The sequence below is a fragment of the Erpetoichthys calabaricus genome, chromosome 10 (assembly GCF_900747795.2).
Source record: "Erpetoichthys calabaricus chromosome 10, fErpCal1.3, whole genome shotgun sequence".
Classification (NCBI taxonomy): Eukaryota; Metazoa; Chordata; class Cladistia; order Polypteriformes; family Polypteridae; genus Erpetoichthys; species Erpetoichthys calabaricus.
The window spans coordinates 86948108-87020196 of record NC_041403.2 but is presented as its reverse complement, the minus strand read 5'-3'; the positions used below and the strand labels follow the sequence as shown (position 1 = coordinate 87020196).

The following is a 72089-nucleotide window of genomic DNA, read 5'->3' as shown; positions in this document are numbered from 1 at the left end:
ACCTCCCTCTAAACTAGTCTATCAGTGGTAACTGTACCAAGAGCCTCAAAACAGAAGGACCAACAGGACATGCAGACTCCCACAATACACCACACTCATGATGAGTCCTGAAACTGATGGAATGAAATGTGCAGCTGTTTACACTTTCAAAATAAAGGCATATTTATATTTTAACATTTTTATCATAAGAATTTGGAGTATATGAATTACACCAAGGCTGAAACCTTATCATTTATCAAAAACACACTAAAGGATTTGTTCCCTGGTGTAACTAACTTTAATAAACATATTAGTATACAGTAAACATGGACTTTATATCTCTCATTATAGATTTTTAAAATATATAAGAAATGTTTCTTTCAGATATTACTACAAAAGTGTGCTGTGCAAATCATGGTCTAAATTAAATGCAGAAAGACAGAGAGTATGAAATAAGAGAAGGATTTAAATATTAGAGTGGAAAGATTGCTTTCTGGGTATCATATTTAAAAAGTGAAATGTTTTAAAGAAAGGTAGAGTTAAATTATGCCTCTAAATGACAACATAAACATTTATATTTTAAATGCAAACTGGTTTCTTAGTAATGTAATTATAAATATTGTTTTTGTTGAATTAACTGAGAATAGCTAATAACTATATGAACAGTCATCAAAATAATCTCTATGTTCTGAAATCAGCAAAATTTAAGAATGTGCAGTAGGTTTAGGCCTGAAAGATGGCATGACTTCAGGATAATAATAAACTGTTAAATCAGATAATGCCTGAAACTGAGGATCCCGATTAGCACAACAAGATTATATTACATTGTGTGAAATATGCTTTGTGTCAAATCAGCAGTCTAGTGCTATCTGTGATTATATATAAATAGAATGACACTAGACATGAATTACGAATGTTTAAACCTGTTTCTAGTTAGTATTATGACAGTAAGTAGTGTTTTTCTCCACTTTGCTTATTATACTTGTCAAGCAGAGATTACAAATTACCCTGAAAGAATCAGCAGAGTGCAATGGCAACTCAAGGTCATAGTTTAGTGAGAAACAAAAAGTCATATTTGGCTGCTAAAATTTTTGCCAATTAGTTTAAATACCTAGGTAAACCAGGATGGAATTAGCTTACTTGTCTTCACATATATTTTTAATATCATGGTAGTTCTTTGTGAATATACTGTATGGTTGGACTGAAGATGCAAGTCAGATTTTTGCTTATTTTATGATGACCAGCATCACCAGTGAATAACAGTGCATTGTGCTGGATCAACCACAACTGCCCTCTGTCAGTTTCACCAGTAATCTCTAAAGATACTTAACATGCAAGACATCCATCCATCATCCAACCCTCTATATCCTAACCACAAAGTCACGGGGGTCTGCTGGAGCCAATCCCAGCCAACACAGGGCGCAAGGCAGGAAACAAACCACGGGCAGGGCGCCAGTTTACCACAGACATGCAAGACAGATATACTAAATGTATACTAATACTTTACCTCAAATGGCTATCTTGCACCAGTTGTTAGTTTTAGATAGCATTAAATGTTTACCAGAAAGAGCTATTGTTATACAGTATACTATTGCACGTTTATACATTGACTGGAATTCCCCAAGATCCATGATGCACTGAAAATCTACATGATCATCGACATTCATTTCTTACAAAGACCTGCGATCTCACTTTCAAAGCTCTTGTGTCCTGCTTCAATTTTTCTCTGGATAGGTCCCTACTATCCCATGACTTGAGCTTTGAAAATTGGGCACATTTTTTCCTGTTACATATGCCTGCTATCCTAAGAGGTAGCCTCTGTATTTCAGGGTTGAGGTTATGTAGTTGAATGAAAGCTAATTGAAAAGCCAAGGAAGCTAATCCCAACATCAGGTTAACACCCAGAAACTACGTCCCTATTTTTATTTTTTTTATATAGACATAAAGTCACAACTCAATTGATCTGTCATGTCAGAATGACATTGGTCCATGCTTCATCCATCTATGCACTTACCTGCTTAATTCAGTTTTAGGTTTGCAGATATCTTAAACCTTCTCCAACACAATATGGTGCAAGCCTGGAACTATACCAGTTCATCAAAATTCATGAAAATGGCATATTCATGCAGGTGCCTATGCCTAGAGCTGTTTTAGGGATGCCACTTACCATAACAAATATCTTAAAGACGTGGATGGAAAACTACATTAGACAGAGGGCAAAACTCATGTGGACAGAATGTTCAGGCTAGGATTCATATCCCGAACTCTAGAGTTTCAAGGCAGAAGGAGCACCCCCTGGGTCAAACACTCCATTATATGTGTCAATAAGTAAATTCCACTAAAATATGGAGTTGTTAACAAGTAACATCTCAGGCTCTACAGTATGTGACAAATGTGTATAGGTTAACATTTTCAATAGAATTAAACTCTTTATAGAGATTAAAAGATTTAAGATCAACTTTGGCACAGTTCAGTCCAATGTAGATGACTTTTTGGTTACATGTTTAAAACAATTTAATACAAAAGTTTAGCTTATAATTTATTATCTAAAATGCAGCATTTGTCAAATATCAAACATATTAATCTGTTAATGGTGTAGAGTGTGTTGATTGGCCTTAAAATATCTGTTTTTTTAAAATGATATTAAAATGATATAATGATATCATGACCATCCAGGAGGGTCCTTCACTACTGTATATACGTAATGGATAAACTAAATTACATTAAATTGGTACTAAAATGATGACTATTGTGACTTAATGGGTCACAGATTGCTTATACTACTTTTAAGGCCAGGTTTACCTTATTTTAAAGTGACGTAAAGAAACCAAATTGTTAAGGATTTTCAAGCAATGAGAGAACAGTATGTCAAAATATTTTCTCAATATGCTTAGTAGAGCATGGAGGCCAGCAGGAACGGGTGTTTGATCTAAAAGGCTATGAACATGATCAGTGAGCTAAGTTGCATTTAAAAAGCCAAATTATGCCAAAAAGTTTTTGCCTTGAGAAGAAAATAATAGCAGTAGAAAATAGCAGGCTCCATTATTCCACTACTCCATCTGACACCCGTTTAATGCTACATAATGACGCAAATTTATAATCTCGGCTCTTTTGGGACCATTCAATATTTGTTTAAGAATCCTGGTGACACTAAATTAACCCTGGATGGATAGGTGTATGTGTGTGTGTGTGTGTGTGTGTGTGTGCGCGTGAGTTTGTGCGCATGTGTGAGATTTTTTTTTTTTTTTGCATGGTGTCTCATGCAGGGCTTGGATTCAGCCTCATTTCCAGTGCTGCTGATATAATTTCACATCCCTATGACTATAGACTGAATTAAGCAAGTTTAATATGGGTTGGATGGATAGATGGATTAAGGTAAACTAACATTCCTTCTTCCCAACAATGTGTTTATACTTTACAATGCAGGTTTTGTGATATCAGCACATCCTTAAGTGTATGGCTCCAGCTAAAACCCCAGCAAACAACTGTCATACTTCATACCAAGCCAAACTGTGACTGTGTTTTTTAATCCCATATACACTATACTTTTATTACTCTCATAGTAATGGCTGCCTTCCAAGTCTCTGTTTAAAAGCTCATAAATCAAGAAAATGTTTGCATGAAAATTACATGTCTGGTTGAAAGAATAATGTGCAGATGTGGCATTTCATAAGAAATGAAATCATCATTTTCTGTGCTGTCATGTGGTAATCTTCTTAATCCAAGAAGAGACAACAATTCTAGAAAATACACTGCAGTATGACATAACTAATTTCAATTTACTCCCCATTTTCCACAATGCACTGTTTTCTGTTGTTGATGTCATGTTCTTTTCATGCTTATTCCGATGCCTGTCAACAATGGATTCTTATATCTACATGGGTTGCTGTTGCAAATTTCATTATACTCATGTCGGATTGATACTTTAATGTTCTCCGTAAAGCAGTTTGTAATGGTGCATGCTGTTAATGACAATCCATCTGTCCGGTTTCTCAGTTTTCTTTAGCCATTACAGGCCCATGGGGAGACAGAGTCTATTTGACACTAGAACCGACCTTAGACAGGAGGCCAGTGTCAATGGACACATATACACATATAACCACACTGGGACAGATTGGAGTCCTGAATCAATAGAGAATGTCTTTAGGAAAATGAAGGAGACCAAAGTAACTCTAGAAAACCAACATATATATAGGAAGAAAGTGGAACCTCCAAATAGTAACCAAACCAGGTTTTCAACACTGATCCTTGAAGTTGTGAGGAGGCAGTGCTAATCATTATTCCACTATGCTACTTGCTTTTAATGGCACCATCTGAAGTAAACATTGACTGAATCTGTCGATGGACTGAGTAAACCCCCTGTAGCTTTGACTTACATGCTTTCTTTTCATCTAAATTATGTTGTGGAGTAAATATGTTATTATATTTCATTGTATGGTTTTTTTTTTTGTTTTACTCCTGTTTCAGTGCATGCCCAAAAGAACAAAATGCTATTCTGTCTGCACTTTGCTCCCTGTTGACCTATTAATACTTCTTTACTGGAATATTTTCTGTTATTATTTTTTTTTGCAATATGCTTATTGTTCAGAATTCCAACATGTTTCTAGTTTGTTTCAAATATCTGTATTCAGTGAATGATGTTTTACCAACTCAAATGGGATTTATTGGAGGGTTGCTCAAATTCTTCTTGACCAAGATTCTTGCATTTTTTTTTAATTTTGTTTTTCTTTAACACCAAATCCTCTGTAAAAATGATAAACTGCTCCCTGACCTGTAAATTATTGTGTTGACAACTGTTACTGACATATAGTGTGGAACTTTGACACATTACATGTGACAAGGTGAGTATATTTTTTTACATTGAATACAAAAATGATAACACTGGGGGTTGCTGGGTTCAAATTCTGCCCTTGTCAATGATAAAAGTGGTAGCATGGGAAAGGTTGAGTGAAGGACTGCATAGTGTTGATATCAAGTGACGCTGACAGCCAAGGTCAAAAGGAAAGCTTTGCAACTATGTTATACACATAGAAAAGCGTTTGTCTGCAGAATTAAGAGATTGCAGAATATTCTGTATGTACAGCAGTTTCATCAACACTGTGTGAACTGTGCAGCACAGGTACAATACAGGTACAGATTAATTATGTTTAATTAGATGCACAGATGGATATTAATCATAATTTGTAAGCTCACTTTATGTAATTTGCAATCAAGACATTCCCCTAGAGTTCTAAAGTGCACTAGCCATAAAAAGACAGCAGTGTGTCTGTATGTTTTGCCTAAATGTTAACTAAGAATTGAAGAAGAGTGGGCGAATATTTCTCAAAAACCCATTGTTATTATAGTGATCTCTGTGCAAAGTAACAGCAGCTCTATTAACAAGTGCTTTTCATTAGGAAGTCATTAATAAACTCAACTCGATAATCCTTTTGAAATTAAGATGGCGAGGTCATTGGGGACCCAATCTCCCATTATAAATCTTGGTTATATCATTTCCTGCGACAAGAAGTGCATACTGAGCAGGTTGTTAATTAAAGACAAACACTAGCAAATTCAGCACTGCTAGGAATAATCTGGATTCTGATACAATAACATTTTAATTTAGAGTGGGCAAAACAAAATACCCACAGGCGGAGATATAAGGAGCAATTTGCTCAGTAACTGTTATATCTGAAACCAGCAAAGAAACTAATTTCAGTGTTTAAACACTTAGCTAACTCCTTCTGCAGTGTGCATAACTTGAAAATGGTACACTCATTAAAATTCCTCTCCACTTACGTTTCAAACTTTAACTTAGATTTTTGAAAGCTGCTGTATACTGTTCATATTTCACTTTGGAATTTTTTGAAGTAGCCAAAGAGTTTCATTTTGAGTTTTATTCTGTCTTAATAAGAATCCATATGTATGTACTTTGATATTCTTCAGTGGCAGTAGGCTCTTTTGCTCAGTTTAACAGTATACTTAAAATAATAATTTACACCTTTCGAATATGCTCTTTAGACAGTTGTGAACAATAATACCGCAGTATTACTGTATATGTATTATTGCAATAATATCACTATTTTTGCACTGGAATTGCATTATACCATAAACACAAGGTGTTTATTCTATTTAATTCCAAGAAAACCACACACTCCAGTAGCAGAAGATAATAGATTTATACCTGAGAGCAGGGAGTCACTTGGAATGATGTAACTATGTGTTAATGTTCAGCTGATCCCACCTTTTAACTGACCTCTTAACTAAGGCACATTTGTTAGGAATACATATCTGTGTCTTAGACTTGTTTAATGCAGAATAGCCTGTTTCATTATTGTATTCCTTGCATTTTGCTGTCTGATTTACATTATAGTCAGTTTTAAAATAATCTCTTTTATATTTGTCAAATAACAAAGAGAATGAGTTGGAAGAAACACAGTAACCTAAACAGGAACTTCATGACATGGGTTCAAAAGAGGAGTTTTGAAACTCCTTAACTTATTGTTACTTACTATACATCTTTTAGCTGATCCACTTAATTTAACTTGGACAAGATCTACACCTTAAAATTATCCACTAATCAGTAAGATCATGCAAAATGAATTATGTATGAGACTCATAAATGTAATCAACATGCTGTACAACAGTTCATTTTTTGCACTTAAAAAGGCTAATGTATTCATTGTATCCGTCTGTCTGTAACATGTATACATTGTGAATAGAAAGAGCCTGAGCAGCCACTTTTCCTGGACAGTTTTGAGTTTAATTCATTATTAATTAACCAGCAAAGTTGAATTGTTCTGCATCAACAGCTTTGGGTGAACAAGCTGGCAGCAACAAACCTACTGTGAAGAAAGCTACGTCAAGCAGGACAACGGTCATTTGCACGGCTTCCATTTCCCCTCAAGCGCATACACACGTCTGCTGATGCTTCTTTACTAAACTGTTAATGTAACATGAGAAGTTCATTGACTGTATATGAGTCAATTCTCAGGGAAAATAAACCTTAAAATTGACTCATACATAGTTATAAGGATAAGATTTGCCAAAATAGACTATAAGAATAAGAATTTATATATATACAGTATACTTTGTAAGAATGTACTGTATTAAGCTAGAGGTGAGTAATTTTTTGAAAAAACATGTCATTTTATAAAAACACTTCCCATGAAATGTCTGACAGTTCCAAACACATGGGGTCCTCCAGTCTAGTCCTGGTGGGCTCTTTTGCTTGCTATCTTTCTTCTAAACAGATCTTACTACACGGGTCTAATCCCTTCTTTCACTGAAGTCTTTGTTTAGGAAAGCATCTCAAACTTTTAGCTGTCTGTGCTTTTAATCAAAGCATTCAAAATACTGCATGATGATTCAGGAAACACAGATAATTTTTTAAATTATTTCCTTTATGACCAGCAGGTCTTGATTCACTCCAGTTCAGTTTGAACGTTTCCTGCTCAGGAGCATCTGCCATTTCCACCTGTGCTTCTTTGTTATAAACTTAACATTTTTTGTTTAAAAAATACAAATGCCCAAGCACATAGAAAAGATTAGACTGTCATAAATGTCATTAGATTTATCAAAACGATAATCGTGTTTGCACTGTATAACAAAAAAAAATAAAGGAGGAATATTTTTCACTTAAAAAATGTCTGAACCTTTTAACATATAAAAAGCACAATTAAAACAGATCTTCCTCCACTATAAAATGCACACAGAAACTAATTGAAAGTGCAGTAAGTGATTTTAAGGCCCCCTTAAAATACCACAGGGGCTGCTAATTCCCAAAATGGTTGCATTCTCACACCTGCAATGTCAGACATGTTTTGGAGTTATAAAAGCCATCTGTTATTTTTTTTTTGTCTTACAAAAACAGAGATCTCAGCTTTGGGCTAAAGTGGTGTGCAGTTTTCTATTTTGTGTTCTAAGAAATTCTCAAGAATGCATATTGTTAAAAAACAAAGACGTCAAAAGCAAGATTTAATATATTTATTATAAAGACATTTTACAAGAAAAAGGATAGCAAACACATTTTTCAGTATGCATTAATGTAAACTAAAATTTTGTTATTGCTTCCGTAATTCACAAAGGCACTTTTCTAATTAAATTCACTTTTATTTGGAAGCAATAAACATTTTAACAGAACACACAGCTCAATCAAACAAATGAATATAACAGCAACTTCAACAGTATGCTTCAAAAGCAATCCATGAAACTCAGAATTTTGTATTCTTAAAAATATTTTATTTAGATTATGTGCATTTTGTTAAAATAAAGACATATTTCAGGAAGGGAAAATTAAAAAAAATGCTATGGTAGTTGCTCTTCACAGTCTGTTGTAAACAATTTGCTCAATATTTGTAAAGCAGGACAACATGACATGTTACAGGTCTGCTGCTGAGGTAATTGTCTTTTGATTTTTCATTTTAAACTATCCAGGAGAGTGGTAATTATTAACTCAAATTAATCATTTAAGTAATTTAACAAGGATTTTCCTGGTGAATCAACAACATTTGCAAGCACTGTTGATCACATGGCCATTATTTTCTGTAATTATTACCTTTTGGATTTATGCATTAAGTTGCTGCACATTCCTTGCAACATTTGTCATGTAGGTAAACATTTACGCAGTTTTAATTAACTTTTCAATTTGCTTTGGCAATGCACCAGTGCTTATTAAGAAGAACACTGTTAAACAACTTAATAGTTACTACAAAAAATGTACTAATGAGGCATCATTTTTAACTCTTTTTTTGTATAATATCAGGCTATTGTGATTGTTAGGCTCAAGTGTTCATGTAGAATATGAATTTCCTTGTGGTTGCCAGTTTATGTCCTGCACAAACAATAAGTTCATTTTCATTGCTGGTATATCCTCTATAATCTATTAAACTCTTGCTTAGTTGGATACTTTTGCCTGTTTCTAAACTTGGTCAGTGCTTCTTTATTTTTAAATTTGATTTTCAAATTAAGATAAATCTGTGGTGGGCTGGCGCCCTGCCCGGGGTTTGTTTCCTGCCTTGCGCCCTGTGTTGGCTGCGATTGGCTCCAGCCGATCCCCGTGACCCCGTAGTTAGGATATAGCAGGTTGGATAATAGATGGATGGATGGTACAAAATTAGTAATTTATATTTTTAATCAAGAAAATAAACAATATCAGGCATGCACCCAGTATGCTGTTGGGATAGGCATCCTACTGACTTGAATTGAAATGTGCAGAATCAGAAGGCAAATGAATGAAAAGTGCAGTTTTCATAATTAGAGGACATGCTTTCACTTGCCCATTATGAATTTTGTTTGAAAATTGTTCAGCCTAAGATATTATTCTGAAGAGTTTTTAAACTTTGTAAGTATAATACCACATATATCAGTCTAAATGTTCATCCTTGTTTAAATCTACAGTCCAAAACAGTATTTTATTTCCAAATGTACCCTAGAAGCATACACTTATGCTTTCAATTGATTTTGATATTCACTGTGTTAATATTTTATACATTACAAAGCACACCCAAAGTAAGAAAGAAGATGTTAGAAAATAACATTACAAACAGTTGTTTTGTTTTTTTGTTTTAATCAGAGACTGTGGGGGAAGAAAGAGACAGAGAGAGAGAAAGAGGAAGCATTAGAAGCTCAGTGATTAGATTAATGCAGACACAAGACGCATTATCACATAGTGACATACTCAGACATACAGCCAAATGTTTTCCTGGTGCTCTTCTGTCTGCAGGAAAAAAAGATTGCTTATACATAGTGGATTATTGCAAACAGGAGCATTTTAGAAATTGGGACATTGCACATCAGTATTTGCATTTTTAGAAGAAAATATTTTGGCTAAAGAAGTGGTACTATGGGTAGCATCAATGCCTGACAGCTCTGGCCTGGTTACTATCAGTGAAGTGTCTGCATATTCTCCCCAATCCTCCGTTTTCTTCCCATATCCCAAAAACATACATATGAGATTATTAGATGACTATAAAAATGCTGGTTATGCAATGGACTGGTTCCCTGTTCAGTGTAGTAATTGCTGCCTTGTCTTGTGTTACCAAGAGAGTCACCAGTATCTGCAACCCTAAAACTAGAATAAGTCCTATAGATCCTGAAAGGCCCAGTGCTGAGACCATTCCTGTTTACATTTGTATGCTACCACTGGAGACTGTTAGAAAACACAGTTTCTGTTTTGACTCATATACATAACAGTTAGCCAAATCTTTTCTTCAGCTTGGCGTGTCTTCTATGGTGTCCTTAATTAACAGGGCCAGTTGGTTATAAGATTGGATGAATGATAATTACGTTTATTGTTATTAAATTTATTAATTGGAGGGAACTGGAGGGAATAATACAGACAACAAAATTCTCTCATGTTAGATTTATTGAATCAGCACCCAACACAGGCATTATCTTTGACAGTAGTCAATCTTTTACTACACATTTTACCACACTACCCAAAACCTGCTTTTTCAGCTTAAAAGGGAAAAAATCGATATGTTCTTAGTATGAAGGATACAGATGAGTTAATTGTGTTTCTAGTAGAACCAAACTCTACTGCATAATTTACTGCTCAAAAAATTCTCTTCACAGCTATCTGTTAATTTAAAATGCTGTTGTGCGAATCATTGGTAGAACTGGGAAATATGATCATGCTACTTCTGTTTTTAAGTCTTTTTACTGGTTTTCAGTATAACCATTTATTTCAAAATCCTCCTTCTAATACTTAAAGCTTTAAATGATGTGGACTCTAACCACTTAACAGGATGTTTACATACTAGATCATACCTTGCAAGTTTTGCACTGCTGAAGTTACGGAGTTCGGATGAGAATGCATAACAATTCTTTATTTGCACAGGGTTATGCACAAATGTCTCAGTCCATGGAGTGAGTAATCGATTAAACAATTCATCTGCTTTTATACTTTTTCTAATTATATCTTCTTATTTAATACATCATCCCCTCACATGACTCTTACTATGCAGAACTTTCTCATCTCCTCAAATCAACTAAAGCCACCAGTAATCGACTAATGTCAATTCTCTCATTATTCTGAACACTGCTTCATTAAGAGGAGTATTTAGCAGATTCTCCCATTGATTTTAGCATTGCTTCATAGGTGGGGTGTATGGGCTATCCCATCAATTTATGTCCGCTTTCTGGAGGGGTGTTCGTTTCTCATTTACCTCATTCTAACCTTGGAAAATTACCCTAGGTTCTTGTCTATAAGCCGGACTCGTGTATAAGCCAGAGACCAAAAATCATACGAATTTTTAAAATAAAATCTTATCATAGATAAGTCGGACTCATGGATAAGCCGAACGTACTATAACCTATAACTAATAGAAGAGAGGGAGGTCAGTGGTCTCACTCGCACCCATTTAATTTCTTTAAGGGGGGAGAGAGTGTGAGATATTGGCGTCTCTCTCACTCCCCGCATGGCGCGGCCGGAGCGTGTTCTTTCTGCTCTGGGTGTCGCCGAGTCAACACGCGCGCGTAGCGGTCATTTAAATTGTGATTTTATATGGAAGCATATTTAAATATATATCGCGGATTTTTTGCTGGTTCGCGGATTTCTGCGGACAATGGGTCTTTTAATTTCTGGTACATGCTTCCTCAGTTGGTTTGCCCAGTTGATTTCATACAAGGGACGCTATTGGCAGATGGCTGAGAAGCTAGATTGCTTACTTTTCTCTCTCTCTTGCGCTGACTATCTGTGATCCTGACGTATGGGGATTGAGCAGGGGGGCTGTTCGCACACCTAGACGATAGGGACGCTCGTCTAAAAATGCTGAAAGATTATCTTCACGTTGCTATCTTTTGTAAAGCTGATTCCTGAAAAGACATGCTGCACGGTGCTTCGCATACTTAAAAGCTCGAAGGGCACGTATTGATTTTTGACTGAAAAACAAACTCAGTCTCTGTCTCTCTGTCTCTCTCTCTCTCTCTCTCTGCTCCTGACAGAGGGGGTGTGAGCTGCCGCCTTCAACAGCTTTGTGCCGCGGTGCTTCACATACCTAAAAGCCAAACAGCACCATTGATTTTTTGCTAGAGATTGTTTTCTCTATCTATGTGACATTCTGTGCTCCTGACACACACACCTTTGAAGAGGAAGATATCTTTGCATTCTTTTAATTGTGAGACAGAACTGTCATCTCTGTCTTGTCATGGAGCACAGTTTAAACTTTTGAAAAAGAGACAAATGTTTGTTTGCAGTGTTTGAATAACGTTCCTGCCTCTCTACAACCTCCTGTGTTTCTGCGCAAATCTGTGACCCAAGCATGACAATATAAAAAAAACCATATAAACATATGGTTTCTACTTCGCGGATTTTCTTATTTCGCGGGTGGCTCTGGAACGCAACCCCCGCGATGGAGGAGGGATTACTGTATAAGCCGGATTTATGTATAAGCCGATATTCTATTTTTTCATTTTCACAACTTTTTTTCCTTAGATAAGCCGCGGCTTATAGACAAGAACTTAGGGTATATTAGTAGCTGCTATAAGTTGAAGCAGAGACCTTAGGTGCTGAAGCTTTAAGTTATGTTTAGTTAACCCTTGTGTTGCATTCAATACTTTTCTCCTTCTGTTTAATATTCTGTTTAATGTTATAATAAATTCTGTTTGTGAATTTCCCCTTGGGATTAATAAAGTATCTATCTATCTATCTATCTATCTATCTATCTATCTATCTATCTATCTATCTATCTATCTATCTATCTATCTATCTATCTAATAATTCATTCTGTTACAGCTTCATATATTAAGTAAAACTTCAATAAGTGCTGCCATGAGGCACTGCCCCAGTGCCCTGAAGTCCCCAGGTAACAACTTCTCCAAATATACATGTAACATCAGGACAGTAAAACAATCAAGACAGCATTGCCTCATGTGGCAATGCTATAAAAATACAGTACTGCTTTTGAAAAGACTCCAAAGATAAACACATCTACTCTGAGATGATGGAAATAGCTATTGGGCCCAAACGATTTGGAGTGATCTGCCTGCTTGCAGAAGGGATGCCCCATCATTTTCAGCATTTAAAGAAAAATTGAAGACTGATTCTAGTATACCCTGATTAGAGCTGCTGATTAAGCAACTCATATTCCAACTGTGTTTGTTAGCTATTTAATTTAAATCAACAATTCAGCAATCATGAAATGTTACTGCTTCTATTACAGGTGTGTTTCTCTGTTTGGTATCTACTTGTGGTACTTGCTACCTCAGCTATCGGGTCAACCTTCTACTCTTGCCCAAGGAAAATGATAGCAGGACTACAGGCAGTTTCAAAATTCAGTCTGCTTCTTTTTAAACTATTCAGTACCTTGTATAATTTTGAAGAATCTCCAGGTGAGAAACAGCGGCCAGCTCACCTACAGAATGCCAACAGAACTGTGACCTCATCAGTTATAGCCAACCATGGACCTTCCCAGAGGTTTTATCTTACTGTGAAGCAAAGTTTGTTTTTCCTCTCTTTTGTTATATGGTCACGATCTGTTTTTGTTAATCATTGAGATTCATTTTTACTTTTTATTCAACCTAATTGTTTGCACTTAGAGACTGTACAACTTGAAGTCCATTATACAATAAAACTGGAATTAACTCATAATTGAGATTCAATCATAATTTAAATAAATTAATATTTTTGGTTTCAGCAGACATATAAAATATGTATTTATTGTATTGTCATTAGTAAGACATTAACCACAGACATACTGTATGATAGTTTGCCTAATCTGGACTGATATGAGGAAAAAATTATTTTTCTTTTCAGCCACAGGAAAAATAGAATCTGAACACTTTGTGCAACTGTTCATATTCTGTAAATAGTTAAATATTTGTATCAATGGATAAATTATTAAATTATGATTTTATGTATATGAATAAAAATAAAAAATGTTAACAACAGCAACATTTATTTCTATTGCACCTTTTCTTAAAAGGAATGTAGCTCAAAGCGCTTTACACAATATAAAAGAAGAGTTACAAGAGAAAAAAAACAGCAAGTTAAAAATAGATAATTATAACTAAACTAGCTGTGTAAGCCTGTGCTGTGAAAAGCCTGGGGTAATAGAAACTATTGAAATCGTCAGAAAATAAACTGAAATGTAGAGATGTCAGGTAATTGAAAGGAACTACTCTGGGCATCTCTCTCCTAGGAGGATTCGATTTGCTGACATGCTTGCATTGCTTGTGCATTAGGGAGGAAAAGTAAAAGGGATACCAGTTTTCCAATGTTAGCAGCTAAGCGACTTTGTCTTTCTTCTGAGGTTTCGTTTTGCTGTCCTGCTGGCCTTGCTTGTGTTATTAGTGGCTAAGCGAGATGCCTGTTTTCTCGGAGGCGGAGCCCTTACCCCAACTGCACCTCTCACTTCCGGGCTGGACAGACACACACACTTCCATACATAGACGTTTATATACAAGATAAGTAATACATAAACTTTAATTTATAATGAATCAATATGCACTTACATAACACAGATATACTAGCAGTAGAACCCTAATTTGAAGATAAGTTTATTAAGCCCGTTAAGATAAGTCTGATCTATGATCAGATGGCCAGAGAGGTCAGAAAAAGGAAACTCAAGGAGAATGCTGGTAGAAAAAAATACAAAATCTGCAGGGGTTCCAGACCAAAAGACTGCCCAGCCCTCAACAGATATTCTACCCAACATAGTAGTCAATTTGATGCATTTTGTGTTGTACATAGTTAGAGCATCTTTGTTCATTCTATCATCACAACTGTCTGCATAGTACTGTGATCAGGTGGTGGTGGCAAAACACCACCACAGAGAAACTGGGAAAACACATAAAGAAAATAGGGATTAATAATGATAGAACATCCATGAAGTATATGATATAGCAATGCATATGTAATGTATTAGATGTACAACAGATATTAATTAAGAAAAGGCTAAATTAAAAAGTGGGCTTTTAATAGTTTTTTTAAATTGATCAATGGTATTAGCCTGGCAGTACGCTCTGCCAGTAAAATATTCCACATTTTTGGTGCATAGCAGCAAAAGGCCACCTTACCACTTCTTTTGTGCTTAGCTCTGGGTAGAATAAGCAAACCAGTGTTAAACAATCTGAGGGTACGACTGGGAATGGAAAGGAACAAGCACTCAAAAGTATTTGAAAGAAAACATTTTGAGCATTCATTTTAACAAGCCTCTGACCAAAAATGGGAATAATTGTTGCCATTGAGTAGGGAGCAATAGGCTGCTGGGAAAGATTTGTAACTAAATTGGTTAGACCTAGTGTATAAAAAGTATTTAACACTTGACAGGCCTTGGGAAACCAGTGACATAATATATGATGTACACAGCAATAAGTAAGACATAAGGAAAAGTTCCAATACCAACAAAGAACATTCTTTTTTTTAAAAGCATCTTTAAAAAATGAAAATAAATTGCATCAGAGAGTCTCATCATTTAAAGGAACTGTTTGTAGTGGCAGAACTTGGGATTCTATTTGCACCCATTTCCACTAGACCAATTTATTGTTTTAATGTTCCTTTCACCTTTTAAACACTGCATTTCATGATTCATTTAGCATACTCATTCTTGCTGGCATTACTTCTATGCCAATTTTTCTTTTCGAGTAATGACCATTCATTTTACTTAATTTAACTTTTTTTTTTAAAATCAGGATTCATGTTGTGGTTTAAATTTTTTGGTTAGAATTAATTAATGGGTTCAGAAAGAGAAGGCTAAGTTGTGGTGCAGAGACTAATTTAAAGATTTTTGAGTCATAAAGGCTGACCCGCCCACCCGCCACAGATTGTATTCTAAGCAGTTCTGCTGCTTTTTGTGCTGAGGTTTGTGGTGGTAGTGAAGGTCTTTCTGAAATTTCTATGGTTTACTGGGCCTTCACACAATTCTAGATTTTATTATTGTGCTTGCCTGCTGGTAATCCTTTGATGATGCAGGAATCCAGTAGTCAGAATTTTCATTTTTAATTGGACTAATTTAAACATTGTAAGAGCCAATCCCAGTAAGATAATGTTAACATTAAATTCACAGAAGTCTATTTAATTATAATGGAAAGTTAGTTTTACATAGCTACATACATAATGCAAAATTCTCTTTTATCTCCTATAACTAGCATGTTAATTGAACTTTCCTGACATCTTAAATTCTAGTGTAACATTTTAGATAGATAGATTACAAAGAGTTTACAAATGGTAAAGTACAGAGGCACATATTTTTTGACTGTACACATTTATTTTAGACATTCTTGGAATGTTTAAAATTATGAAGGGAATTAGTACTTTGGATCGAGACTATTATTTTACGAGTTAATCAAGAAAATTTCGCACAAACATTAGGAAGTTTTTCTTCACACAGAAAACCACAGACACATGGAATAAGCCATCAAGTAATGTGGTAGACAGTAGCAGTGAGTAGTGTAACTAAAAGCCTGACAATCAATGGATGACTAATAGACAAGAGTGAAAAGAACGAGATGGTGTATAATCTTGCAGAAGATTTTGTAGATAGAGTCCAGATCATGCAATACTACGTAGGTATTTTGTAATAAATTCTGTATTTAACTGAAAGAAAATTAAATATGCAGTTCAAGGGTGATGAGATGATAGATCCTAGTTTAATAAATGTGCAGCATAATTTTGAAATACAGTGACCTCTGTTCACGAGCACCTCTCTTCCCATGAGCATTTTTCTGTCATGAAATTTGTCTCCTTACACGAGTAGTTACTCGGAACCCAACCTTTTTTAAACATGATCAAACATGTATGGCGTGCATGGTGTCAATTAGACAAAGTAATCTTGAGACAGTCTGAGCCCATCCTTCGCTGAATTAATACGTGAGTTACTTTATTGCGAATATGTTACCAGTTTTTTCTGTATTTTACTGTGGAGTTATGAAAGTGTATGACAGACATGGGGCCAAAGAAAGCATTAAAGGATGTACCCATGAAGAAATTAGTGAAAATAACGATAGAAGTGAAAAAAAGAGATCATGAAAAAACACTGTAAATGTTATTTTTTCCCCATTTCTTATGTGTTGATATGTATGGTTGTACCCCTGTACAAACTCTTACCTTACTTTATATGTAACTTTATTATCTTTATATATAAAATAAATAAATAAAAATGCATTTATTGGCCCACTATATACAATGTATGTTTATTAAGAGTTCTGAGTTGTGGAACGGATTAATTAAATTTGCATTATTTCTACAGAAAATTTGATTCGGAATACAAGCATTTCTGTTCACAAGTCACTTTCTGGAATGGATTAATCTTGTGAACCGAAGTTCCACTGTAACTGCAGAAATATTTTACATTTAGCAGGAATACAAGACAAAAGAGCTTTATAATGGTCTAATGTTGATGTGACAAGTGCATGAATTAATGTTTAAGCTGCAAAGTGAAGGGGAAGTCTAAACATGTTACAAAGGGGTACAAGGTATGGTGAAGCATAAATTCCTCCAGAGGGCCTAGTGCTGCCACCAGTGGTATACCATATCACAATTAAAATGTAAATTGGGAAAACTGTAGTTTTTCAGTGGAATCATGAAATTGATTAGTCAAAAATGACTGAAACCATTAGTTAGCAATACCAATAATTCTTAAAGAAGAAAGGAATTTGGGTATTGGTGCGTGAAAAATGGTATCATAGGTTAAACTATGAGCCAGATAGGGATAGAACATGATTAAACATGTATGATTAGACAAAGGAATCTTGAGACAGTCTGAGGATACAAAGATAGAAATGCTTAGTAGTCCTGAATCAGTAGCCTGAAGTAGATCATTTCTGACTCTTACCAAAGCTGTTTCAGGGCTATGTTAAGGATGGAAACCAGATTGAAAATGTTCAAATTTTCAAATGGCTCCTTAAGTTTGAAAGTTACAACATGTTCTATAATTCTGGGGAAAAAATTGGAAAACTGAAAATAGGTGATAGATGTTGAAATTGTTTCAGTTACTACCAGAATTTTATGTAACGGGTAACAACAACCATTTTATGTCAATCTGGGACAATACCAGAGGAAAAGAAGAGATAATAATTGCAGTTGACCATGTTAATAAATGAATGACTGTAGAAAATTTGGGAGTGATTACACATCTAAGATAGGAGTGAAAGTAATGGAACTGTGTTGTTGAATAGTATCAATTTTGAACTGGAAAATACTAGTATTTTCATCAACTAGTAATAAAATGTAGGTTGAGAAAATGGATGAATAGATTAAATGCATTATTATTTACCAATGTATGAATATATCCTATAAAACAGTTATTCATGGCAGACTATGGTCTGTCTAGGGTAATTATAATGATTAAAACCAAAGCACCTGCTACTGTTTTCACAACTGTTATACAACTGTGTCTGTGTTACATTTATTGTTTTTTACTATTTGTGATTTTTGTTAATTTTAAATGACTATTAACACACAATGAATTACAAATCAATTTATATTGTAATATTGTAAAAGAAAACAGTTGAGTGATATTAGCCCGTAAACGTAATAATGCAGTACACAAGAACTCTTAATGTATATTAGCATCAATCTGTATTTTATAGAACTGTACAGTATATCATAATCCAAAGAAAATAAAGAGGACTATCATATATGCTACAAATTATGTTTTATTGTACAATATATGTTTCAACTACTATTTTGTTGCTGTATAGTGGTTTACTATGACAATATACATTGTTGATTTTGGCACATTTAGTTTTACTTCATAATGTTCATATTTAAAATATCTTAATTGAAACAAACCAAACCAATGGATGCAAAATATTTTTTTGTATATGCCTTTCTTTAAAAGGCAGATACATTTGGCCAATAGAACCCATCGGGCTTATCCTATCACCTTGCTCAAGCCTAAACAGAAATTTCATGACTGAATTCCTCAGGCCTCTATATATTGTGTGATGTTTTTATACTCTTGTCAGTGAATAAGCATGAAATGCACACTTTGGAAAAATGATTACTTATTTTAATGTATTTTCTCCTTATATGGACATTGCTGTAGGTTGTTTTTCCTTCTCTTTAAAAGTAGCTATCCTGTTGGTGCTTAATTAATTCAAGAGCAAGTGTCCCTAAAGGTTGCAATTAATGATAAACTTATTAGACATGATGGAGCCCAAGAGGCTTCATGTTAATCCTGATGTTGCAGCTCCCGGTGTTTTTACTTCCGCATCTGTCAATTCTTGTGATTCAGTAAGTCCAAAAGTAGAACAAAGAAGAAATAAATTAGTGTCAAGGAGAAAAAAAAACACCTTATTATAAACAGGTGAAATTCAGCCAAAGCAGTTGGAGAATTCCCTTCCCTACTAAGGGCACTTTGCAGCCTATAAATTTCCTATAATAGCTCTCAAACATTAATATAAACATAGTTCTTCTTAAATGAGCTACATAAATAACAAAGTCCTTCCAAATAATTTGACTCTGTGGGAAGAGATACATCTTTTGCATTGCATTTATTTGATTTTCTATATGAATAAAAATGTTGTTTTGTTACTGGGTAATATTTGTCCTTTATTCCCAGTTCTGTTTTCTTCTTGCACTATCATCCAGTTAAAATTGCAGTCACTTTTGTTTTTTGAATGTGGTTTTATTAATGACAATATAGAGCTCTTGAAACTCATCCTTCTTTTCCCAGAAAATATACCTACAAAAGAGAATGAAGGTTTTATAAATCTCAGTTGTGCATTTTTATAAGTTTGATCATGATGTGAATCAAATAACTTAAATAAACAATGTTGTAAATTACTAGAAATACTATATATACTAATAAGATGAGCCTAGTAGAATTACAGGGGAGACCCTAATTTGTTTCCTTTCTTCTCACTAAGCCATGACGTATTTACGACAGTAATCTCAAAACACCCTTTAGCAGCACAGTAATGCAAAACTCTGATTTCAAAAATGCATAGTTTGACTTTAAAAGCTAAAGAGATGATTGCAAATGTGGTATGTTAAAATGTCAGTAAACCAATTGGGTGCCATTATTGACATTTGCCAGCAGATCACTATGACAGAGGCATATGTGGCCTATTGTGAGCGCTCTGGCTCTCCAAAATCCTAAAGAATGACAAACAAGCTCAAAAAAAGTTTAAAAAGTTTCTTTCATTACAAGAAATAAGGAACAATAGGGAACATTAATTTAAGGGATAGACACAGTACAAAAAATAATTAAATAACTTGCCAACTCATATGGGTCCACCTAAATAGTATTTGTGTTTCACTACCATATGGGGTGCCAAAAGCAGTTGTCTACCAATGAACTGTATCAATCACCCCTCTTAACATACATCTGCATATCTTTCACCAACACTGGTCTCTATTCCACCTGTCAGCTGTGATCTTGCCAACACCTGCTCTTCCACCTCTAAGGTAAATGAAGTAATCTTTTAAATAGCATCTGGAAATCACATTCATGACGATAGAATCATTAGTGACCCCTGGAACTCCTGAGGCCATCCAGCTAATACTCCGCTAGTATCCCTACAGTAGTTATGCTCAAGTCACATTTAAAAGGCCAGGCAACCCCACAGAACCCTCTTTAATGTAAAACATAGTAGGAAGCATCCCTACTACCAACTTATTAGCATGGGTTCACTTCATTAAGTAGTGTTCTTCACTGTCCTTCCATTGTTTTATGCTCCCAAAGAGTTTATTTTTGAAGTTTCTTTAAATATTAATGAAAAGAGTTTCCCTAAAAGATGGTACCTCTGTTCCACTTGAATGGCCACTAGAGATGCCATTGTCATGTGATGTTTCCACTGGGGCTTTCAATGGTCTTTGTTCTTTACTGGATACATTAAAATGCACTGTACTCCTGGTCTCAATTAGGCCAGTATTCACACGACACCAATCCACCAGTTAAAATATTCATTTGTTACTTTTTATGACCCCTTTTTCCCCAATATAACATCTGGGTGTTGCATCCTTTGCAACACTGGCCACTAATCTGACTGATAAAGTCAGAATCTATAAAAAAAAATTTAGTCTGTAAAGAGTGTACTAATTTTTCACATAGTGTTTGAGCTCAGATTTGAACACAGAACTCTAGAGGCATGAAGCAATAGTACTAACCACTGTACAATCTGATTTAAAATAATTTAAATGTATATAGCAATGGCGGCGCACATAGTTGCAGTGGCTCGGTGCTCTCCCCTCCTGAGTTTTGTTTTGTGTGTGTGTGTGTGTTGATTTTAGTTCGTTCTACATCCTGTTGGGCGAACATATGCTACAACTGAGATGATCTTCTTAAGATCGGAGTCTGCTGTGATGGGAGTGTTACCGTGGAATTCATTCACTCGCACAGCGTTCTGGTGGATATAGTCAGGACACCTGGCTCTCCATGGATTACCATCCCCAGAGGCCGATGACGAAGGCGGCGCAGTAAGAGGAAGCAGAAGTGAGGATGCAGGGCCGGCGCTAGCTAGACTATGGAGACAGCTTTACAAACCTCCACTTCCAAGCATTTTCCTCGCTAACACCAGATCTATTGTCAATAAGATGGATGAACTGAGGCTTCAGGTTGCTTCAGACTGCATGATCAAGGACAGTAGCTTGTTTGTGTTCACGGAAACCTGGCTCCATTCATGCATACCGGACTCGGCTATTGAGCTAACAGGCTATACATCGCGGCGCTTCGACAGGACTAGAGACTCCGGTAAGAGCAGAGGATGGTGTGCGTGTGTGTACATCAATAATAACTGGTGCACGGACGCAGTGATAGTGGATAGCCATTGCTCCCCTGACTTGGTGTATATGACTGTGAAATGTAGACCTATCTATTTACCACGGGAGTTCAATGTGATAATGATCACCGCTGTTTACATTCCACCAGCTGCTAATTCTAACTTGGCTATGAGACATTTATACAGCAGCATTAGCAGCCAACAGAGCCGTTACCCTGATGCAGTGTTCATTATCGCAGGGGACTTTAATCACGTGGATTTAAAAGCAGTGCTCCCCAAACTCCACCAGCACGTAAAGTGTGCTACTAGAGGAGCCAACACACTGGACAAAGTCTACTCAAACATCAAGCTGGGCTACGGAGCTAAACAGCTTCCACACCTGGCCCAGTCTGACCACATGTCACTGCTGATGATTCCTGCATACACCCCTCTCCGCAAATCTGCTCTTACCACCAAAAGATCTATCACAACCTGGCCTGATGATGCCTCTCTGTAGCTGCAGGACTGCTTCAACAGGACTAACTGGGACATTTTTTGAAAGTTCAGACCTGGAATTCTACCCTGACAATGTATCGTGCTACATCAAAACCTGCATTGACACTGTCACAGTGGAGAAACATATCCGTGTCTATCCAAACCAGAAGCCCTGGATGACGAGAGTGGTTCAGCGGTTGCTAAAGGAACGGAACACTGCCTTTAGATGCGGTGACAAGGCTCTCTACAGCATGACATGGTCCAACCTGAAGAGAGACATCAGAAAGGCTAAGAAGGACTACAGGAGAAGGATTGAGGAGCACCTGGATAGTAATAACAGCAGGCAGGTTTGGCAGGGAGTCAAGCACTTCACCAACTACAGCTCCAGTCATGGAGCTGCTGAAGGTGATGCCTCAATGGTGAAGGAACTGAACCACTTCTTTGCTTGCTTTGAGATGGACCTACCAGAGGCAGCTGTTACACACGCAGGAGCAACTCACAACAACATCACCCCCTTCCTTAGGGTGGAGGAACACGAGGTGAGACACTTGTTCCACGCTGTCAATCCTAGGAAGGCAGCAGGTCCCAATGGTGACCCTGGACGTGTGTTGAGGGGCTGTGCAGAGCAGCTGGCTGGGGTCTTTACAAAGATCTTTAACCTGTCACTGCCCCAGGCCTCAGTTCCTCCCTGTCTGAAATCCTCCATCTTACTCCCTTTACCAAAAAAATCACCCATAACCTGCCTGAATGACTATCGGCCAGTAGCGCTCACCCCGGTGTTGATGAAGTGTTTTGAGAGACTGGTCCGGAGTCATATCATGCCCTTCATCCCTCCCACCTTTGATGCACACCAAGTTGCTTACAGGGCTAACAGGTCTACTGAGGACACTGTTGCTGCTGCTCTCCATGCTACCCTGTCCCATCTGGAGCACCAGGACAGCTACGCACGTCTCCTCTTTATTGATTTTAGCTCTGCTTTTAACACCATCATCCCTCACAGATTGGTGGGCAAGCTGCTGGCCCTGGGACTCCCATATTCCACCTGTATATGGATTAAAGACTTCCCGACAGACCGCACACAAAGGGTTAGGGTGGGCCCTCATTTCTCCTCGGCCATCAGCATCAGCACTGGCTCTCCTCAGGGATGCGTGCTGAGCCCCTTGCTCTTCACGCTGTACACACATGATTGCGCCCCTGCCCACCACAGCAACACCATCGTCAAATTTGCAGACGACACCACTGTGATGGGGCTCATCTCTGGGGAGGATGAATCCGCCTACAGGGACGAAGTGGAGCAGCTGACAGCATGGTGCACTGACAACAACACTGCTCCTGAACACAAGTAAGACCAAGGAGCTCGTTGTGGATTTCAAGAAAAAGAAAATGGACATCAAACTACTCTACATCAGAGGGGACTGTGTGGAGAGGGTGTCAGACTTCTGCTTCCTGGGAGTCCACATCATGGAAGACCTGTCCTGGGGTGTGAACACAGCTGAGCTGGCGAAGAACAACACAGCAGCGCAGAGGAAAACACTTCAGCAGATTGTAAAGACAGCCCAGCAGATCATTGGTTGTTCTTTACCCTCTCTAGATGAACTGCAAAGCTCTCGCTGCCTCAGGAAGGCAGAAAATACCTTAAAAGTCTCCTCACACCCCGCTCATGACATGTTCCAACTGTTGCCATCAGGCAAAAGATATAGGAGCATCAAAACAAAGACTAATAGACTGAATAACAGTTTCTACCTTGTTGCTATTAGGGCACTGAATGCCACCTAATCACCTCCAATGCAGCAGTGCAATAGATGACATCTTGTGTGATAGTGTTCATGTGCGATTAAGGTCTTATTTTGAATGTTTGTGTTCTACCTTATTTCTTCTTATCCTTTTTTTAATTATATTTTGACACCGCAGGGACTGCACCTAATTTCGTTGTATTTGTTACGATGACAATAAAGATATTCTGATTGTTAAAGCTTACAAATCAATATACACGGAAAAAGAATGCCCTAGCTAGCTATCTGATTTCATATTTGCATGTAGAAGGACAATAATAACAAAAAATATAACAAACATAATTGCCAACTCTGTAATTGCTTTAATGTTAAGGAGGAGGTTCATTGTTTCAATATTGACCCATCAAAATTGTTTCCACTATCTATTCCTTTTCTGATACTGGCTTGTCCAGTCATAGCCAATCTCTGCAAACAATGGCACCAAGCACTTTTTTATATTTTATTGATTTTAATTGAAGAAAATGACATTCCATACAATCAAAACTAACTTTTACAACAAATAAAATAACATTACATACAATCAAGTCAAACTTAACAAACCAGAATTGAGCCCCCACCCGAGAGAGAGAAGAACCAACAGCCAGAGCAAATCTTTAAAAACAACAAAGAATGGAGAATGTCCTTTTTCCTGATATAAATGCTTATTTTGAAATTTTATTAAGTAGATCTTGCCATATTCCAAAAAAGGTTTGAACTGATCCTCTAAGTGATGATTTGATTTTTTCCAATTTCAAATAGTATAGAACATATACTGACTTAAAAGAGGAGGGGTGGGATTCTTCCAGCTGAGCAAGATACTGTAGGTGTACATGTTAGTGGTGTGGTAAAGACAATTACAATCAATTTGTCCTTCTCCACTTTAAGCCCATCCAGGAGTACACCAAATACTGATACTGATAATACACCAAAAGCTGATAATGGGTTAGGAGTGATTGTGACACCAAAGCTGTCTGTTAGGCATTCAAAGATTTTTATCCAGAATGATGATAATTTGGTACACACCTAAAATATGTGGCCCAGTGAGGCTAGAGCTAAACTGTAACATTCACACGTTGAATTTTGCTCTGGATACCTTTTGGACAATTTTAAACATGATAAATGTGCACGATAAAAATTTTTAGGTTGAATGATTAAGTGCTCTGCGCAAATGGAGCTAGTGTGTATTCTATGCATGGCTGCCTTCCACTTCTTTTCTTAGATGTTAAGTGAAAGATCCTTTCCCCACTGTACTCAGGGATCTTTGAAAGGAAGGGAATTTAAAATGGTTTAAAATATAATTAAGATGCTGTCTAAGTCTTCAAGACTAAGTAATATTTCTTCTAGAATAGAAGTGGGTTGGATGTGAGGAAAATTTGGCAGGTTACTTTTAGGAAAGTTCCTGATGTGAAAGTAATGGAAAAATTGTGTTGATGGGAGGTTAAATTTGAAGTGTTTTTGTTCATAAAATGCAAATACATTATCTGTATACAGTTCTCTAAGAGTTTTAATCCCAGATGTTTTCCAAAGTAAATTTCCCCTTGGGATTAATAAAGTATCTATCTATCTATCTACTGTGTAGGTTTGACAGAATAGAAAAAGGTGATTATCATGTAGAGGTGCAACAGATAAAAGCTTCCATATTCTGAGTGATCGATGGACAATCGGATTATTTGTATATTAACGATGATTTGTGTTTATTGGGGTATAAAGCAGAGAATGAAAACTACAAAAGATTTTATTTCTATTGCAGACCAGGTTTGTGTATATTCATCAATTTGTGTCAATTTCCAACTCTTTATAGCTTGTATATTTGTCACCCAGTAATAAAATTGAATGTTAAGTAGTGCCATCAGTGCCATCATGACCTTCAGCTTTTGATCATTGTAGAGTCACAGTTTGGATGCATGGATGTTTCAAATTCAAAATAAATGAGGTTATAATTGAGTCTAATTTTGTAAAAAAAATGATTTATTAATGTATATGGGGATGTTTTGAAATAGAAAAGAATCTTGGGAAGGACAATTATCTTGAGAGTACTGATTCTCCCTGCTAATGTAAGATGGAGGGTTGACCATCTCTTCACATCCTGTTTGATTTTCTTCCATGCTGATAGCAAAGTTTTGTTGAAAAAGATCTTTATATTTACTTGTGATGTTTACCCCAAGGTATTTAAACTTATCTGCTAAAATAAAAGGGTAGGTGCCCAGTCTAATATTGTGAACTATAGAGTTCACTGGAAAAAGCACACTTTTATTCTAATCAATTTTGAGTCAAGATATATTTTGAAATTCTGCTTGTGCATTAAGAACTACAGGTACAAAAGATTTCGTGGGTCTGATATGTACAGTATGATATCATCTGAATTTAGTGATATTTTTGTTCAAATTCTTCTCTGGTAATCCCCTTTATCTCTGATGTATTTTGAAAGTGAATGGCCTATGGTTTAATAGTGATTGCAAAAAACAATGGTGATAGGGGGCATCCTTGTCAAGTACCACATTCTTGCATGAAGTAGTTTGAAATAATGTTGTTACTACAAACAGAGGCTTCTGGACTGGTATAAAGTAGTTTTATACACGCACATATTTTTGAGCTAAACTCAAAATTGTGCAATCTGTACAATGTCAAATGCTTTATCTGCATCCAAAGATAATAAGATCTCTCATGTTTTTGATTATGGGTGAGTATACAGTATTACATTAAACAAACTTCAAAGATTAGAAGTTAAGTGCTTGCCTTTAATAAATCTGATTTGGTCTTGTGATATTACAGAAGGAAACGCTTTGTCAAATCTTCCACCAAGAATTTTGGAGAGTACCTTAACATCATTACTCAGAAGTGAAATTGAATTGAATTGAAGAAATTGGTCTGTATGATTCAAATTGTAATAAGTCCTTATTTTTCTTTGGAAAGCTGGTAATTAATGTTTAGAGAAAAGATTGAGGTAGAATGCTATTGTCTCTAGCTTTTATAAATGTTGCCACTAATAGTAGAGCCAACTCATTTGAAAATTTTTTATAAAATTCCACTCAGTGGCCATCAGGACCTGCGGTTTTCCCACTTTGAAGTAAGTGGTATTTGTAATACATCAAAAACTCATTAGATTTTGTCTTATCTTCTTTAAACTGAGTAGACTATAAGGACTTATAGTACTCTCTGAATGTGCGGGTTATATTTTCATGGTCAACAACTTATCGCCATCTGTGTTAGATATTTCTGTTATTGCGTTGCAAACTTCCTGCTTGTGGATTTCTTGAGCTAATATCTTATTAGCTTTTTCTCTGTGTTCATAGTAATGATGTTGCAATTTAAATATATGTGAGAGTGTGGGTTGGTCCCTTGTTACTGGGTCCCACCGGGAGCATCTTGATCCTGCCACCACTGATAACATTTCTGAGCGATCAGCCAAGCAAATGAGGATCACACAAAGCAAGGGGAAAGTGAAGTAGTGCTCAGTGCTTTTATTAAAATAGTCTATCAAAAGCAAATTGCTCAATAAGTGCAGTGCTCCTAAAAATCAATAAATAAATAATCCATAAACCAGTGGAAATCCGTGAGATAAAAACAAGACTTAAAATGAGACCAAACCTAATGCCACAGCCAACGTCTTATTGTTCCTTCCAGATTTGTACGAGTCCAACACAACTCCCTTTTCGTCTGCCGCAGCTCACCCATAGATCACTCAGCTGGTGAAGACACTAGCAGCTGTGGACCTCTCCTCTTTACCTCCGTCTTAGCCGCCTAAAGAGGGATCAGCCAGACCACTCAGGGATGGATTTTCTTCTGCCTTCCTTCATGCTCCCGCAGTCGTCCCTCAGATTCCTGGGGAGGACACAACCTCGAATGCACCTGCTGTTTAAAGATAGTCAATGGGCACAATCTGCCCCTGGCACAACAAACCTTTGCGCCTATGCAGGGCAAACGACCATGCTGCCTTCCCCTATACTGGCTGGCTGGCTGGCTGGCTGGCTGGCTGGCTGGCTGGCTGGCTCAACCAGCCTCTCCACTCACTGCTGTTCTATTTCTCATCTTGTTTCTTCCTTGTGCTCCCCTTTTATATACTGCAGAACAGCTGCAGGTGTGATCGATGATGCTTGCCCTGGGCTGATAATGAGACAATCAGACTCACCACACGTGCCGGCAATGCAACGCACGGTTGGCTGACTGCCTCACACCAACCCAGAGATGAGCGGTGAGCATGAGCTCACCAAATTATTTATTTAAAACTGCTTTTTTTTCTCAGACACTGACTCGCTATACCACAATATGAGCTGTTCCAGTTCTAAGAAGTAAATTCTGATTGTAAAGCCTGTCTTTTCCTATATAGTGCCTTACTTGGAGACCTGGCGTATTCTTGATCTATTCTGGTAATTTCACTGATTAACTCTGATGCCTTCTTGGTTTTCAGTTTATTTTTGTGTGGAAAGATGTGAAATAATCTGCCGTCTTAAAAGGCCTTCAGAGTTTCCCAGAATATTCCTGCAGAGACCTCTGAGGATGCATTTGTCTCTAAAAAATAACCAATTTGCTTAGAGATGAATTCTGTGCAGTTTTCATCAGCTAAAGATGGGTTGTTAAGATGGCAGCTGCAAAATGAGTGTGTAAGGCTTAGGTGATTTAAGCTCCATGGTCAGAGGGGTGTGGTTGGAGATAACAATATAACAATAGTGTCATGCTTGCAAGATTCCATAGTGGACAATAAATTATTATCTATAAAGAAATAATTCTTGAGTAACTATGATGTACTGATGAGAAGAAGGAATATGCTCTTGTGTTTGGTTTTAAAAATCTCCATGGTTATGATCCATTACAAACTGTGTGATTATTTTTGTAGTATTAGATGTTATTGCCACTATAGTTGAAGACATATCCTGGATTTAAAACACAATTAAAGTCTTCAGCCATTATAATTTTATGAGTGTTCATATTAGGAATAGGAATACATTTTGCATGAAATAATATTATCCGCATTAGGTGTGTAGATTTGTCAAAATTACTTTAGATTTAAATAATTGACCCATCATCATTATATATCTCCCTTCAGGATCAGATATTAAGTCTGATACTACAAATGAGATTGATTTATGTATTAAGATTCCCACACCTCTAGTTTTCTTTGTATAGCTGGAGTGAAAGATTTGGCCAATCGAATCACTTTGCAACTGAAACTGGTCCTTACTTACTGAGTCTTCTGTGAAAATACTATCTTGGCATTTAGACCTGTTAAAATACTCTTTTATCATAAGATTGTGATTGAGACCTGTAACTTCCTCTCTTTAACCCCTCCCCCAACGTGTCTCCAGATCTCTGACATGCCTAGAGATAGAGCACGGGCTAAACAAAACAACCCCCCCAACAGGATTAGAATTGAGATATCTTATGATAGTACAGTCCAGATGCAATAAATTTAGAGGAATGATGTTAAACAGTCCCCTTAGGAAAAAAAATACTTAATCGTTACAAAAATATATTTAATAGAATAAATTTCAATATACTGTAGTAACTGAAATAAGTGGCCAAAAACGAAATAGAATGTACTGTATGTTATGGCAAATGTTGCATTACAGATAGAACAAGTTGCAAGCAGAATCTTATTTGCATTACTATGAAACAATATGACATGATACAACTCATATTCATATTTTAGATGATGTCAGAATCATTCTTTTTAGCACTCTTTCTGCTTCTTCAGAAGAACTAAAGATGTAGAATTGGCTTTCAGTAATCACTTTCAATTTGGCTGGAAACAAGAAGCTGCATCTGATTTCAGATTTGCATAGGCATGTCTAATCTATATTACTAAACAACAGTTTAATTTATGCACGGATGGCGGACGCACCGCATGCGCACTGCGCCGCAGCGCCCCAGAGTCAAACCCAGCGGCTTCCCAGAGTCAGTAGGTGGCGCCCAAACAACACAACCTGTAAACTAAACTTGCTCTAATCCACTGTGCCAGCAGTCGGTGTCAGCAGAGGCAAAGGAGTCACGGCTACAAATGGAAAGAGCTCAACAATGTGTAATACAAAACCGAGCCCGTAGTTCCCAGAGTCAGTGCGTGGCGCCCAAACACCACAACCTGTAAACTACACCTGCTCTAATCCACTGTGCCAGCAGTCAGTGTGTGTAAGTTGGAGTATGCTTCCTAACAGTAAACGACTTCTACCTAACGACACAGCCACAGAACAACAAAGACGAAACCGCATGGATAAAAACAATACACGGAGGCTCCTACGACGCGCTTCAGACACACCAGAAGCAAAGACGTCACGGATCCACAATGAAAGAGCTCAACTAACGGAAATACAAAACGAGCCCATATGGATAAACACAATGAACGAACGTGCCCACAATGCGCTTATGACACAGCAGAGGCAAAGGAGTCACGGCTCCAAATGGAAGGAGCTCAACGATTAGTAATACAAACACGAGCCCATTTATTTAATTAAATGAAAACTTTACCATGGCTACAACCTGTAAACTAAACCTGAGGTAAAGCATGCACGCCAGGTTGTACAGCCGCTCGAACACGACTGCCCACACCACCGCATATACCTCGTTCGTTTAGTAATGTAGCCCTCCATGCCCGGATCCGCCGCCATGGTCACTTCAGCACGCAAATCCGCTGCCGTCAGCAAACGACTTCTCACTGACGACACAGCCATAGAAAAACAAAAAAGAGACTGCATTGATAAAAACAATAAACGAAGGCGCCTACGATGCGCTTCTGAAACACCAGAACCAGATGAGTCACAGTTCCAAAAAGAAACCGCTTTAGTACAAGTATGTTTATTTAATTAAATGAACTTTCCCAGGACGCGCCCACCCTCCATGATATTTCATCCCTCCAAGTATCGGAGGGAACAGAAAGTGATTGCCATTCTTGGATTTGCGATTCTTTCGAGAATTGCGGGCTTGCTGGTGCTGTAGAATGCAGCTTGTTTAGCAGCTGATGAAGGGAAGAAATCTGGGAAGGTATGAATACAGTTATTTTCAAATATAATATACACTTTCTGTCTGAGAGTCATCACCTTTAACCTGTAGTTTTTTGAATTGGACAATCATTCTTCTCGGTTTTGAGGCACTCGAGTCACATATGCAATAAACTATTGAGATCTCAATATCTGATATAGTCCTCTCCAGTTATTTTAGAGAATAATTCAGCTATGAGTTTCACTGGGTTTGGACTTTCACGGTTTTCAGGGAGACCTTCAATTCTGATGTTGTCCTTTCCATATCTATCTTCTGTGACAGATTGTGGGTCTCCGTGACCCCTTGAACCCTCAGACTAGACGTCAGACACCAGGTAAAAGTCCAAATATAATATTTATTAATATAAATAAGTGCACAAAGCACCCTCCTCTCCACAATACTCAATAATAAACAAATAATCAATCCTCCACACTCCCAGACACTTTGCCACCCTTCCTCCCAGCTCAGCTCAAATGTCTGGGCTTACCCAGAGTCCTTTTATAGCCCCTGACCCGGAAGTGGCTCCTGGCCAAACCCCCAAGTCCTTATCCCTTCCGGGTCAGGGTAAACAGTCCTTTTCATCCCGGGAGCACGCCGCTTCCTCCAGTCACGTGACTGTGATGCACTCCCGGGTTATAGGGCATGCAAGAGCCCACTAGCCCCCCTACAGCGACTCCTGGCGGCCCCCAAGGTATCCAGCAGGGCTGTGTCACAACACTACAAAGTCCATGAGGCCCTGCTGGAACTCGGGGCACAAATATGCTGTCTGGACGGCTCCTCCTAGCGGCCTGGGGGTGGCGACCGGAGTTCATACCCGGTCGTCCATCACACTTCCAACGCAGCTGATTTATTTCTGAGCACTTTGCATTTGGATACTACAGCAGTTGTTTTTTTTTTCTCACCAACAGATGTCAGTTGTTCAACTTCTTCAATACAAGTCATAAACCTTTGCTTAACTTCTTCTAGGTGATCACCGAGTAGTCTTATTTTAATGTTAATTTTGCTCAAATTTTCCTGTATCTTTTCATCAATTCTTGCTAGATTTTTTAAGGTTTTCATCAAATGTATTCCTTAAATGTACCTCCTGACCTTTTATATCCTGAAGTAGCATGTCCATTCTGCTGTCCACTCTAATGTCAATTCTGTCTATTCTCTTATATATATCCTCCTTTGCACAGTAATCAATGCCTTCAGCTCAGATAGCTCATTTCTGTCGTCTTCGTGCTCTGAAAGCAGAGTTACATATCCTGCTGGAGCTTATTCTGTTGACTTGCAGGGAGTGTTGGTAGTTGTTGACAATGGAGATAAAGAGGCCATACTCGGTTCCAATATCCCACTAGAGACTGGTGAATTCTTATTGCCTGCCTCACTCGCAGTTTTGCTTTCACATTCGCTGCTGGCAGGAGCAGATGCTATAGCATGAGGTCGTGGCTGATCCATTCCTTCACCTGTCTCTTCCAACTAGGTCGTAATATGAACTTGAGGCCGGCCTAGACTTCGATGTACCTTTAGCTACCTTTTCCTTCTCTTTCTGACCCCTTGGTCTCCTGCTCATGCTTTTAACATACTTGTAATGAAATCCTCCTGGGTTAACTAAATACAGAATATCTTGAATAGATAATAAAAAAGCTAAATAACACTGCTGCCAGCAGAGCACAATCTCAGACATCCAACTATCACAACGAACAAGACCAAGCACTTTTGATTGCTTGATAAAACTGGCGTTCATAAAGAGAAACTTTCCAAACACTGCAAGAATACTCAAGCCAAAAGTTAATATGGAGTTAGTCCTATGGTTTTTGGGTAAGAGATCTTTAGTGCCTTATGAGTGCTAATTTTACTTTCCCATTTTTAACTCACTCAGTGTGGACATTACACATTAACACTTTAAACTGGGTAAAATGTTAGAGATGCGAAAGCCTTAATTTTATTGACTATACAATTAGAGAATAACATAAAGAGATGATAATCATCACTCATTTGTATTTAAATATGCACATAGCCAAACTGAACATATTTAAATGATTCTTTGATTTGATCAGAGGGTAAAAAAATTTAGTTGAATGATAATCAATCTTTAACCCTGCTACAGTATGTCAATCATTCTAAAAGGGATTTAAGAGCAAAGCATTGAAAAACTGTGTCATGCCAATGTTAGAGCACCTAGTATTGCTTTCAAGTATCAGCAGTGAGAACAGCACACCCAAGTACTGCAAGTTCAGTAGTTGAGGGACCAAAAAAGCTTTAGCTGTCAGATTGGATCTAAAATAGTTGGACTTGTAGGTCAATTGTCTATGTTGTGTTATAAAGTAGTAACTTACAGCTCTTTAATTTTGACAGTACCACCATTGAGTAGTTTCTATACCCTTTTTTATTTGAGAGACAATGCTGTAGCATTTATTGCCAACTTTCATTTAAAAAAATCAAAAGAAGCAGATAAAAGTATAATTTTAATCATTATAATTAATATTTGAATAATTCAGTTACTGTACTTAGCAAATTTTAGAAAAAGTACAAAACACCTTAAAAATTACATTGCTATTTTAAGATGAACGGATGTTTTACTTGTAGTCTAGTCAATACATGCAGTGAAATCTATTCTGCCAGCCTTTAAGTATTGCCTAAAATATTCACAATTGAGTAATTGTACCTGGCAGAACTATGATATTGGCTTCCAATTCCAGCCTTTAACCTGCTGCTCAATATGTTGATCCTCGCATCAAAGATTTTATATCTTTGCTTTCGTTGTACCTTAGACACTCAGCAGTCTTTATTCTTAAATTACAGAACTTTATATTCACTAAAGACCTAATTATGGTTATGGAAGATATTGAGCCCCTGTATACAAATATCCTCTGGGAAGCTGTCTTAAAAGCTATTATGTTTCAGCTATAGGTTTCCTGTCTACATCACAAGCTTCAGATGCTTTTTTTTTCCATCACGTAGTTTATTAGAGTGAATTAAAGTTTGATTTTTTTTAGGACGTTTTATTTAAATAAAAGTGAGGATGTCTCAGTAATATAGAAGGTGAGTATGCTCTTTTGAAATTGGGAACTAAAGTTCCAGAAATAGAGTGAATTAAATAAAACTATATAGATGTATTATGCACTTTATATTGCATTTGCAATTTAATGGAATTGCTTATAATTAAAACAGGAATTGTGAAGTGTGTGAACAGCTGAGCATATTTCATTTTTTTTCATTTTAAACAAATAAAATTGGAACTATTGATTATGACTTTGTAAAATGAAAATGTGTTAGAGTTCACAGTTACATTATGATTAAATATTTTAATATTCAAATTCCAGCATGTCTGGCTTAATTATCAGCTTTCTTTAATTAAATAATAGAGTAGTTTCAAACCATAGTTTTTTTAAAGGCAATCTTGTTTTTCTTTTGCTGGGTTAGCCTAATTCAAAAGATCAGACTATATATCCTTTTAAGAAAGTGATCTGTAATTAGATTTGTAATAAAAATGAATGTAATATGCAAATACATAGGCGGTGTATGAAAACAGATATTGTTTGTATTCACCTATGCACAATCATGTTTACTGTAATACAGATTGCATGTTATTACATTGAGCTGCACTGCTAAAACAGTCAAAGGAATTACAAGGAGAAAATAGTTCACATTCAGACAGAAGGCTCACAATAGTTTTCTTTTTGTGTTGACGCTTTAATTTTTTGTTTTTTTAAGCATTATCATTAAAAGCAGTACATTTTCAAGTTACTTTGTAAAATGCATAAACATATTTTATTTATTATGCCCAATAAAAAGATATTTGTAAAACAATGAAGATTTTTCGTGATTGTTTTCATCATGTGTATAGTGTTTTGTTTTTGATTCACATACTTGGGTCTAAAAGTTTACATAATTTAGGAGTAAAACATGTCCAACTCCAAGAATGTCTCTTGAGGTACCGGGAACTGTACAACTTTCTGTCCTATAGATATAAATGTATAGCTAAATAAATTAAATGTACAATAACAAAGGTTAACTGTCTATTGTATCCTCTTGTTTATATATAATACCCTATAATCAATTTATGTAATCACAATAGGTCTGCAATTATCAAACACATGTACTGTGCAAAATATAATAATAATAATAGTAATAATAAATTTTATTTAAAAGCACCTTTCAAGGTACCCAAGGCCACTGTACAACAAAACACATAAAATCAAACAATCCAATGTAAAAAAAAGTTAAGAACAACAAAAGGCAAAATTAATAAGGTTTTAAACCTAGATATAGGTTTTAAGTGTAGGTTTAAAAACAGAAAATGAGGTACATGCACAGAGCTCCAAAGGCAGGCAATTCTATAGCTGTGGCCCTGATACACTAAAAGCCCTGTCGCCTATAGTGTGCAATCTGCATAATGAAATGGCTAATAGCAAGGAGTCAGAAGAACGAAGTGAACATGATGGAATATAGGGACAAATTAAAGAAGACAAGTAAGATGGGGTTATAGCATGAAGATCCTTAAAAACTAAAAGGAGAAGTTTATATTGAATATAGAACAGAACAGATAGCGTTTAAAAGTGTAGGAGTGATATGCTCCCAGGGTTTTAAGTGGGTGACCACTCCAGCTGCTGAATTCTGTACATATTGTAATTTATTTAGACATGAAGCAGGGATACCAAACAGCACTGTAATGCGATACTCAAGTCATGAGATGACAAAAGCACAAATAAGCATCTCAGTTGCAGTATCAGAGAGCAATGGACACAGCCTTGAATTTGCTTAAGCTGGGAAAAGTCAACCTTGGTAATATTAATATGAAGATCAAAGGATAGTGTAGGATCAACAATAACACCAAGATTTTTAACCCGTGCAGACAAGGATATAATAAAGACAGGGATTTTTACTGAGGAATTGTCTATTTTCTTTAAAGTGCCTGGAGATGCAATAATTAAAGTCTCATTTTTTTCACTATTTATTCTGAGAAAGTTTTCAGACAGCCAGTGTTTGATGTCAGCCAAACAGACAACCAATGCAGGAGGAGGTATTGTTTGCATAAGCCCTGTGTGTAAATAAATCTGTGTATCATCGGCATAACAGTGAAACCGTAGGCCATGCCGTCTAAGAATGGCACAGAGAGGAAGCATATAAATGATAAAAAAGCAGAGGGCCAAGAACTGATCCCTGAGGGACACTCTGGAGCAAGTAAGATTGGTCAGACTTAAACCTACCGAAAGCAACAAATTGCTGACGGTCCTTAAGATACGATTTAAATCATGCAAGAGCTTTCACAGCAATATTTAACTCATTCTCAAGTTGAAACAAAAGAATGTCATGATGGACCGTATCAAAAGCAGCAATGAAGTCTAAAAATGTCATTAGTGTTAAAAGATCACAATATGCTATGATTTGGAGAGCATTAGTCATCCTGACAAGTGATGTCTCCATACTGTGATTGGCCCTAAAACCAGACTGAAAGTCCTCAAACAGATTATCAGAGGCAAGATGGTCTTTTAAATAGTAAAATCCTAGAACGTGCTGTTGCGGGCTAAGAAAAGGAAGATTTGAAATAGGTCTGTAGTTTTTAAAATCCCAGGGGCCAATTCCAGGTTTTTTGAGGACATAATGCTAAATTGTCCCTAGTGTGTGCTTGGTGTGTGTGTGTGTTGATGCCCTGCGTTGGGCTGGCGCCCTGCCCATGGTTTGTTCCTGCCATGCGCCCTGTGTTGGCTGGGATTGGCTCCAGCAGACCCCCGTGATCCTGTGTTAGGATATAGCGGGTTGGATAATGGATGGATGTATAACAAGAACCATCTTTAGGCTGGCAAGGACCAAGCCAGTATAAAAAGATGTGTTGATGATACTGGTGATAAAAGTAAGAAGAAAAGGCAAAGCAGCCTTAACTAAAAAAGAAGGCATGGGATCAAGAATACAGGTAAGTTGGCCTGGCGGTCATTACAACTTATGTCAGGAAAATATAACATCAGTCTAAGAAAAAAGAGTTTGGAACAATTTACACAGGTTTTACTTGTATCTGTCATTAGAATATTAGCCCACTGGAAACTCCTTTAGAAATATTTGTGAGAAAATATGAGGTGAGGACCCTAAACTGGCAACTAACTCAATGGTTGCTATCCCTTTTTATATTGTATTGAACAATCTAAAATTAAGACAACTTCAGGTTTTTAAATACTAAATTTCATAGTTAGTTTTTGCAGCAAAATTTTGTTACAGCAGTAAAATGAGAACTTTGAACTTCTAAGCAGTTTTTCTTTCCAAAAAAAATGGATATTCAGTGCATCTTGTGTTAAGTATTTATAATTTAGAGCTTGTTTACAGAAAACATGTTTATTACTCTCAGAAGGATTACAGCTGACACTGAAATAATCTCAGAATTCAAACAGAGGATGGAAGGGTTGGCTTTAAGGTGATGTTAATTTTATAGGTCTTGCAAAAAAGACTTTCAGAAAGTGATTATACTGTACATTACTAATGTGCAGTATGCCACGTTTCTTGATGTTTCAGCAACTTACAGGCTTACCATTGAAAGGCATGTCATATGTTACAAAATGTATAATACTTGTTACATATGCAAGAATATATAATGCCTACATTTTAATGAGCTTTTTCATTTAATTTGCCATGGTTATTTAGAAACAGCATGTGAGCTGTGCTGAGGCATTCAAATGTATTTTTTTTATCATTACAGTTTCAACTAAATAAAATAGCAAATACCTGAATAAAGCCTGTTATTTCAAAATGGAAATGCTTTTGAGAACTAACTACTGTACTTTTTCCATAAGTCTGTCCTGCTATCAAACAAGTTCTAATTGTAGATTTTTTAATCTGCCCATATATTTCACATGTGTATTTATTTATTGGTTTCAGTTAGACCTCCAGAGATATTGTACACCTACAAACAAAAGCATTTTATTCTACAAATAATATATTTACTATTTCATCACTTCACTTCACTCTGCTGGACAGATATGTCCACCTTATCTAGAACAACTTGTCCAGTTCCCTCTGGAGAATTTGCAGACACTTCAATATAAGTAGAATTCCTCTAGCACATTCTGAGCATTCCTGGGGTTCTTCTCCCAGTGAGCCATGCCTGGTAATTGGTCCATGGGGTGGTACACCAAACTCCTCTCAATCTATGAAAACAGAGGGTTTATCTGTTCCTATGCTGGAACTTCATTTCAGCCACTTGTACTTGTGATTTAATTGTTTCATTCACTACCCAGAGCTCATAACCATACAGTAGGTGAAGATCTACTGAGCAGTGCAATCAAATATGTTTTTCCAAAAAAATGGGTTCTTCTACACTAAAATAGACAATGCCTGCAAAACTACTACCTAATGATCTCAAAATGACCTCCAATTTATGATAAAGGCCTCAGAGCACTTGAACTAATTTATTTAAGTAAGCCGTTCACTACTTAACTGTGGGGACCAGCCAAAGCTTTTCCAAGTCAGGATCAGAATTTTAGGTAGTGATTCTTAATGTATCACTGTTAGGTTTTCAAAATTTACCACCTTTGTAAATCAAAAATACATGCAATGTATACTAATTTAACTTAATATTTTGAATTACTAGGTTTCAATGACTCAAAATATTTTTATATTGAACTAAGCTGTAGGAAAATGAAGAGATTTAATTTGGTTAATTAATTGCCAGTTTTGACTACTGCTTTATTTACCTTACCTTCCTCTGTGGTAGGAGGGGGGTATCCAGCCATTAGATTAGCATCAAAGTAACTGAAGCAGACTCATTTTAAGAGACGGAATGATATGTTTTTTGATAAACACAAGGATTATAGAAATTTGATAATTGTATATACAGTGATCCCTCGCTATATCGCGCTTCGCCTTTCGCGGCTTCACTCTATCGCGGATTTTATATGTAAGCATATTTAAATATATATCGCAGATTTTTTGCTGGTTCGCGGATTTCTGAGGACAATGGGTCTTTTAATTTCTGGTACATGCTTCCTCAGTTGGTTTGCCCAGTTGATTTCATACAAGGGACGCTATTGGCAGATGGCTGAGAAGCTACCCAACTTACTTTCTCTTTCTCTCTCTTGCGCTTTCTCTGCTCCTGACGTAGGGGGTGTGAGCAGGGGGGCTGTTCACACACCTAGACGATACGGACACTCGTCTAAAAATGCTGAAAGATTATCTTCACGTTGCTACCTTCTGTGCAGCTGCTTAGTGAAGCGACATGCTGCACGGTGCTTCGCATACTTAAAAGCTCGAAGGGCACGTATTGATTGTTCACTGTTTGTTTTTCTCTGTCTCTCTCTATCTCTCTCTCTCTCTCTCTCTCTCCCTGCTCCTGACGGAGGGGGTGTGAGCTGCCGCCTTCAACAGCTTTGTGCCGCGGTGCTTCGCATACTTAAAAGCCAAACAGCCCTATTGATTTGTTTGCATTCTCTGTCTTTATGACAGTCTCTGCTCCTGACGCACACTCCTTTGAAGAGGAAGATATGTTTGCATTCTTTTAATTGTGAGAGAGAACTGTCATCTCTGTCTTGTCATGGAGCACAGTTTAAACTTTTGAAAAAGAGACAAATGTTTGTTTGCAGTGTTTGAATAACGTTCCTGTCTCTCTACAACCTCCTGTGTTTCTGCGCAAATCTGTGACCCAAGCATGACAATATAAAAATAACCATATAAACATATGGTTTCTACTTCGCGGATTTTCTTATTTCGCGGGTGGCTCTGGAACGCAACCCCCACAATGGAGGAGGGATTACTGTATATATAGACATTGTAAGAGATCAGCCTTGGCACAGACAGAAATGGACTTCCGATGTAAAAAAACATGCACCATTTATTATACACTACACATAATATCGTGCACAAACCACAAACCCAGTCCTTTTCTCTACTCTTCGTCTGCCTCCACTCCTCCTCATAAGCTCAGTCCTCTTTCACCCGACTCCTTGAGTGGTGGCTGCAGGCTCCTCTTATAGCCCACCCGGAAGTGCTTCAGGTGGTAATTAGCCTAATTAGGCTGCACTTCCAGGTGTGGCTGCATCACAGCCCAAACGGGCTTATTAAGTCGTTCCACTCCCCCTGGCGGTGGCCACAGATCCCAAAAGGCATGAGCTCCGGTGTTCAATGATTGTGGCCCCAATACCACCCAGGGGGGCTGATCTCTTGCACCCAGGGAAAGATAGTGCCCCTCTCCTGGTCCGTCCTTCTTCCAGGCGTCCCGGTGGGGCAAGATCGCTGGCCGTCTGCCACAACATGTAAGACAGGATGCAGAACAGATGAGACAAACATATAACATACATAAGGCTGGCTGTATACTTGCTATTTGCAGTTCTAATTTATAGTGGCACAGATAGTTTTATTATGTTAAGTCTAAGCATGATGTCTGATATTGTGTGGATATTGAGTTGTTGGTGTTGTTGCTGCTCTGGATTCAAATGGAAGATTCTTCTTTGTTGGAGTGTACTCTTTCTGTTTGTGATATGACCCTTTGTTTGTGCAATGATTTTTCTCATCAAGGTTCTTTGCTGTGGCACCTGCAACTTCATAGAGAAAAGTGTTACACTTTCTGGCACAGTAGTTTAGATGTTGATGTTCCCATCTTTAAAGCGAAGAGACTGTCAGTTTTCAGCTCCCAAAGAGGGAGTGGTTCATCAACTTTCTGGCTTCAGAGGGAGGTCTTCCAGAGAGTGCATTAGATTATTTCTGAAAGAGTCCCCAGTGAGTGCCATGTAAGGAATGCAGCGCGTGCTTAAAGGCATGTGTAACCTCTCATGACTGGATTAAAGTCAATTCCAGTTACAAAATCAGTGCCTGCTTATAGGACCGTTGTTTTATCCATCACAGATGTCATTCATTGAATTATAGCTCTTTGTTCTGACACAAGTGTCTTTTTGGCACCTTACAGTTTGAAGGAGCTTCTGTAAAGATGTAAGTTCAACTTTAAAGTACACCTTTGTTATCAGATGAAGTACAGGCCGAGATTGGTACAAACTGTAGTTTGGTCACTTATTTTGGAATGTAATGGGGGTTTGGTGAAGCTAGATTTCAGTATCCCTGTTAAATCTGCTGTCTTAAAAGGCCTGGGGCCTCATGTATAAATGATGCGTAAGCACAAAAATGTTGCATACGCCAGTTTCTACACTCACATCGAGATGTTTAAAAACAAAACTTGGTATAAAGCCACACACATTCTCATGCCAGCTTGGTCCATTGCATAAAGAAGTCTTCGGCTTGGTTTTGCAAACTGGCACCACCCAGCATCAAAGCAGTGCTATTATACCTGTGCTTTATTTTTTAGATTCACATCTCTGATGTGGCTTTATCAAATACATTGAAATTAACCACATATCATTTATAAATTTAAGGCACCTGATTGTAATCAATCTGTAACAATATAATGGTACAAAGCATGACTTCATTTAATTTGTAGTCAATGTCACATAGTTCTGAGTTAATTGGCCACATCTCTTATAGCATCCGCTATTGCATTTTATGATTCCAGAACAACATCTGTCAGCACACAGCCAGAAGGTCTCCTGGCAGTTTCCAAGGTAGAGGTGTGCATGCAGCAGCACCATCAACACGTGGATTCATGACTTCAGCACTAAAGTCAGCTATTGTCTGAAACAGAATAAACACACAGTGGGCTGTGACTCGCTTTTCACATCATTTTGATATCTGACCACTTCTTTTTTATTTTGTGCACTTTGCGACTTTCGGACTTTGAACTTTGAAGTGTCTCTGCCACTCTGTATCACTCCATCAATTTACTTTTGTTGTTTATACCAGTGCTTAAGCCAACAAATAGTAAGTTTTTCGTTGCCTCGACTTCGTATTCGCTGAAATTCTTTTCTTCTGTGTGCTTTTGCCATTGTCTTTTAACAAAGCACTGAAGAAAAGGGGCTATTTATATTGAATTGCATATTAAAATATGCAAAATTCTGGGAGGACTCGGAGAAGGGGCTGTAGGCGCATGCAAGTGCGTTAAATTTCATGTTTGTTGGAATTTGTAAAGGGGGGGTGCGTGGAACTTGGCATACGCACAGATTTATGCATTTGGATTTTTTTGTGCGTATGTATATTTCCACTTTTTCCATACACAATGTTTTATTGTGAATTCTATGCACGGCATTATACATATAAATATATATACCCGAACAGCACCTATCAGTTTTGATTGATTGCTTCTCTCTCTCTCTCTCTCTCTCTCTCTCTCTCTCTCTCTCTCTCTCTCTCTACCAGACATTCTCTTCTCCTGACGCGCACTCCTTTGAAGAGGAAGATATGTTTGCATCCTTTTAATTGTGAGACAGAACTGTCATCTCTGTCTTGTCAAGGAGCACGTTTAAACCTTTGAAAGAGACAAATGTTCATTTGCAGTGTTTGAATAAATTTCCTGTCTCTACAACCTCCTGTGTTTCTGTGCAAATCTGTGACCCAAGCGTGACAAGTGGTACCAGAAGTGGTTGCAAAGGTGAATGCCGAGAAATCACTCAAAATGTCCCGCTTCCTCCTAACCCGGAGGATGATCTGGTTTCTGCTCCTCCTGCTAATTCTAAGGATTTGCTGACAAAGATGGGTCCTTCCGATGACCCAGAGATGTTTCTTTTAGCTTTTGAGCATGTAGCGACATTGATGGGATGGAACAAATGAAACTGGGCTGTTATTGTCACCCCTTTTTTGTCTGGGGATGCCTTACTTGCCTTATGGAATGTGCCTTGCGATAAACTTGGCGATTATGATTTCTTGAAGCGGCAGGTTGTTTTACGTAAAACTACAAGTTTTTTGGCTAAAGGTTTTGCACTTCATGATTGGAGACTGAACATGGACGGTCCCATTCATGCACAGATACAAGATTTGATTCATAAACTTCATTGCTGGTGTGAGGGAAACGAGATGGAGCATGTTGTGGAAAAGGTTGTCATGAATATACTGCTGGCAGGGATACCTGCAATTCTCCAAGATGAATTTCTTCGTCATGATGTTGAGTCATTGATGATCTTAGCCAAATGTTTGGAGGGTTCTCAAACTGCTTGGAGAAAAAGCGGTGGATTTGCTGCTCCTTATGCAGTTTTTCAGCCTCTGAGGGATCAGCCAGGGAATGCTCGTCGCTGTGAATGAGGGTTAGAGCATCAACGAGCTGTAAAACCTGAAAATTGGGTTTCCTCAGGAAGGCCTTCAGGGAATCCAGTTGTTGATGTAGCGCCCACATCTGGGGTGGCAGGAGGCCGTGGACATCGCCGTGAATATTTTGGCAGTTGAGCTGAACGAAGATGCTTCTGGTGTGATCAACCCGGCCACTTGACGAGGGAATGTTGCCTATCCCCTGCTCATTCTATGGAAATTGGTCTGGCCGAGGTTTGTTGCTCCCGTGTTCCTTATTCTTCAGATAAAAAGGATGGCTTAATGATCTCTGTGAAGTTGGCGGGCCGCGAAATCTCGGCATTATTGGACTCAGGAAGTGACCTTTGTATTGTCAGACGGCACTGTCTTGACGACGGGTAACTGTGTAACACTAAAACTGTAAACATACGTTGTGTACATGGAGATGTTAAAGACTATCAGACATTGCTTCTTCCTTTAACATATAAGGGTCGGCACTTTAAAGTTTGGTCTGCCATTTTCGGACTCCTGCCCTAGCCGTTGCTGATCGGCAGGAGGAATGCCCTTTTTCCTAGAGTCATGTCCGAATGTCATGCACCAGTCATCGAGCCCCCTGTTAAGCTCTGCGGGGGGGGGGGGGGGGGGGAGAAAAAGAACTGGTGGCTGTTGGGGAAGATCTCGAGCCCTGATTAGATATTGTACCCGATCTCTCCAGCAAGACCGAGAGAGACACCCCCAATTTCCCAGAGCGAATAGTGGATAGTGAAATCACTACAGCAGAAGATAACACCATCATGGATTAATTTAACAGAAAGTACATTTTGTTGGCAACTATGTCAGGATTAGTTTATCTCTTTAGTCTTACACTTTTGAAATACAAAAAATAAATATAGATCAAATACAGGGTATTTTAGGAGTAAGAGGACTGTGATTATTTATTCTTTTATATTTTCTAACTTTAACAATTAGTCAGTCAGTCAGTCATTTTCCAACGCACTATATCCTATTACAGGGTCACGGGGGACTGCTGAAGCCAATCCCAGCCAGCACAGGGTGCAAGGCAGGAACAAATCCCGGGCAGGGTGCCAGCCCACCGCAGGACACACACTAGGGTCAATTTAGGATCGCCAATCCACCTAACCTTCATGTCTTTGGACTGTGGGAGGAAACTGGAGCACCCAGAGAAAATCCACGCAGACACGGAGAGAACATGCAAACTCCACGCAGGGAGGACCCAGAGAGCAAACCCAGGTCTCCTTACTGTGAGGCAGCAGAGCTACCACTGTGCCACCATGCCACCCACTTTGACAATTATTTTTTTTCAAATTCCAGATTTTATGGAGCACTATAATATGGAGCAGTTGTAAGCAGAGGTGCTTGTGTCATGAAGAAAATTTTAATGTGATTACTTGTTATAAAATGTGGGCATAACATATGTGACATAAATACATGTCACATATAAGTAATGTCTGCATTTGAACACATTGTGTACATAAATCACGTGCATGCTTTATAACTGATTTATGATGTTTCATTTTATTTAAACGTGTCACAGAAACAATTCACTAAATAATGTTTTTCAACTCCACTACAAGTTAATGCAAGTAGAAATATCCATTTAAAAAAATAAGACTACCAAAAATGTCCAACTAATATAAATACCTATTCAAATCTAACTTTAGTAATCTGATAGAATAAGTTGAAGCAGAGTTAATTTACCAGTCAAGGTCTTCATATCACATTGGATTGGCCACATCGAGTTCTTTCTCTCTTTGGTTACAGCACTTGATTAGGCGTCATTATGTGTTCTGTACCAGAGAAAATATCTTCTGAAAGTATTGAAATGAAGGATATTCAAAAGAAATGTGATGAAAATAAAAATAAATGAATTTGTCCAGGGTGAAGTTATCTCAAGTGTCCATGTGTGGTATTCATATAAGACATTTACTCATTAAAAAGAACCCTTTCTTTGTTTTCATGACTTTGAACTGTATGTTCTGCTGAAAGTGGTATTTGCTACAGACCTGGGAGCCTGATGCATAATGCCGTGTGTAGAACTCACACTAAAACATGGCATATGGACAAAAGTGGAAATGTGCATATACACAAAATAATCCAAATGCATAAATCTGCGCATACACCAAGTTCCACACACTTCCCATTTACAAATTCCAACAAACGTGAAATTTAACGCACTTGCATGCGCCTACAACCTCTCATCAACTCCTCCCAGAATTTTGCATATTTTAATATGCAAATCAATATCAATATTTCCTTCCCCTTTCAGTGTTTGGTTAAAAGACAATAGCAAAAGCATGTGAAAAGCAGAATTTAAGCAAATGTGAAGTGCAGGCAATAAAAAACCTACCATTTGTTGGCTTAAGCCATGATATAAACAACAAAAGGAAATTGATTCAGTGATACAGAGTGGCGGAGAAACTCAGACTCTCAAATTCAGGAAGTCGCACAGTTGCCTGAAATAAAAAAGAAGTGGTCAGTTATCAAAGTCAATGTGAAAAAGCTAGTCATAGCCCACCATCTGAGTGCCATATGGAAGCGTATTAGGGTACAGAGAAAATAAATAAAATAGGGACACAGTGAAAAAAAGGTCAAAATGTCCATTTTAATCTCATAGTTTATTTTGTCATTACAGTAGATCATCGTAAACTTAAAATTAAAATCAACGTTAAATTTACTAGAGTTTCTCAGATCCCATCGTAACTAAAGTAGCATGTTAAATGCTTCGTATTGTATGTGTTTTTCTACAGGCTCTATGTGTGTGAATCACTACATGCTTCTTAAATGGGCTTTCTCTTATGCCAACAAGACACAGAATACATTACATTCATGATATTCAGCTCTCTGAACAATTTAAATACTAACATGTATACTTCATATCAATTTCTTGATGAAATGAATTAAAGCATGTATTAAACATGGGGGCATGGTGGCGCAGTGGTAGCGATGAGCTGAGGTCTCATCCAGAGATTGTTCCTGCCTCCCATAATATGCTGGCTGGGACTTGCATGACCCTCGAAGAAATAATTTAATGCAGCAGTACTGTCTCTTTCAAACGTACACTGTCCTTCCTTTTCTTTCTCAAAGTAAACCAATTGCCATACAATAAGCTCTTTAGTAAATGTTAGATCATTTGTAACCCTAGAATGCCAATTCTTCAAAACATTTAAGGAACATTGAAATATCTTCCTACTACATGTTTAATAATTCCATTCATCTATCCATCCAGCATACAGCGAGAGGCAGGAACAATCCATGGACAAGGTGCCAGCTCATCACTGCCACTGTACCACCGCGCCCACATGTTTAATTATTAAAAGTATACATTATTTAAATTAATTTAAAAATTTATCTGTATAATGTAATATACAGTCTTTAATGCATTTCATCTTTAAAATGATATCAAGAGCTCCAAGAAGATACTCTTGGAAATCTAAATCGACTTAGAAGCCAGTCGTCATCATCTGTAAATATGTGCTCTTCTCTATTGAATTAAATTCAATTCCTTTATTGTTATTGTATGGTACAATGAGATTCAATATGCAGATCCTCCATAAACTTATTTTCCTATAAAATAATAAAATAATAACAATAATGATAATACTACAGTAATATGATAAAAAACAATGAAAAATACACCATGTGAAAGCATAAGTACAATATACATGTACATATAAAGTGGTTCAGGTTGTGCAATATTACAACTGTAGGGCAAGTTTATAGTAAGGTAATTGTAATTCTAAGTACAAACAGTTCTTCCAGGAGCATTTGGGATAAAACTGTCTTTGAACCTTGAGGTTCATGCAGGAAAGGTGCTTAAGTGTTTGCCGAAAGGCAGAAGTTCAAATAGACTGTGATCATGGCTTAGGCATCATGTGCTCTAATTGTTCTCCAGGGCTAGATGCTGTATCCTGATAATCCTCTGTGCTCTTAACACAATCCGTTGTAGAGCTTTCCAATCAGCTGCTATACAGCTGTGATTCCACACTCAGATACAGTAGATTAAAATACTTTTGAGTAGTGCACTGAGAGTAACAACACTAAAGCAGCTATGGTATTTGGAATAGATTGGCCATTCCGTGCACCAGTATATTGTTACAGGTTGATTACAATCAGATGCCTTAAATTTATAAAAAAATATGTGGTTAATTTCATTGTATTTGATAAAACTGCATCAAGAATTTAAAAAGGGAAACCACACAGGAACTGTAGCACTGCTTTGATGCTGGGTGCCGCCAGTTTGCAAAACCGTTTGGAATCTTGCATACGCACAGGGTAAGGCTGGCATGAAAATGTGCATGGCTTTACGCCAAGTTTAGTTTTTATACATCTCAAAGTGAGCATGGAAATGGGTGTATGCAACATTTTTGTGTGTACGCAACATTTATACATGAGGCCCCTGGAGTTTATGAATGAATGTCCTTTGTGTTTAGCAAAAGAGAGCATATCCCATATCACACTATCCATAAGCAAGTGGTTCAACCAAATATATGGAAAAGAATGATTAACCTTATCTTATTTTGGAATGTAGAATTCATGACAGTATACATAATGCTGTGTATGTTGAGGTCATATAAATATGTTGTCTACAGGGATACAATGCATGACATCCCTCATCATTCAACCCATTTAATCTAATGCAAGTTGGTGGAGGACCAAGCTTATTCTATATGTGTCATAAATTTAAAGATACATTCTTTGAAGTAAAGCAGTAAAGTAACTTATAGTAAATCATAATTACAGTATTTCTCATATGGCTTAAACATCCAGGAACAAGTTAATAAACTTAGTCACTAAATAAGTAATGAAATGACCAATTAAAAGTGTATGCCTCATTTATTATAAGTGATTAATTCCAAAGAGATATGCATTCTCTTCTTATTACTTGAGCCAAGTATAGAGAAGCAACAATTAGTGCTCATTCACTTTTGGTTATTGAAATGTACATCAATCAATAATTGCAAACCTCTGGAAAGATTTTATGTTTTTTTTTTTCAAATTTTACACAGTATTTTCTAAACAAGATACATACAAAAGTTACTAAAGGACATAAACTTGTGCTGGAGCTTCGACAATAGCTGGGATGACTTAAATGAAGTTCCACAAGGTAAGTATAACAAAAAAGAATCTAATGTTTTAAGACAAATCTAAACTGATAACAAAAAATGTTTAAACATTACTAAGAGTTGTTTACTTTTGAAAAATTGTTTACTGAAGTGAACACGTTTGTATATGTAGTTTAAAGTGTAGTGTTTCCAGCTTTATACTAAATAAACATTTTATAGCATAGATAAGGAAAATTGGAAATACTCTAACCTTTATATACCCATTAAATCTAGTATATCTGTACTCACTCCAAAGCACACTTGTTACACTGTACTCAATACACAAAATACACTTGACTCTTATTTCAAAATGCCAGCATCCTGTATATGAAACACTGCCTTTCCTTATTTCCAAATTTGCCTGATTTTATTATCATATCCCTTTTCTCTTCATAAACCAGTTAACTGGAAAATTCCCAGTGTACAACATTAGTTCATGCAAACACGTAATCAATCAAGACTGTGATGTTCCCATCTTCATTGTGATGTTTCAGTGTTTTATGTAACAGTGGAATTCTGCAAATGCCTGTAAGGGTTAATACAGTAGTACAACAAAAAGTGATTATTATAATTTTTATTTTAGATATGCATAGTTTCAGTTAAAAGATTTTCTAGACAAACTTGAAGACCTGCATAGACTGTACTTTGCAGTGCAGCACTTCTATTTTAAGTCTTCTTTTGGTGAAATGTTTGAAATTGTTGGGGGGTGTCTTAAAGCACATTGGGAAAACAACTAGGGCTCAGCTGCAGCCTACTGTGATCTTCTTGGAGAGCAAGCAATTTTTAAATTTTTTTTTGTGTTTTATTTTTGCTTGGTGCTATAATTATCCCCAATGGATGAAGCAACCAGCTTTTACATTTCCATGGAGAAAGCAGCACCTGAAACCCTTAGCATTTAATAAATTGAGATTTTCAAATAAGTTGATGGAATGCTGAAACTCTGGCTATTAGAGAGGAAAGAAAAAATAATTATTTGTTGATTAATATTAGAATAGGACGTCTGCAAAAGCTAGATGCAGTAAATCATGTGTTTACTTTTGTGGTTGTGCAGACCATCTGCATTAAAAGGCCATAGGATACAACCCTGTGTTTTATTTTTTTGAGGAATATATTCATAATAGGCCTATATTATTAACATGTGATATTCTTTATAATGCGTTATTCATTTTTTATGATTGTTTTTGGGTGATGTCATTGCACTGCCATTTTAGTTCTTCACCTTGCTGTGAATTACTAGGCACATGATGTGCACACTGTGTAACACATGATGTCATTATCCTTACTTTGTGTACGTGCGAGTTTTTAGTTAGGTATGTTATTGCTAACATTAGAGAAATCTGCACATGTAAATGAATATTCTGGTAAGGCCTCACCAAAATGTTTACGCCAAAAACACCACTTGATATCACAAAACATAAAACTAATCCAAAATGTACAAAAAAAGTGGTTAGTAATGACAAACACGACATTGGAATGACCAGTGATAGAGCTATCACAAAATGTCAATGCTGACAAATCACATCTTAAAAACACAAATAAAAGCATACATTTTATAAAAATATAAATCAATTTCTTGCAACAGTGCTTAAACACCTCCAGATCCTAAGAGCCTGTAAGTAATAATGTATTTAATGAACTGACAGTTTGTGTAAAAATACATTTGTTTGAAATGACTTATGTCAGTATCATGAAATTTGCTCATTGTACAACTGACGTGAGCATGGCTGACATGTTCAAAGTAAAATCTACATGGTACATCAGCCAATTTAGAAAATGTCAAAATCACTTTGCTGTTTCTGCTGCATTTGCCATGTGTTATGGTCCAGATGGGCAATTAAAAAAGATACAGAAACACAATTTTTTTCTTTGATGCCCAATGGATTATTGATGTTATTTTTTTCAGGTGGCAGATGTTGAGTACTTAAAGGCAGAATCATAGTAAGAAAAACAGGAGCCATAACCTACATAATCTTTCTTAGGTGCTAGAGTTTTTCTTGGCCTTATCTAGCACAATCCAACAAAAAAGTGAAGGGGATGCCAGTCCATCACAGAGCATACTCGTGCCTAATTTCACAGATACAGGGCCAATTTAAAGTCACCAAATGTTTGAGAAATTTGATTATTCTGGGAAAACCCAGAGTTGAGAATATGAAGAAAAAGACACCCAAATCCAAAGACTGCTAAAAATTGTGAGCAGAAAGATCTCCAGATGTTAAATCATTTTTTTCAAAACACTTAAATGGGAGACTGATGGGGTCAAAACCAAAACGACTGAACAATGTTTTTTTTTTCCTTTTTCTGTTTTCGTCACTAGAAAGTGGGTTTGACTGTACCCCAAAACTTCAGCTCTGTTATCCTCTATTTACTTCTGTATTTTCCCTGAGCCACACAAATGGTTTCCCCCAGGCATAATTACTGTCATGAACTCCCCCAAGTAGTTTCGTTATGACCAGAATTTAACTACTTATGCATGTTAGATTTATACTGCCTGTTAGTAAATTAATGTAACTAAACAGGAACTGTATCTCTTTTTATTTTAACTCTTATAAATCATTAGTGTTATTTTTTTTATGTGGCAGAGGTCAAGTATGTACAGTACATTCAAGAATTTTTTTTTTGTTAGAAACAAAGCCCAGCACACATAATTAAAGTAAAAAAATCAAAGATATGGGCTATCATGGCTCAAAACCAGAAACACACACAAGGACAGGTCAAAAACTTTAATCAAGGTTCCTGCCGTGGGCAAAACCAAAATCACAGCAAGTACTTAGTCATTTGCTAAGTATGTAGGCTGACTGCAAACCGGAAACGTTGCCCATAAAGAGATTTAGGTAGACTTGAAGTACCATTTGCACAGATAAATAGTAAATGGGTAGCCGCTGTGCACAGGTGGAAGAAATGCAGGATGCCTGTATAAAGTGTTAATTTGTGGCAAATAAACAACAAAAAAGACTCTCGAGAGCACAAAACAGAACATAAATCGTCTTTCAGACTCTTAGAAAGAACAGCTCTTGTGAGTGTACAGAGATCTTAGTCCTAAAGGTTGTTCAGGTTAAAATAAGACACCGAAATTTGGGGCGTCTGGTTTTTATAGCTGTCCAGGTGGAAGGGGCAGGGTTAGTTGTCCTCAATGGGGATGTCGTAGCTGAGACAAAGAAAAAAAGACTAGACTGTTAGTGGTAGTGACCCTCTCACCTAAGTGGGGTATTCCTAGAAATTTGATTCTGTTCATCTGGACAAAGTTTTTAAGTGGGAGAAATATTTCGAGACTTATCCAAGTCTCTTCCTCAGTCTCAATTGACTGCAGGTTTCCCCAACCTTATAAACAGTACCTTTGCTTAATCACAGAGACTAGCACCATTGACAAAGGGCCAGTTGATCAGTGATATGCAAATTGTCCACTGATTAGTAGACGTGTGAACCATTCATAGAGGGTTGAGGAATGGCTGCAATCACAGCATTGTAAGATGGCGACAGATGTACCCTTAGGCCCCCTCCTCTGTTCAGAGATGGTCGTTCCTTTTTCACGTAAATGGCCTCCTTGATTCCTCTCTCAAACTAGCGCTCCTCCCTGTCCAGGATGTGCACCTCTTCATCTTTAAAGGAGTGACCACTATCCTGTAGATGTAAATAGACTGCGGAGTCCTGGCCTGACGAGGAAGCTCTTCTGTGTTGTGACATGCGCTTAGCCAGTGGCTGCTTGGTTTCCCCGATGTACAATTCACGGCACTCCTCCTGGCACTTAACTACATAAACTATGTTACTCTGTTTGTGCCGTGGGACCCGATCCTTGGGATGGACCAATCTTTGGCGTAGCGTGTTTTGGGGTTTGAAAGCCACTGAGACCCGGTGTTTCGAGAAAATGCGCCTCAGCTGTTCCGATACTCCTGACACATACGGGATCACTAAGGGTTTTCGCTTAGGCAGTGGATGTCCTTCCTCTCTCATGAATCGCTTGGAGCGTTCCTTAGGTGTCCTCCCTGCTTTGACAAAGGACCAGCTGGGATATCCACATTTACTCAGGGCCTTTTTAACATGGTGTTCTTCTGCTTCCCTGGCCTCTGAGTCTGTGGGAATGGTGTTAGCTCTGTGTTATAGAGTCCTAATGACACCTAGTTTGTGCTCTAGTGGATGGTGAGAGTCAAACCTTAGATACTGGTCCGTATGTGTGGGTTTACGGTACACATCCACTTTCAAATGTCCCCCGTTGACGATGGAAATTTCACAGTCTAAGAAGGCTAGCTTGTTATTTTCCATATCCTCTCTGGTGAACTTGATGTGTTTGTCCACCCCATTGATGTGGTCTGTGAACTGTGGTACCTCCTGAGATCTGATTTTCACCCAGGTGTCATCCACATATCTGAACCAATGGCTCGGTGGTGTTCCAGGATAGGATGATAGAGCCCTCTTTTCCATTTCTTCCATATATAGATTGGCTACTATAGGTGAAACAGGGGAACCCATGGCACACCCGTGCTTCTGCCTGTAGTACTGGCTTTTGTATATGACATATGTTGATTGAAGACACAGTTCCAAAAGCAGGCACACTTGGTCTGCGTTGAGAGAGGTTCTTTTACTGAGAGTGGGGTCATTCTGTAATCTCTTACGTACTACCTCCACTGCTTCAGTCACTGGGACACAAGTGAATAGAGATGTAACATCAAATGAAACCAAGGTTTCTTCTGCCTCCATAATGACCTCTCTCACTTTCTCCACGAAATCCAATGTGTTCTGAATGTGGTGTTTTGAGCTGCCTACCACCGGGTTAAGAACAGCGGCCAGGAACTTGGAGATGTTATACGTGACTGAATTGATCATGCAGACAATGGGTCTTAAAGGAGCACCCTGTTTGTGTATTTTTGGTAAACCATACAGACTTGGTGTAGATTCCCCTGGGTATAATCTGTGGTATATGGTCCGGTCAATAGCATTGTCCTGAACTAACTGCTTAAGACAATCTATCACCTTTTTCTTGTAACCACTACCTGGATCTCACTTTAAGGGCTCATAAGTATTTTTGTCACTGAGCAGAGACAAAATTTTCTCATGGTAGTCTGTCTGGTTTAGCACAACTGTGCATCTCCCCTTGTCCGCTGGAAGGATGATGATGTTGTTGTCCTTGCTGAGTGCCGTGAGGGCCTTCCTCTCCTCAATGCTGATATTGGATGCAGGGGGTTTTGCATTGCTGAGACATGCCGAAACTTTTATCCGCAGTTGTGCTGCTTCCAAATCAGCAATGTTGTTGTTTCTGATAGCAGATTCTGTGGCTGTAATCAGTTCCACTAGCGGGATTTGTTTCGGTGTGACCGCAAAATTTAACCCTTTAGAAAGGACGTTTTTCTCTGCTTGGGTGAGTTGTTTGTCAGACAAGTTCTTCACCCATTTGTCCACATCTTTAGTTTCTGTCTGGCATCCTTCTCTCTGCTGGTTGTGGAGGACACTCCCCATAGTGTGCTGGTGTTTGTGGCGCACAGCAAGTAGATCAAACTTCCTCTTTTGCCTGGTTTTAGACTTTTCATGCTGTGCTAGACGAGCCTTTTCGGTGAACTCAAGCACCTGTTCAAGTGTTTTCTCATCTAGAAGTGAAGAAAGTCTTTGGTGGATCTGCTCCTCTTTGGATTTTAAAACATCAGTAGTGAAGTTAGTTTGTCTCACCCGTTCATTTAGCAGCTGACTCTGTGCCTTCTGGAGGATTTTGTTAGCTCGCAGGCCTTTTACTGACGATTTCATCTGTAGACTTTTAGGAGTGATCCCGCTCTGTCTACATCTGAGGCTGAATCTCAGATGGTTCCTGTAGTCTGCCATCTTGCGTGCTGTTTGCTCATACTCACGTACAAGCTTTAGGCCGTCCTTGCCAAAGTGGCTCTCGATGTCTCGATGCATGCTCAATAATCCAGGTAAGGAAATCCTAGAAATTTGATTCTGTTCATCTGGACAAAGTTTTTAAGTGGGAGAAATATTTTGAGACTTATCCAAGTCTCTTCCTCAGTCTCAATTGACTGCAGGTTTCCCCATTAAGCAAAGGTACTGTTTATAAGGTTGGGGAAACCTGCAGTCAATTGAGACTGAGGAAGAGACTTGGATAAGTCTCAAAATATTTCTCCCAATTAAAAACTTTGTCCAGATGAACAGAATCAAATTTCTAGGATTTCCTTACCTGGATTATTGAGCATGCATCGAGATAAGTGGGGTATTACAAATGTTGGATGATCCCTGAAGGTGTCCCTCAAATGGTCATACGAAACACCATGAATCGGTATGGAAATGGCCAAAACAAGAATGAGTGTTGCAGCAGCAAAGGATGGCAGACAAATAAAGGGGACGTTAAAACTGCTGGAAGGAAGGAGACCCATATACAGTGCTGAAAACACAAATTGGATATAACCGTTGAGTATACTCCACCAGCAACATGACACAACAGCAAGACCTACAACCTACAAGAAGCTTAAATGGATTAATTTTAGGTTGTTCACAAATAACCATTAAAAAACAAAATAGTCATTAAAAGTTGCTTGCTATAATGATGTAGCAAGAAAACAAAAACAGATATATTTTGAGGAACATAAGAACAACCCGCTAGATGGCTAGAAAAACAGAAACTAAACAAAGAGATAAATTCCCAACAAGCCCTAACAGTAGCCTGAGGAAAAATAAACTGACGGCACGGTGGCGCAGTAGGTAGCGCTGCTGCCTCGCAGTATGGGAGACCTGGGGACCTGGGTTCGCTTCCCGGGTCCTCCCTGCGTGGAGTTTGCATGTTCTCCCTGTGTCTACGTGGGTTTCCTCCCACAGTCCAAAGACATGCAGGTTAGGTGGATTGGCGATTCTAAATTGGCCCCAGTGTGTGCTTGGTGTTTGCGTGTGTCCTGCGGTGGGTTGGCAACCTGCATGGGATTGGTTCCTGCCTTGTGCCCTGGGATTGGCTCCAGCAGACCCCCGTGACCCTGTGTTCAGATTCAGCAGGTTGGATAATGGATGGATGGATGGAAAATAAACTGAAAAAATAAGACCTCAAGGTTGAGCCTGCAGGTGGTTTTTCTCACTTGACCCAACTAGATCACCATGAATGACTCGCTAAGTAGACATTGTTCCAATTACTGCACAATTGATAGTAAAAATCCAAAACACAACATAAATATTGCTCAAAGAATTCATTATTAATAATACAATTAGTACAATTAAACATAAAATGAGAGCCTCTTTCTCAGCTTACACATGTTTTGGCATCTCCTAGCCAGTATAGAGAAGTCTACTAAATGTTTGCCAGAATAGGAAGACTTTCAGGAGTGACCATTGTCACACATGTGTGCTTGGGAGACAACCAAAGGGACCAGAAAATGGCAATTCCTTGCCAGGCCAGGGTGCAGCAGGTTGCGCTAAACCTCTTTTTTCTCTCTGCAGACCAAATTCAAGAAATCCTGCCTGACCTGGCTCCGAAGACGCCACTTCCTGTGAACCGACTATAAAAACCCTCATCCTCAATACTTGAGCAGTTCTACTTTGGACTCGAACCTGTACACATTGTACCAAAACTTAAACCCTTTTGCAGCCAGGGAAAATATACGGGTGGCTGCCCCAAACCTTCTTTGTGTGTCTAGCCATTTATTTCACACCATTAACATAGCTTTTATTCATGCTTCAAAAAGTGACATTCTGAAAATGTTCAGCTTTATAACCATATTTTTTACTAGGTGACACTGTATTCATTGGAGATCAGATCAGCCAAGCATGGCCATAAGTCCGACCTCAGTGTTGCATAAGGTTATGGAAAGGTGGATCAGGAATTTATTTGATATGTGGTGAATTGTGAAGAGAACTAGCATGATTTTTCAAAAGCCCATTCCTGTCAAACTAACCTGATTGATTTCTATAAGGTAATGGATACAGACTTTGTGAGGAAGGTACGCAACATTATTTACTTGGCATTTGACATTGTGTCACATGAAAATCTACTAGTTAAAATATAAGCAGGAAGCTTTTATGTAGTTGACTATTACACAAACTCCATAGCATCAGTTTTCTCAACAGGGAAAAGAAATATGTAGAAATACAAAATAAATACATTAGACAAATATTTTATTCTCAGAAATACTGCCATCTGAACATAGCACTGCCCACTGACTTTGCTTTTAATTCTGTCTTTAATTGTTTCTTGAATTATTCCTTAAACAAAATTGTAATTAACAAAATGCACGCACTCAAAAAAGTGACAATGAATCCTAAGCAGGACCTGTTAATTCACTTCCATTCACATGTGGCTGTTTTAATAAAACACATAAGCAAGCTTTGATAGGGAATTTCATGACTGACACATTAAATGCAGAAACAACAAAACAGCAGAATTTTTCAATTAAGCTAAGAGTCCAACTACAGTAAGAATGTGGCCACTGATTCATAAATTGGTTGCAAAATGGTGTCTCAGGACCAAGTTTGGAAAAGCATGTCTTAGGGAATTTAAGCTAATTATTAACTTTCCCAGCCAATGTAAATCAATTTCTGACAAGAAAACATTCATTCTCATCAGGTATTTGAGTTGACTTAACCTTAACTTTATCCATGCGGAAACATAATTATTTTTTGGAAACATTTAGTAAAGTTTTTAAACCACTATTATATATATCACATAGACATATTGGCATATTCTTCAGCTATTAAATAACATTCCTCTACTGCATATCTCAACAGTCAAATGGCAACACAAGCTATGAACCATATTCTGTGCTCTGGAATCTTTCTTTTTATAGTTGCAATCATTGCCTCTGAGTGCTGATTGGTATTGTGAACTTTAAATGTTGGATGTGCAGGTGTAAATTGCATTACATTTACATTTATTTTTTTGGCAGACACTTTTATTCAAAGCAACTTACTAAAGAGGTAAACATAATTGAGTAACATTAGGCTACTCCTGTTTGTTCAGCAAGTGTAATAGGACAGGTAACTAAAGTTTATTGCCATAAATGAAGAGTTGTAGTAACTAATAATTTGCAGTAATAGATTACAAACAATTCAGCAATTAAACTTAAATAACAAATTAACTAACAATATAAAATATCAGAGAAAAGTTTTTGTTTTTTTCCTTCAATTCGACAGATATTCACAGAACAAATGGGTCTTCACTTGCTTTTTAAATACATTTAGAGAATCAGCAGTATGGATGGAAGTTGGCAGCACGTTCCAATGACTAGGAACTACACATGAAAAAAGTCTGGATTGAAACTTGACACCATGCAGAGACAGCATCACTAGATGCTATTCCCTGGCACACATGAGTAGGCGAGCAGGTATATAACAATTCACCAGTGTCTCCATATACTCTGCTCCTGACCCATTGATTACTCTGTAGGCATGTCTCAGGGATTTGAACTTAATGCATGCTGCTACAGGGAGCCAATGTAGTGAACTGAAGAGTGAAGTGACATGTGTCCATCTCAGCTGGTTAAACGCAAGACAGACTGCTGCATTCTGGATCATTTGCAGTGGCTTGACTGCACATACGGGTACTCCTGCCAGGAGCAAGTTGCAGTAGTAAAGACGCGACAAAACCAAAGCCTGGACCAGAAGTTGTGTTGTATGCTCTGTCAGATAAGGTCTGATCTTGTGGATGTTGTACAGTGTGAACCTGCATGAACAAGAAACAATACAAATCTGGTTAGAAAAAGAAAGCTGCTCATCAATCATCACCCCAAGGTTGCATACTGACTTTGCAGGTGTTAGTGACAGTGAGACTGGCTGTACAGAGATCACAAGAAGCTTTGTTTTTGCCTGTTTAAGCTATAGATGGTTGTCTTTCATCCAGGTTGAGATATCAGTAAGGCAAGCAGAGGCTCTAGCTGATACTGTGTTGTCCTCCGGAGAGAAGAACAGGTGCAGCTGTGTATCATTGGCATAGCGCAGATAAAAGAATCCAAGGGATTGGATGATGGAATCCATCGAGATGGTGTGCAGAGTGAAAAGTAGAGGACCTAGCACCAAATCTTGGGGTATACCTGTTCATTTCCAGTGTGCCTTTGACAACTCTCCTCACCAGGACACACTGTAATATCTGCCTGAGATGTAGGACTTAAACCATGTCAGAGCATTTCCAGTGATGCCAGTGTCAGAGAGGTTGGTAAGAAGGATGTTGTGGTTGACTGTGTCAGAGGCAGAAGAGAGATTTAGCAGAATCAGGACCGAATACATGTTGGCAGCTCTAGCAAGTAACGTGTTCAACCACCGTTAGTACAGCCGTCTCAGTCACGTGGTTGCTTTTGAGGTCGGACTGGTTGGTATCGAGCAATCCATTCTGTACAAGAAAGGAAGAGATCTGGTTAGAAACAACTCAAAGGGGAGATAGCATGAAGGAGATGTGAGGAAATAGGGTCAAGTGGACAGGTAGTGAAGTGATTGGAGAGGAGGTTGGAAACATCGGTGTCAGAGAGTGGAGAGAATGTGGAGAATTTTAGATGTTGCTTAGAAGGAGACATAGTGGGTGGTAGCAAGGGTGAGAACGTCATGATTGTTGGTGGCACCCACCCTATCCTGCAAAAAGGAGGCAAAGTCATCAGCAGACAAGGGGGTTGGGAGAGCAGGCGGAGGAGGGATAAGAAGGGAAGTGACAGCAGAGAACAGACTGTGTATCAGTAGTGCTGTTAATTCTAATCTGAAAAAACCTTACCTTAGCGTTGATGGTGACAGAAGAAATGGATGCAAGGAGGAATTAATACCTAGCCAGGTCTGTCAGGGACTTTGACTTCCTCTATTTCCTGTCCTGAGGTTAGTCCATTGATTGCAGAGTGCTTTGGAAAGCCAGGAAAAGGAGGGTATTTCGCATGCAGGCCAGAAAGAGAAAGGACAAACATTGTAAGGAAGACAGAGTTAAGTATAGGATATTTATGGCAGTGTTGGTGTCAAGACAGGAGAAGTGGTCGAGAGGAAGGAGAGCAGAGGACACCATGGAAGAGAAATCGGTGGGAGGGGGTGTGCAAAGGTGTTGGCGGAAGGATACAGTGGGGGGGGTGGGAGTAAGAAGAGGGAAGCAGCAGAGAGAACTGCATGAAAAGTGGACAGACATGTGTAGAGCAGTGACAGTTGCATTTGTGGGAGAGCAGTCACGTGAGAGAATGAGGTTTCCAGCCTTGTGAGTGGGTGGGTATGGAGCTGTATGATGTTGAAGGAGGAAAGAAGAGTGAGAAAGTCAGCAGAATGAGGGCTATCCAGGTGGATGTTCGGGTCCCTGTGAGTTAAAAGTGGGCTGCCGTCTTCTGGGAGGGAAGAGAACGGTCCATCCAGTTAGTCAAGGAAGATCCAGAGCAAACCTGGAGGCCAATAAATAACAACAATGGTCATATTAATTAGAGAGAAGACAGTAATAGAATGGAATTCAAAAGTAGTGAAATTGCATAAATTACCTAGGAGATGAATATCCAGCTCTTAGATGTAAGACTATTTGTCCCCCCCACCTACCAGTTGAGCGGCAGAAGTAGAAGAAGTTGAAGGCAGAGGAAAGTGCTGTCTGCGTTACCGTGTTTTCTGGTAGAATCCATGTCTCTGTCACAGCCCCCACTTCGAGAAATCTTTGAGTGGTGAAAGCTGGAATAAAGTCTGCTTTGTTGACCACCGACCGGAAGTTCCACCAGCCAAAGGAAAAAAGAGAATCAGAGGTGGTGGCTTGACACAGTGGACAAAGGTTGTCTGGGTTTCTCCTTCTCCTGTTAAAAGGGCGAGAGAAACGTCTTATATAAAGAATAAGTCAGTCAGTCAGTAATGGCAGTTCATCGATCCGATGATGACGCTGTCCATCCATTTGTCTATCTCGGTCGCTCTCCCTCCTGTATGTGTGTGTTGATGGGAGAGTAGGCCAATTTGGGAAAGGCAGACCCGGGGGCATAATGGGCAAGGGAATTGCCCTCCAGGCACAGTGAGTTAGTTTCGATAGTGATGTCTTACCATTCTTTTGTCTTCTTGTTGATGTGTCCATTGTTGTTCAAAGTGATGGACACTTTCATTTATTGTCCATCTCCAAATTGTGCAGCCAGGACACAGCCTTGCTTGACACCAAGAGTGATTTCAAAGGAACCACATGTTTCCCGACTAACAAGGACCTTCACCTTCATTCTGTCATGGAAGAGATGGAGCATAGTGAGGAATTTTGGGGAACATCCAAAGTTACAGAGTATTTCCCAAAGCAACTCATGGTTGATGGTGTTAAAAGCTTTCTGTAGGTCAATGAAGGCAAAGAAGATGTCTTGCTGGTGTTACCCAAGCCTTCTCTAGGAGTTGGCGGATGATGAAGTGCCAGCTTGCAACTCTGGAAGTACTCTGCCTGCAACATAATGAAGTAGCCGGAGAAGCATGACATGGCCAAGAATTTTCCCAGCAACACACAGCAGTGAAATAATAATAAGATAACTTTCAAATACACAGCATACAGGCTGGTACCAGGCACTGTGTGAAACTGTTACTGTATATTCTTGAAATTATTTTAGTTGTCTTCAAAGCTTTGGTTACCTTAACTTTAACTAACAGTAGTATGTCATAATCTAGTATATTATAAAATAAGAATTTTTCTTATTACTGTATCAACTAATAGCACTAAGTATTTTAGTGGCAAATTTAAAGCCTTCTGTTCACTAAACACAATTATGGTCAGATTTTATGTTCCAAGTCAAAACCAATAAATCTTTTACAACAAAGGGTTCTAAACAAAAGGAGAACAGACATAAAACCAAAGAAAATCAATGTTAAAATCAAAACACCAAAACTAAACAATGTGTGTATTTCTTTGAGTCCTAAACTAACTCAAATACTGAGTATTTCATTATTTTTATTTCCTTTGTTTCCTAAATGGCCTTTGACAGTAATGGGAGTGAACAGTAGAAGAGGGAGTGAAGCTCTGTTTCGGGTTTCGACAAACATGCAATGATGGGGCATTTATTTTTCTTCATGTGTGGATAATTAGAGTAGCATGTGATGTCTTTGTTACAAAGACTGCTGACTGACAGTATTTAGTTGAAATGATTGATAATTTACAATGATGTCCAAAAAATCACAGACACATGTTTTTCTTTTACAAATTTAATTCTTTAGAAAGTACCCCATGAATAATATAAAAATCTAACAGATTTATTTTTCTCCATTTTTACTGTTGAGAACCTAATGCCATGTTTGTAAACGTGATGAAAGTTTGTAAGATCATCCTAGCATTCTGTGTAATGTGGTTGGACATTGGCTTTTTGAGCAGGTACCCTTCAAGTCTGTAAAGTGATAAAAGCATCAAAACTGCTATTCAGTGGCTGGAAAAACAGCCATATCACTGCAATAAAAATAATGTGATAGAAGGAAAGCAGCAATAATGATGAATAATCATTTGGGATTGATAATATAAGACAATAATGTATGATGGTTGGCCATAAGAATATTATGCTGAGTTAAGTCCAAATACCTCTTATATATATTTGACCTAGGTGAATGAATGACCTTCAGATTAAGTGTGTGTATATATATATATATATATATATATATATATATATATATATATATATATATATATATATATATATATATATATATATATACTAGCTGTACCCGGCCACGCGTTGCTGTGACTCAGTCTGGTTAAATGGAAAAGAAAGAAAAGAGAAAGCACACATTTCTAATATGTTTAATTTCACAATGCTTGTGGGTATACAGTATTTTTTGTTGCTCCATTGTCTGAATGGTCTGATGTTTACATGCAAATCTTGCAATAATCGATTAAGAGCCTCGAGCAATTTTTTTTGCGCCATTGTGCATTCATCACAAACAATAAGTTTGCATTTCTGCAATACTTTTCCCATGGTGGATGCTTTGGAAATGTTGCACGTGGGAGTTTCAATGAATTGCATGTTCAATGGCAATTTCAAAGCAGAATGAGCAGTTCTTCCACTTGGTAGCAATGTCGCAGCTATTCCGGACGAAGCAAGAGCTAAGGCTATGTCATTTTGGGATCGAATTGCTGCCAGAATCAATCTAATTAGGAATGTTTTACCAGTTCCTCCTGGTGCATCTAAGAAGAAGATTTCTCCAACCCTGTTATTGACAGTTTGCATTATTTGATCGTAAATGCCTTTTTACTGAAGCGTTAGCTTAGGAATATTTGATTGCACATACGACAAAAGATCACCCGTGTTGTAATTTTGTTCACGACGCAATTCTACATTGAACGAAGCAGCAGAAGATCGATTCGGTGATGGCATTCCCAATTGATTGATAACTTTGTTCGTGATTTCTAAGCACAAATCTTCAATCATTATCAATGCTTCGTTGTAGATTTCTGCTGTGAAATCAATGTTCATATTTGAACTTTCCTTGCGTATTCAACGGAAAATATCTTCAGCCATGTGCGATTTATATTTCTCCCATAACTGTGTAGGAGAAGAAGGAGAGCAGGCGGTCAATATGATTGCAAACAATGCACAAATTTGATTTGGATGTGACGTGTTGCACATGTCATTAATGCAATCATCCCAGTGTCGGTCGTTCTCAAATAAATTCAGAGCTTGACATGCACTGCGGAAAGTGGCATGTGTAACGCCCTTGACAATTCTGTATTGCTGGAAAGATGTTGGAACGGGCACATTTACCAACAGCATGCGAATAAAGAAGCATTCATCTTGATTGGGATGCACGGTGCACAGTCTGCCTATCGTAGTTTCTTTGAATATGCCAGGTTGTCAGTGGACTCGCTCTCCTCGTTTGCGTCGTTCAAATGATTTTCTACTCACATTCCATGTGTAATACGTAAGCACTTACAGCAGTGTTTTTGCAAACGCGTCATTTTGACATAATGTGAAGAAAGCAGTTAATGTTGTAGCCGGTGGATTCAGGGGTATTTGTTGCACATTTGCAGCTGTGAAATAAATGCGTTGTCCATTTTCTAGATGTACTGCTAAGTGAACAACAGCTGGACTTCGCTCTTGTATGGGAAATGAAAGAATTCGCCGTACAGCTTCATTGCTGCTTATGTATCTTCCAGCCTGATACTGTGCGATTTCATCGATATGTATGACCGCATTCCTATCACTTCTTTCTGGTTGCACTCCAAAAACTGCCATGTCGCTGCCTTTATTCACGTACTTACAAATGTATTTGATCAATTTAACAGAGTTAAAATCGTAAATCGGAAACATTGAAATGGAATCGTAAAATATTTAGTATAGCGTGTGTTGCTTTTATGTCCAACTGATAGAGCTGTTTTTCAAAAGAAGCATGTTTTTATCTGTGTTGCTTTTACGTCCAACAGATGGCGTTGTTTTTCTAAAAAAGCATGTTTTTACCTGTCACAGGTGTAACATCTATATAATATAGGTATATAAAAACACGCGCGTATTCGAATGCAACGTTGTGTCAAAATTTCAAAGCAATCGGTGAAGAACTTTCGGAGATTTAAGGTTTTGAACAAACGAACATTTACATTTTTATTTATATATATATACATATATATATATATATATATATATATATATATATATATATATATATATATATATATATATATATATATATATATATATATATATATATATATATATATATATATACATATATATATACATATATATATATATATATATATATATATATATATATATATACATATATATATATATATATATATATATATATATATATATAATATATATATATATATATATATATATATATATATATATATACCTTATACATAAACATCTACGCATGGAAGTGTTTGTCTGTCTGTCTGTCCCGGAAGAGCGAGGCTACAGCATGACACTCAAAGAAAGCGATTCTGTCGCCAAAGTGAAACCGCTGACAAAAGAGAAACTCGCTTAGCTGCTAAACCTTCAAGAAGTTAGAAACTCGCTTAGCCACTGGTAGACAATGTAGGTGAGCACGTTGGCAAAATGAAACCGCAGAGGAAAGAGAATCTCGCTTAAAACGAAACCTCAGAGGAGAGAGAAACTCGCTTGGTCGCTGATAGACAACGGAGGAAAGCACGTTGACAAAACGAAACCGCAGACGAAAGAGAACCTCACTTAGCCACTGATCCACAATCAATGCAATTGAATGACTGAAATGCCAGAGTCCATGGTTTCTAGTAGCCCAGGCTTTTTACAGCACAGGCTTACACAGCTGGGATATATATATATATAATAAATCCTGGATCGAGATGTGAACATCTCAAAGAGACACTTTGAACTTCTTCAAGACTTCTTGCACATCACGCCCTACTAACAAACAGTTTCTCTAAGACACTTTAACGTCCCACGAGACAAGGAGGTGAGACAAAATGACAGCTGCTGTACAGGCTTTTAAATGATCGTTGTGCAGCGCGACATGCAGATCACACAGCTCGGTAGCAGCTGGTAGCAAGCCAGCAGCTGATCTGTCCTTAGCGTGAAGCGCATCCCCGGGGGTGGGGGTTGTGGGGTGGCCAAGTGGAGCAAATTGGGGACACGGCCCCCTAGTATATATATATATATATATATATATATATATATATATATATATATATATATATTGCAGCTGGAGATCCACGAAGGGAGAAAAAACGAATCACGTATCTTACAATAGTTTTTTTATTCCTGAGCTTTCAACCCCTATCAGGGGTCTTCATCAGAGGATAATGCTTAGACTTACAAGAATCAAAGGTAATATATAGCAACACATTCAGTGTGGAGGTGACTAAGTCAGTATGATCAAGGGGGGGGGGGGGGGGGTTGTATAGTTTAATTATTGTGTACATGTCCTTCTTAAGTTGGCATATGCTGGATTTATGTCCAAGTGTCTGTTGATGGCGTTTTCATCTGATAGCCAAGACTCGGCCAACTCTCTGGCACTTTTAGTACTGGCCTTAAATTTTACTTTTACGTTGTCCCAGTTGAATGTGTGTCCTGTCGATTTAGTATGTGCATATATCAAAGATAGTGCGTCCTTTCTTCTGACGGCGTTGCGATGTTCCTGTACACGTGTTGAGATTCTTTTTGACGTTTGTCCTATGTATACCGCTGAGCAAGAATTGCATGGAATACTATAAACTGCGTTTCGTGTTTCGGCTGTCGATTTCTTGTTTTTATCATTAAACAGGACCATGCGCAGATTGTTCGTGGGTTTATGTGCTATTCTGATGCCCCACTTGGTCAGGGTGCGTGCAGTGCCTTCTGACACATTATGGTGATACGGGAGTGAATGCCAGGTGGGGTGGAGGTTCTGATTTAAGTCGATTGTATGCTGATTCCTTTGGCGTCTATTAACTATTTTATGATACGTGATTCGTTTTTTCTCCCTTCGTGGATCTCCAGCTGCAAATATGCAAACCGTATCACAGACCTTCTCTTCCATTCATATATATATATATATATATATATATATATATATATATAAATATATATATATATATATATATAAATATATATATATATATATATATATGAATTTCCCATTGGGATTAATAAAGTATCTATATATATATATATTATATATATATATATATATATATATATATATATATATATATATATATATATATATATATATATATATATATATATATATATATATATATACAGTACTGTGCACAGAAGATCTGTGGTTAGTTCTCCAAGATGTTTGAAACAACCTACCAGCCGAGTTCCTTCAAAAACTGTGTGCAAGTGTACCTAGAAGAATTGATGCTGTTTTGAAGGCAAAGGGTGGTCACAGCAAATATTGATTTGATTTAGATTTCTCTTTTGTTCATTCACTGCATTTTGTTGATTGATGAAAATAAATGATTAACACTTCCATTTTTGAAAGAAGCATTCTTTGTTTACAGCATTTTTTCACACCTGCCTAAAACTTTTGCATATATATTGTCAGTGCCACATGGGTTGGACAGGTATCCTGGCCAGGGGAGAGTAAGGAACCAGACCCAGGATAGATGGCCAGATGGGATGGATGGACAGCCCATCTGTGGTGAAAGACACTGCAGGGGATGTGTTATTCCCCCAGGATGCTAGTAGGGCAGCAGCCCTCTGCATCTGTGCCCATTTGGGAACCAGCAGGGATTGGTGGGAGATGTAGACCGGCAACACAGTCCTGCTAGGGGCCATGGGTGCTGCAGTGGGGCACTGCAGGGAGATGAGCTCCCTAAAAGTGGGACTTCCATATGACCTGGAAATACTTCCATCGTGCAGTGGCCCTGGCACCGGAAGTACTCCAGGTCCTTAATAAAAGGGACTGCACTACCATGTCTAGGTGAGTTGGAGCTGGGAGGACATACAGCAAAACTCGACTGGAGGAAGACAGTGTGGTGAAAAGAAGAGAGGTATTGGGGAGAGAGAGAGAAAGGATATTTGTGCTTGTGATTTTTGTTATTTTGTGGAAGAGTGTTTAATAAGCACTTCTATATTTAAACACAGGACTCTGTGATCGTGTTTGGGGGTTTGGGGCTCGTTGATGCCCTGGTTCCTTCACAATATATATATATATATATATATATATATATATATACTAGCAAAATACCCGCGCTTTGCAGCGGAGAAGTAGTGTGTTAAAGAGGTTATGAAAAAAAAAGGAAACATTTTAAAAATAACGTAACATGATTGTCAATGTAATTGTGTTGTCATTGTTATGAGTGTTGCTGTGTTTTATATATATAAAATACACACACACACATATAAACATATATATACATATACATATACACATATATATACATATCTACATATATATATATATATATATATATATATATATATATATATATATATATATACATATACACATCCACATATCAACATATATATATACACATATATACACACACACACGGTTTATGGGTGATGATTGTTTTACTCTTTTTATGTTTATTTTATTTTATTGTAGAATCAACTCCTATCTGCGCACAGCAGGGCAGCCGTGGGCGGATGCGTATGGTGTATTCACTCCATGTTATCGTGCATTGCGCTGTCAGTGGTATTTTGATAAAAGAATTTGAACAACATATAAGAAGCGTATAAATTATTAAACAGTAAAACATTAAAATTTAAGAAGTAAAGTTACATTAAGTACTACTGCAGTGCCTTCGGGTATACCTCATTTTTTGTTTGCCCATTACATGCTTAAATGTATAAATTTTTTGGTGCACCTACCCGAGAACACGCGACATATAACAGAGCGTGGGAGAAGCATGGATTTTAAACACGCGTTGAGTTCATCTGCTGGTCTCCCTCGTGGAATAACTGGTAATGTTTGACTAAAATGTACAGCGAGTAAAACGACATTACCTCCTATTTTTTTTTTTACGATCTCTGAGATCTTGCTTTTTTCGGTTCAAGGCTTCATAAGCTCTTTTATGTTGTATGGTGTACTTATCCCAAACCATCATCTTTGAATGTTGCAAGACTTTCGCCTTGTATGTAGATCGGGGTAATTACATTCATTGCATTCCTAGTCTGAATCACAATGTGATTGTATGGGCGGTTACCTGGCACTGTAGGGTTGCCACCCGTCCTTTAAAATACGGAATCGTGCCACGTTTGAGAATGAAATTGCGCGTCCCGTTTTGAATCAATACTGGACGGGATTTATCCCGTATTTTTTTTATCATTTTTTTTTTAAAGCAGCGTCTCATGCAAATCATCCCACACGCATTTTATGAAGATGCTTCCTTTCCTAGTTTTGATTGGGTAATACTTGATGTCATCGTTAGTTTGATTGGTGTTTTGAACTGTCCAGTGAGGAGGGCGTGTCTTTTAAGTACAGTCTGCAAAGTGTTGGCACTGAGATGTGGCGTCAGCGCCATAGTTGAAGCCCCTAACGTTGCGGTCAGCAAGTCGGCTAACATCCGCCATGTGCCGTCTTTCAGTTGCGAGAAGCAGATCATAGAATGGTTGAAACTGTTGCCCCTAACGTTGCGCCACGGCGTGTGGTTCGTTTATACCTCGTGTCTTCTCATTAAACATTTATCTCGCGAATATGTTATTGCAATCCGCAGCGGGAGCGTTTCTATAAACTTAATTTAAACTTACGTTTTACACCATGCTTTGTTTCCCTTATGAACATGCTTGTATGCTTAACTCACTCCGTTCTCAATTGTTTAATAAATTTTTTGCTCTTCGCTGTTTGCGGCTGTTCCTCCATTTCCCCCTACTTCGTTGTTTTATCTCGCGAATATGTTATTGCAATCCTTAACGGGAGCGTTTCAATAAACTGATTGAAAATAGTTTTGCATTTACCTTTTTAGTAAAAGGCGAGCTTTTAAGCCTGAGAAATCACAGCGTAAATGCACACGTTTAATTGGACATGTGTTAATATGTATGGTTACACAGTATTAAAAGACAATGAACAACGTCAGTTACCTTTGTTCCCGCGTTTGATAAAAGGTGAGCTTTTAAGCCTGAGAAATCACCCCGTAAATGCACACGTTTAATTGCACATGTGTTAATATGTATGCTTACACAGTATTAAAAGACAGTCAAAAATTAACGTCATTTACCTTCGTTCCCGCGTGTGACTCGTGCTGTAAATCTCTTCCTTGTTTTTAGTTCACGTGATTACGTAGGAGGCGTGATGACGCGATACGTGACTCCGCCTCCTCCATTACAGTGTATGGACAAAAAATATGTTCCAGTTATGACCATTACGCTTTGAATTTCGAAATGAAACCTGCCTAACTTTTGTAAGTAAGCTGTAAGGAATGAGCCTGCCAAATTTCAGCCTTCCACCTACACGGGAAGTTAGAGAATTAGTGATGAGTCAGTCAGTGAGTGAGTGAGTCAGTCAGTCAGTGAGGACTTTGCCTTTTATTATTATAGATATATATATATATAAAGATGAAATATATTCCAAGCATTCATCTACTTACATTATGTGTTTCTTATTTTCTATATATATATATAAAGATGAAATATATTCCAAGCATTCATCTACTTACATTATGTGTTTCTTATTTTCTTTTGTGTTTGTGTGCATATAACAGTATATAACATAGTACATGCAGGGTCTGAACAAATGTTCCTCCTATCTAGGGTGAACTTCTGCCTTACAGTGGTTGTACTTAATTCAAGCTCTGAAACTGGTTGGTGGACATTATATAACTTCTGTGATTTCCTTCCATGCTAAATATAAATTGTTGTACTATATCATGTGAAAATGTAAGACAAGGAAAAACGTTCAAGTCTTACACTTAGTCTCCAAAGGTAGTTCTTTCTCAACTCAAAATCAATCAATGTACTTAAATTCTTTAATGGTTTGAAAACCAGAAAAGCCCATGACTACACCCTGTCTCTCTAGCCTTCAGTAGACTATTGTGTTAATCAATTACCATAACTCAGAAATCTTTAATGTATAACTGGATATTTTGCATTATTGCTGCATACTCTAAAAGCCCCACCTAAGTGACTGCAAACCAGTTACATTAACTTCTGTGGTAATGAAAACTATCAGAACACTTGAGCTGGCGCACATTGCACCTCTTGCTCTAATATTTGTACTATCTAAAGACCTATGCTAGCATTTTCTTTGTAGACTATACCAGTGGCTTTAACACCATCATACCAGAATATCTTTAAACCTAGATCACCATGGTAGATGCCATCATATAAGAAACACTATATAGAGCTGGATTAGCACATGTCATACACACAAACACTCAGCATGGGAGAACCACAGGGCCAAGTGCTTTCCCAGCTGCTGTTCCTAGTCTACACTAATGACTGAACCTTAAAAGACACCCCTGTCAAACTCTACAACACCGACCGGACTCATTTGTAGTGGTGATTATTTTGCTGGCAGATTGATATGCTCGAACCAATCTTGATGTTAAAGTTTAGAAGACTATAGAGATGTTAGTGGACTTAATGAGCCACACTTCCACTCTTCCATAAATATTCAAGGTTGATTTGGAACTGCCACCACACAGGACTATACCAGACGTCAGCATCATATCAAGACAGCTGAGAGGATCACAGAGTGTAATTTACCTCCAGAACCATGAAGCATGCTCACAGGATCATTGCTACCACACATTTCAATATTTAATGGTGACAAACAAAATTTGTGACAGTTGGTGCAGGTCAACAAGTTATTGACTAATTAAGCATGTTACAGTTGTGCTCTGTTTTGAATTTTTTTTATACATTTCCCTTTGTGCCTTTCCTTATGGTATATTTTGGTTTGTTTTTTTTATGAAGAATCTAATTCTATCATTATTTTTTACTTTTAAGTTTGATTTAAATAGGTTAGTATTTTGGTTTTATTCACACAACGCCATTTTTTTTTTATAGGTGCCATCAATTGGGGATTTTTTTGCATATGGTTCCTATGACACTGCTATGCTTGGATGACTGCAACCATGTGACACAAGACATTGATCATTGTAATGGTATAAAGGTCTTTGTTGTATACTTCCAGGTTGTCTGAGATCGTGGATAAACTTACAGCTCAATGTGTGCTTTTCATATTTGGTTTTCTAGTTACTGAATTTAGTTTAATTTCAGGTTGACTGAATTTCGTCTAGCATTTAGGCTCTGGTGCTTCACAATATTTGATCTTGTTGTTATATGTTGGCTTGCTTTTTGACTTAATTTCATCTTCTGGTCCCTGCATTTATTGCCCTTGTGGCCTATATACATATCTCTACCCCTCTATATGTATATTTCATGTGTCTTGTATATTATAGTGTACAACATGTCTTATGTGAAAAACTTTCTTTCATTCATTCATTCATTTTCCACTGCTTATCCAAAACTGGGTCATGGGGGCAACAGTCTTAGCAGTGAGGTCCATATGTCCCTTTCCACAGCCACACTTGCCAGCTCATAGTGTGGGATACCAAGGCATTCCCACCACGCCATCTGGGACATATTCTCCAAGCGAGCTCTGGGTCTTCCCTGAGGTCTCCTCCCAGCTGACTGTGCCCATAAAACCTGCACAGGAAAGCATTTGTATCAAATGCCTGAACCACCTCAATTAGCTCCTCTCGATGCAAAGGCTCATTGGCTGTACTCTGAGCCTCTCCCAGATATCTGTGCTTCTCATCCCCTCTCTAAGGGGTGAATAACGTAATGATACAACTTCCTTGTATGTGAAAATTTACTTGGTTATCTGATTCTTCACTTGCCTTGACCTATCTTAATAGGACAATTGTTGCTCCTTTAGTCTCAGAATCATTTACAGCACATACAGTATATGGAGTTTTGGACAAAGTTTGGTGACTGGTAATGAAATAAATCAGTGAAATGGTAAACTTCACTGCCATTTGACTTTGAAAATGAACATGCTAGAGATTTAACCTTCTACAAGTCTTTGGAAAATACAGTGTATTATTTTTTTTATAAAGAACTGTTTTCTTAATTTTTAAAAGAGCAGAGGAAGAAGGTTACAAATCTGTAATAAAGCCATAGTTATTACTTTCAGCACCTTTTGTTTAGTGATTATTGGTTTTTAAATCTGTTTTTCAAATATGTACAACAAAAGTTTTGTATCATGTGTGGGTGTTTGTGGGGGAGAGATGAAAGGCTGAAATTTAGTAGCTGAGGGATATATGGATAGTTATAAAAGTTAGAAAAATAGTGCTTCTAAGTTCCTGGAGGCAGAATGGTCAGGTGAACATTACTGACAGTTGGAGTACACATTATAGCAAACTACATTGTAGCTGAAGGCAAACAAGCCAGAAACAGCTCATCAAATAAATGACCACCCTGTACTTCCATTTTATATTTCACTCCACCATGACATTTTAAATTACATCTGCAAGTAATACGTTTGCATACTATACAGAAATGTGTAATATTTTCCAGGGTGGGCTGTAAAAGTTTCAATGTATAGAATTTAAACCCAGAATGGGAGTAGTTGTCTTTATACTGCCCTGTTTCAAAGAATGATGCTTTAGATTTCATTGCAGAATAAGTCCACGTCAATTTTCTTTCCTTGTTTGCTCCATTAAAAACTGAAAATTGTTACAATGAATAGTTGATTATTTAAATCAATAATTCATCAAATTCAATCAGAATATATTAATAAATATCACGCCCTTGAAGAACTTCTTCTGATTAAGCGTATATCATAAAATAGCAAAAAT

At 37.8% G+C, this 72089-nt stretch overlaps 2 pseudogenes; both read right to left on the bottom strand.

Moving 5' to 3' along the window:
• Nucleotides 1-37849: 37849 nt before the first annotated feature.
• LOC114658399 (uncharacterized) lies at nt 37850-53914 on the bottom strand (annotated as a pseudogene).
• Nucleotides 53915-57280: 3366 nt separating this feature from the next.
• LOC127529324 (uncharacterized) lies at nt 57281-58210 on the bottom strand (annotated as a pseudogene).
• Between the last annotated feature and the right edge of the window lie 13879 nt (nt 58211-72089).